This window comes from Tenrec ecaudatus, chromosome 4 (assembly GCF_050624435.1).
Source record: "Tenrec ecaudatus isolate mTenEca1 chromosome 4, mTenEca1.hap1, whole genome shotgun sequence".
Lineage (NCBI taxonomy): Eukaryota > Metazoa > Chordata > Mammalia > Afrosoricida > Tenrecidae > Tenrec > Tenrec ecaudatus.
Genome location: NC_134533.1, coordinates 22,346,692 through 22,418,780, shown reverse-complemented (window position 1 = coordinate 22,418,780; position 72,089 = coordinate 22,346,692). Strand labels below are relative to the sequence as shown.

At 38.6% G+C, this 72,089-nt stretch overlaps 5 protein-coding genes across 6 annotated transcripts in view; all 5 read right to left on the bottom strand.

Annotated features, from left to right (window-relative positions):
• Window positions 1-1,373, bottom strand: part of LOC142446575 (olfactory receptor 4C45-like) — a 5,218-nt gene extending 3,845 nt beyond the window's left edge. Inside the window, exon 1 of the mRNA XM_075548325.1 lies at window positions 1,366-1,373. Within this exon, the coding sequence (XP_075404440.1) occupies window positions 1,366-1,373 (8 nt within the window). The remainder of the gene's footprint in view (window positions 1-1,365) is intronic.
• Window positions 1,374-13,613: 12,240 nt separating this feature from the next.
• Window positions 13,614-14,576, bottom strand: LOC142446574 (olfactory receptor 4C45-like). The gene has a single exon (XM_075548323.1). The coding sequence runs from the start codon at window positions 14,574-14,576 to the stop codon at window positions 13,614-13,616; it is 963 nt and encodes a 320-aa protein (XP_075404438.1).
• A 16,109-nt stretch (window positions 14,577-30,685) lies between these two features.
• Window positions 30,686-31,648, bottom strand: LOC142446573 (olfactory receptor 4C45-like). The gene has a single exon (XM_075548322.1). It carries the CDS (start codon window positions 31,646-31,648, stop codon window positions 30,686-30,688), a length of 963 nt encoding a protein of 320 aa, XP_075404437.1.
• A 16,306-nt stretch (window positions 31,649-47,954) lies between these two features.
• Window positions 47,955-48,917, bottom strand: LOC142446572 (olfactory receptor 4C45-like). Its single transcript, XM_075548321.1, has one exon. It carries the CDS (start codon window positions 48,915-48,917, stop codon window positions 47,955-47,957), a length of 963 nt encoding a protein of 320 aa, XP_075404436.1.
• A 16,117-nt stretch (window positions 48,918-65,034) lies between these two features.
• LOC142446571 (olfactory receptor 4C45-like) lies at window positions 65,035-70,277 on the bottom strand. Of its 2 annotated transcripts, XM_075548320.1 has the most exons (2): window positions 70,270-70,277; window positions 65,035-65,956 (listed from the first exon to the last, which is right to left on the bottom strand). In XM_075548320.1, the coding sequence occupies exons 1-2, from the start codon at window positions 70,275-70,277 to the stop codon at window positions 65,035-65,037; spliced, it is 930 nt and encodes a 309-aa protein (XP_075404435.1). The 2 variants fall into 2 exon arrangements, with proteins under 2 accessions (XP_075404435.1, XP_075404433.1); XM_075548318.1 differs by lacking the exon at window positions 70,270-70,277 and having other exon boundaries at window positions 65,035-65,997.
• Between the last annotated feature and the right edge of the window lie 1,812 nt (window positions 70,278-72,089).

The window sequence follows — 72,089 nt, the reverse complement described above, 5'->3', positions numbered from 1 at the left end:
GATTCTCATGGATGTACAAGTGAATCATATACACATATATTTCATACCTCTTAGAACTGTATTCCACACAAATTAAAAACCTTGAAAAGGAGGCAAAGATTTTCAAATCTGGAAAAGCTATTACGGAGATCTAATCAAGTTGAATTGGTTGGACATTATTTCTCATATCAACTGTGACACGATTTGATCTCCTAAAAGTCCATCAGCAGTTTGGAGAGAATTCCTTTTATTCCTAATTGAAACCTTCCTTCTGATTTGGCTTCCAGAGAAACACACTAAGCTTAGAAGCAGTGTCTCCAAAACAAATCTTGGGCTTGCTCATCTGTGGCTCTGCTGCTGCCCATGCACACAAGCCCTTCTTTACTATCATTGTTCATTAATTTTGGAGAGATGCTTTAATAGATGGTTACGCGGTGTAAGGTTTGGTAAGACAATGACCTCTCAAATCACCTGAGAATTAGTAATTGGCCCTGTTGAAATCTTTGCAACAGTATCAGCCAAAGTCTTTTAGCTACTCCCAGCTGGGAAATCCTTAGAGGTCAGTTTTGAAATATCGTTGAGCTTGGTTTAAAGGTATATTTCTGCCAATATTTGGGATGATCCTTGGTAGAGTAACTTGGAAACATTCTTTATAAGGTTGTGCTGCTCATTGTGGTTTTGGGAAACCCACAGTAGGAAGTGTAGATGAATTTATACATGTCAGTTCAAATGATGGAGGTCTCTCTGAAAGCTTGAGTGATATAAATAAGATGTATTAAGAATGGAATTGTCTGCCTTCAAGTTTTGTGTCTAAATATCCTGAGATTTTGTGGCATTTTTGTTTATGGTGGGCTATGGGGGAATTTATGGCAGGTTTCACACATACCAAAGATTGGTTGATATAAAACTCATAAATGCATCAACTGCCTCCCAGATTGAAAGCAGACCCTCATTTTATGCTTTATGGATATTTATCTTTTCAATCAAGATTTCTAGCAGCACTGTTTTTGCTTGATTGCTAATGCAAAGCTTAGCGGTTCAAAGCCATGCAGAAGTAGTTAGGTGTGTTGATCTGTCCTACAAAGAAAGAATGATGAGGACTTAGATATGGTAAAAAGGAGTCCTAGATGCACCATCAGGTAAGCGTCGTGGGGACTTCTAAACACAAGGACAATGGTCCAAACCCAGTAGGCGCTTCAAGCGGAGAGTTTATCTATTCCAGTGGAACTTTCAGCCTCAAAAACTCTATAAAGACTCATCACGAGTAAGAATCTGTGCCCATTACAAAGAAAGGTGGCCCAACAGAGCTTCTGGAAGTTCAAGTTTCAATAGAGGATGTGGAAGGAGGAATGTCATTACTGACATCAGATGCATCTTGGCTAAAACCACTGCATACTAGAAAAATGTTTATTGTCTTTTAGCAACGTTATGCATAATAGAAGGAAACACTGCCAGTCCTGTTCCAGCCTCACCATTGTTGTTATGTTTGAGGCTGCTGTTGCAGCCAATTGTTCATTGCATCTCTCTGATGGTCCTCCTCCTTCTTTGGCTGATCTACTTTACCAAACATTATGTCTTGAGGCTGGTGTCTCCTGATAAAATGTCTAAAATCTGTGAGGTGAAGTTGCCATATCCTTACTTCTTAAGAGCATTCTGGATATCCTTATTCCAAGCCCTATTTGTTTATTCTCTGACAATCTGTGGCACTTCAATAGTCTTGTAATATTGAATTCAAATGCATTAAATCTTCAGTACCATGCCTTTTTGATAATTATCCTCCCTTTGCAATGGTTGAATGTTGACCACTTCTTGTATATACATTGCTTCAGTGCATTTCTTCTATCCTGTTTAGATTCTTCTTGTGTAATTCAATATCTTGTCCATAGAATATTTTGAAATATTTTCCATATTGAAGTTTTAAATTTGTCTCATTTTTTTCAGAGTGGCATATGCTGAATTTGGTCTTCCCCTTTGCTTTCTAACTCTAAGGTTTTGCACATTTCATTGTAATACTGTGTCTTCTTAAATCACACTTTGAAATTTTCTATTCAGCTTTTTCTTCGTAATTTTTCCCATTTGCTTTAGCTAATCAACATTCAAAAGCAAATTTAAGCCTTTCTAACATTCTCTTGAATATTCTGTTATTTTTAAATGATATTTTGCTTTCTTCATGCATGATGTTCATGTTATCCCTCAGTTCATCAGGTATTCTGCAATTAGCATTCAGCAAGTCAAATATACCTTGGGATGTCCTCAAATTTTAGATGGGATATACTCAAGCCATATTTTGACTTTCATTACCTTGTTTTCAGTTTGTTCAGCTTCAAGCTGAACTGGCATTGCGTAATTGATGATCTATTGCATAATCAACCCTGGACCTTATTTTGGGTGCTGTATTAAGGTTCCTCATTATCTCTTTCCACTGACGTAATCAATTTGATTCTCGTGCATTTTGTCGGGTGAATTCCATGTCAGTAGTTATGTTGTTGAAAAATGTATTTGCCTAAGAGGCATAGGACATTTATAGTGGTCTAAATACAGGTATTCACACACAGGTATTCTGATGTAATGACAGGGAAATAGATATATGTACATATACTTATATGTTAAGTATTAAGGTAGCAGATGGGTATTCGGGCCTCCACTCAAGTACTCCCTTGATTTGAGAGTACTAGTTTGGCATTCTGTGATGCTCACCTTCAAGACATGATCACTGAAGACAAATGTGTACATACGAAAATGTCGGTGAAGAAAGTTGATGTTGCCCATAAACAGGTGGCTGTCTATCTGAAAAGCAACAAATCCCACATGGAATAAGCACACCAGATTGTGTGATCATGAGGTATCAATGGGATCAGTTATCAGGCATCAAAGAGCCAGAACAAAAAATCATATCAACGTGAATGGGGGTGTAGGGGAGGGCAGAGTGGAGACTCAAAGACAATCTGTAGGCAATTGGGCATCCTCTCACTGAAGGTCATGAGGAAGAGATGAGCCAGTCAGGGTGCAGTATAGCATACAACTTTTCCCTAGTTTTTTAATGCTCCCTCTTCCACCACTCTCTTGACCCCAGTTCTTACAAATCCAGCTAGAACAGAGAATTTACAATGATACAGATAAGAGCTCACAACCCAAGGAATCCAGGACAGATACCCTCCCTACCCCCGGACAAATAATAAGGGTAGTAATACCGGCAGGGCAAGGAGAAAGTGGGGGGGGGGGAGAGGGAGAACTGATCACAACGATTTGCACATAATCTCCTCCCAGGGAGGTTGCAACAAAAATATGGGTGATGGGATACAGCAGGCGGTTGAATATAGGGAAAAAAACACAATACTTTATAAATTTTCAGGGGTTCATGCGGAAGGGAGGGTGGGGTAGAGGAGGGAAAAAATAAACTGATACCAAGGGCTCAAGTAGAAAGAGCATGTTTTAAAAATAACGATGGACACATATACAAACGTGCTAGACACAATGGTTGTGTATATGGATTGTGATAAGAGGTGTAAGAGCCCCCACTATAATGATTTTTAAAAAAAAGTATTTACAATGAAGAAATCATTGGGCATGCCAAATTATATCATGGTATCTGCGGTTTAATTTCTATTCCCAAGGCCATATTTTTAAACTACTGTTCTGTCTTTTTGCTTCTAACTTCCCCATTCCAATTACCAATAATTATCATTGCATCTTGTTTACATATATCAATTTTAGATTGAAGACATTGGTAAAATTCTTCAATTTCTTTTTCACTAGCTATATTTTTGTAAATTTGAACAATAACATTATCATCTGGAGTTCCTTATATACATATATATATTATCCTATACAACAACATTGTAATTTAAGATAGAGATTGAAATTTCCTTTTTTACAATGAACACATAGCCAGTCCTCTTGACTTTGTCATTCCTAGAATTGTAAACCATATGGTATGTGCAAAATGGTCAATGTCAATCCATTTTAGCTCACTAATTCCTAGAATATGGATTTTACTTGTTCCATTACATTTTTGATGACTTCCAATTTTCCTAGATTTATATATCTTTACTATTATTGTTCATATTAATATTAATATTGATTGTGTCCAATAAAAGTCATATTATTGCATATTTTCTTCTCATTTTGGGTCTTGCTCCATCAGCAAGTGAAGATACCAAAGGCTCTACTTTATCCATTTCGTTACGGTCTACGCTACTTTGAGAAGGCAGCTCTTCTTCAGTTATATTTTTAGTGTCTTTTGATCTCCGGGGACCATTTTCTGGTACTACCTGTGACAATGCTCCATTGCTATCGTAAAGTTTTCAGTATACTTGACGATGGTTCTCTGCTGTTCCTAAGGTTTTCAGTGGTTAATTCCTCAGAAGAAATCAATTAGTTCTTCAAAGTCTGCTCATACTCTGAAAGCTCTTCTGAAACCAGTTTTACCTCGAGGAACTTGATTGCTATTTGTAGTACTAGTGACACAGCTTCCCCAGACATAGCTTCAATGACCAACATTTCATGTTCTCAGAGTTTAGGAGTATAGAAATCCAAATTGAGGGCATCAGATCTTGGAGAAGGTTCTTTTTGTTGTTGTGGTGAGAAATTCTTGCTTAGTTTCTCTATCTGTACATTCCTTGATGCTACCCATTTTCCGCCTAAAAAACACAATTTTCTTCTTTCCAATTTGTGGACTTGACAGTACTAGTCTCAGTTGCTCAATTTTCAAAGGGGAAAGACAAAAAAACTTTTCATTTCAGAACTTTCTAGCCCCAGGGATATTTCTCTACTATCCATTACTCTAGTTAAAAATTAGATGACTAGTCAGCGAGCTTGTCTGTAAGTTTGTCGTACTGATGTGGCTTGTGTGTTGCTGGAAGCTATGTCATTGGTATTTTACATACTAACAGGGTCATCCAAAGTGAACAAAACTTTCAGAGAAAGAACCGCCAGTGATGAAGAAATAGGCTTTCCTCTTCTGAGGAATTAGCCATTGACAATCTTATGGACAGCATGGAAGTATTGTCAGATCTTGAAGGCCTAATGAATAGAGGCAGGTTATTCTCATATACAGTGACAGAATATGCATGTCATAGGCTGGTAGGCACTGAAAACATGACTGAGGAAGAGATGTCCTTTTAAAATAAAGTCAACCATAATGATCGGCTTGAGTAAAGCTCAAAGGAGTAATTACTTCTGGGTTTCCATTAACTAGCGAGGCATTTCTAAAACCAAACGAAACAGATTAAGCATATATTAATAATAGGAATTATACAAACTGGTGTATAAGCAAATGTGGCGAAGAAAGCTGATGGTGCCCGGCTATCAAGATGTAGTGTCTGTGATCTTAAAGGCTTGAAGGTAAACAAGCTGCCTTCTAGCTCAGAAGCAACAAAGCCCACATGGAAGAAGCACACCAGCCTGTGTGATCACAAGTTGTCGAAGGGATTAGGTATCAGGCATCATTAGTACAACAAATCATATCATTGTGAATGAGGGGGCAGAGTGTTGAGTAGAGACCCAAAGCCTATTTGTAGATCACTGGACATCCCCTTACAGAAGGTTCTCGGAAGGAGATGAGCCATTCAGTGTGTGATGTAGAAACAATAAAACATACAACTTTCCCCTAGTTCCTAAATGCTTCCTACCCCACGCTATCATTATCCCAATCTGCCTTACAAATTTGGGTAGACCAGAGGATGCACACTAGTACATATAGGAACTGGAAACTCAGGGAATCCATGGTGGGTGATCCCTTCAGGACCATTGGTGTGAATGCCGATACTGGGAGGATGGTGGGAAGATGGGGTAGAAAAGGGAAACTGATTTCAAGGATCTTCTTATAACCTCCTCCCTGGGGGATGGGCAACAGAAAAGTGGGTGAAGGGAGATGTCAGGCAGGGCAAGATTATGACATAATAACAATTTAAATATCATCAAGGTTTCATGAGGGAGTGGTGAGTGGGGAGGGAGGGGAAAAATGATCAGTTGATGCCAGGGATTTAGGTGGAGAGCAAATGTTTTGAGAATGATGAGGGCAATGAATGCACAAATGTGCTTTACACAATTGATGTATGTATAGTTTGTGATGAATTGTATGATCCCCTAATAAAATGATAATGAAAAAATAATTGGAATTGGTGGTATGAAGAATGAATTTAGGAAAATTAGAAGTTGTCACAAATGAAGTGGCATGCATAAAGATTGATATCCAATGTATTACTGAGCTGAGATGGACTGGTGATTGCCATTTTGAATCAGAAACTCTTAAGGTTCACTATGCAATCAAGATTCATTGATAATTATGGGTGACTGGTATTTCGAAAGTTGGAAAAGAAGAGGGAGAGACAGTCGTTGGAAAATGTGATCTGGATGATAGAAATGAGGCTGGAGATCACATGATAGAATTTTGTAAGACCAACAACTTCATCACAAATCACTTTTTCAACAACACCTATGGTGACTATGTACTTGGAATTCACCAGATGGAATACACAGAAATTGGATCAACAACATCTGTGTGAAAAGACTAAGTGTTTCATAATGCACATGATTTGCAATGCTTCCTGTAACTTTTTATTACCCACAGAATTGAGTGCCTTTTCATAGTCAATAACAGAGTTAAACATGTTTCTGGGATTCTCCACTTGCAGCTAATACTCATCTTCTGGCAGCAATGATCTGCCTCCTTCTACATTTTCAGAATGTGGCTTGAAGTTCTCTCAGTTCTATTTAAATGTACAGCTATAACCATTTGTGAATTGTTGAATCACATTATTTATATATAAATGTGGAGGATAGTGTTGGTTAGGTGGTAGAATTCTCACCTTCCAAATGCGAAAGCCAGGTTCAATTCCTGACAAATGTATTGGATTTGCAGCCATCATTTTTTGGTCACTGGAGCTTTGCATGTTGCTATGATCTTGCACAATTTTCAGTAGAGCTTCTAGAAGGAGATGAACTAGAAAGAAATGAGAGAAACTAGGGAACTCTTCTGCAAATCATCCCATGAAAACCCTATCAAGCACAATAGATTGATGTTATCGTGTATGAGGCTTTTATGAGTGAAGGGCAGACTCAAATATAGCTAATAATAACTCCTGCTACGATTGAGTCAACGCTGACTCATAGCGACCCCGTGTGGGCTTTTGAGGCTATAACTGTTTACAGGAGTGGAAAGCCCAGTCTCTATCTGTCGGAGCTCTGGTGGTTTCGAATGCCAACCATGTGGTTCAACTCCGTGTAACCACCACACCACCAGGGCTTCTGGGTAGCTAATAATATCAACATATATATTTATATGCATGACACTATAATGAATGTCAATAATCTGTTGGTGATATAACCTTGTTTGCTAAAACTGAAGAGAATCAAGGACTTACTGTTGACTAGCAGTTACTGCCTGCAGATACTGCCTGCAGTTCAGATTATACACCAACACAAAGAAAACAGAAATCTACCCAATGGAACCAATATGGGCATAAAAACTCACTGCCGTTGAATCCATGCCGACTTATAGCTACCTTATAGGACAGAGTCGAACTGCTTCTATGAATTTCTGAGACTACCTCTTTATGGGAGTAGAAAACCCTGTCTTTCTCCTGAATTTTTGGGTGTAAACATTCATTATTTGATTGCATGTATATCATTCAGTATTGATCATATATTCTCTAACGTCTTGTGATCTGGATGAGTATTAATATTAAATTATCATTTATAGTAAACTTATACCCGCATCGATACCTACTACTTCAGCACAAATACATTGAAATTCTTGCTTCTTTAAGCCACAGGAATATTTTGTTGTCCCTGGTGTTGATAATGACCCTCACTCTGACATGACATTTACTGAAAATTAACCACATGCCAGGCTCAGCATACACGCTTCACAATCATAGGTGCATTTACTCTTTTTTGTGACTCAAGCGGGTGGGGATGCGATTGCTACTGAGTAGGTTCCAACTCATGGGAATGTCATGCATATTAGAACTATTCCATTAAGTTCCACAAGAATTTCATTGGCTGATTTTTGCTTTGGTCAATAGATCACTTAGTCTTTCTTCCAAAGCACTTCTGGATTCCTGCGATCTAGCTTTAGTTAGTACCCGAGTGCTTAAGTATTTGTGCCATCCAGAGACTCCTGGGGAGTTAGCACTGCTCTCACCTTTCCTGATAAGGAAGAGAGCCTTTGAAAGGTTGTCATTGCTGACGGTGCCACCAACAATAAATGTCAGAGGAAGGATTGAAATCTAGACGCATATAAGTGAGAGGACAGTGTGGTGTTGAAGCACCCAGACAGTGGAGTGCTTACCTGTGGGGGTGCTACATGCAAGGTCAGAATTCTCAAACCATCAATAAACAAGAAAATGTGTTTGGTCTGTTGACATCCATGACACTTTCAATATTCTTCATCAGTACAACATTTTAAAATTCATGAGTTCTTCTTTGGCTTTCCTTATCCAGTGCTTAACTTTCAAATGCATGCGGCATAATTGAAAATTCCGCAGATGGGGTCAGACACACATTAGTCTTCAAAGCAACATTCCTGGTGTAATAAACGATATGACTCTGATTCAAAATCGGTAAAAACCAGTCCACTTCAGTTACATGATACCTAAAATATCTGTTTTTATGCATTCCCTTTCACATTTGATGATTTCCAGTTTTCCTAGATTCATACTTTGTATGTTTCAAGTTCTGAGTATCAGTAGATGTTTGCAGCTGTTTCTTTCTCATGTGGAGACATGCCCCACTGGCAAATGAAGGTCCTCAAGGTGTTAGTACTCTACCCATTTCGTTATAGGAGATTTGGCTTTGAGAAGGCAGCTCTTCCTCACTCATATTTTGAGTGCCTCCCAACATAAGTGCTTCACCTTCTCCTTTTTATCTGACAATGTCCTGCTGATAATCAGATGCATTTCATTTGTGAACTCCTTAGAAGTGGCCCGACCATCCCTTGTTAATCTAGCAGCGCAGTCTTTTGTTCGTCTGGACACTCTGTTTATGTCGGTTCATTTTGGGTGACTGTGATGGCATTTGAAATACCAGTGACATAGCTTCTAGTATCTCAGCAACACACAAGCGACCGCACTATGACAATGCAACAAACTGAAAGAAAAGCGGTGGTTCACTTATTACTTATCAGAAGTGTAGACACGAGGATCCTTGCGGCTACCATGTCGTTGTCACGTGCTGTTGACTCAGCGCTCATTCATAGCGATGCCACACACAGCAGAATGACACACTGCCTGGTTGGGCCATTTGCACACTCATTGCTACATTGGAGCCCTTTGTGGCAGTCATGGTGTCAGTCCCTCTCCTGGAGGCTCTTGGCTCTTTATTACGGAACTAAAATTTGAGCGAGGAGCAAACAAAGATGGGCATTTTGGCATAATTTAATATCTCATAAATTTCATGGTCCTAAAGAACATAAGGCTTGAGGAAAGGGGGTTGCCACATAAATAGAGTGACCAAATGATCTAAACCAGGTTGTCTGGTCAAACTTTGCAGATTTCCTTTGTCCAATAGACCCACGCTTGGATGTCAGATATCTTTTGTGAAACTTCCTGTCTCAAACAGTGCTACGTATGTCTTAATAATGACCTGTAATGTTTCCATTGTGCAGGAGACTTTCCTAGCCACACAGCACCACAACTTTTGTAGCACATAATCTGGAAATATTATTACCACACGCGGAAACCCAAAAAGCCTTTCTAGTGACAGAAGCACCCCAATCCAGGGACATAATCTTAACGGAAGTATAAGGTATTTACTAGTTTTCCAGATGCACCATTCTCCTATCACCTGCATTATTCTGGGGAGTTCCTATTGCATTTCTTATAACTGTCTGCTGGAAAGTAACAATTATTAGAGTTGCTACTTTATGTTTCATATGAATGACTTTTAATATTACTCTATTGTGACAGTTGGTCCTTATTGGAGGAGTTAAACATTGTATGACAGTTACAGCTAATGCTTTGACCCAGAGAACAGACATGTTATCAATGAAGTGACCTATGTACATATGTAATAACACCTGTTCCATCCATGGGTTTCAGTCTTTATCCTAAAGCTTTCCAAATGACATAATAGCAAAGCAGTTCGTGAATGTGGCCACAACATAATTTATCAAGGGTCTTCAGGGTGAGGGTTGGGGAGGGACGGAAAAGAGGAGTTGATATTAAGGGCTCAAATAGAAAGTAAATGTCTATAATAGAACGATAGCAACATATGAACAAATACGCTCGATACAGTTGATATATGGATTAATATAAGAGTAGTAACAGCTCCCCCTAAAATGATCTTAAAAAATCACTGAAGCTTGAGTGTTAAATCTAGGCACAGTGAAGACAGTGCATTGTTACCTGATCATTGAAAAAATATAGTTTCTGTGGTTTTAAAGATTTGCACCGGGTCTATACAGAGGAAAGCACGCCATCCTATGTTTGATCATCTACTGGGGAGAAGGAGAGACTGAGGAGGATGTCTGCTTTCTTTCAAACCACTGGTGTTCTAATGTGAAGAATGGGAATAATTAAAGTATCAAATTCATAGAACTGTTTTGAGAATTGAATGTGACAGGAATACACAGCACTGTCCACAGAAGCTAAGTCAAAGGGTTTATAATGATTTCTATTTGCTACCAGCACAGGTCTCATTCATGGAGACTGAGAAACAAAGACAGATTGGATGGGAATGAAAAGGGAAAGCTTTCCTTTGGATGATCTAGAAGGAAAAAGCCAGGACCAGAGTCACCAAGGCAAGGTCCAGAAAAAATTAGATGTACAGTTTTATACATGTGTACCATGTGTACATTTAGGGCTTTATGACTTTGTAACAGATTTCATAGATGTGGTCATGAGTATACATTAGGGTGGGTTTATGATTATTGACAGGATATGGCTACCTGAACCCCTCATTTAAAAATATTTTTATTGTTGGCTCTTCCATCTCTTATCACAATCCCAAATTCCATCCATTGTGTCAGCACATTTGTACATATGCTGCCATCGTCATTTTCAAAGCATTTTCTTTCAATTTGAGCAATTGGTATCAGTTCCTCATTTTCCCTGCCCCTTCTCCCTCATGACCTCTTGATAATTATAAATTATTTTTATTTTTTCTTGTCTTGCACTGTCTGGTGTCTCCCTTTTGACTTGATCTGATGGCATCTTTCTAGTGCTTTGGTTCCTGGACCAAAGTATTTTTGTTCCAGGTGACCTGAAGATTTTGACTGTCTTGTCTGTGCATGTTCAGGTGAGCAGGTCTGGTCATAACCAATACGGGCGAACTCAGATGAGTTACTTTCTTTGCAATAAAGAACTCAAAAGAGATAAGGTATCATGAAGGGAAGTACAGGTTAATTATGGCAATATTATTTGGTCCAACATCTTGTGACAACATCTCATATCTGAAATGTAGGCTTCTTGGGCAAATTGTAGATTTACAATCTTATACAGGGCTCGACAGGTTGGGGAGTAGTCTCATAACATTAGTATTTTACTGTGGACACACCCTCCTAATATTAGGGGCACTGTTATCTTCAAATAATGAAATATTTCAAAACAATGAAATATTTGAGACAGATGTTGGTTGCATTTAGAAGACTAAATAAATCAACTAAGGACAAAATGCCAGCATTCCCCATCTCCCATCCAGATAAATACTAAGGTCAGAATTTTAATCAGAAAAAATTCTCAATAAATATTCATTACTGTCGCCACCACCACCATCATTTTTACTGTTTAAAAAACATTTAAGAAATATTGTTTGTTTCTTTAAAATCATTTTATTGGAGAATCATACAACAAATATTGTTTCACATTGATTTCTTCTTAGGAATTACAACTAGAGTTTCAAAAGGTAAATTCAATTTTTTAAAGCTTAAAATTGCTTATACATATGAAGCTAGATGTTTATAGGGAATTATGGCAAAGCGTCTGTTTTGGATATGATTTTATTGTTGCTGAGAATATGCAAAACAAAACAAAACATACACCAATCCAACAGTTTCTACACGTGCTATATAGACATTGATTACATTCTTCAATTGTGAGTGCAACGTTCTCACATTCCTCCTATGAGTGGTTCCCTGCACATCCTCACTAACAAATTCATTGCCCTTCAACTTCCTATCTGATCTTTCAAGTTACTGCTGTCAACTTGGTCCTTTACAGATAGCTCTTAAGAGTAGAATGCTAAAGGCAGACCTTTTTCACGAGTTAAGCTAAAGTTCTGTTTCAAGACGACTCAGGAGGTTTGGTTACGTGTGAAGGATCATCTAGACTTCACAGCTCCACAAGTCTGCTGTTTACAAAGAACCTGTTTGTAAAAGGTATGAGCTCTGAGATCGGACTCAACCCAAAGCCCCAAGACCATGAGACATTCCAGTATCATGTGATTGTTGAATGTCTGGTTATCAATTTCCTTCTGCAAACAACTTTCTGATTTTTGTTTAGCAAACCCAAACTCTGTATAGATAGGTCTCTTGGACCCGGACCCTGGCCATAACCTTCTCATGCTTGCAGAGCACCAGAACAGGACAGGATCCACCATTAGCAAGTGGACTTTTAAAATTAAGTCAGCTTAAAGCATTTTATAGTCCTTCTTTCTATTATGCTCATTTGTGTGTGCAGAAATGTTACAGACCATTTTAATCCCAGAGTTGTCCATTAGTGATGGGCCCTCCCCCCAGTTCCCGGAGGCCAGGCGATGGGTGTTTTCAGAATCCTTGTGAATTGTCCTTGTCATTACTGCGAGGGTGTCTCTGATTGATGGGGATCCCATGGACAACAGAGGCAATCCTTGCCTGGTGCTGTACCATCTTCATGTGTGTTGTTGAGCTCACGTTGATTGTTCTGACCACTTTGCAAAGTTTGGAGAGCTTTCTGTTCAATTGGTGGTGGGGCGGGGGTATATCTTCCAGCATTATATCAACCAATATTCTGTTGTGATACAGCGTTTTCATTGACTGATTTTTGGAATTCGAATAGCAGGCTTTCTGTCATTGTTTGTCTTAACCTAGAAGTTTCTTTGAAACCTCGCCATCACGGTGACCCTGTAGGTGTGTGAAGTACTGGTGGCCCAGATTCCAACATCATAACAACACATAGGCTGAACAAAGCCATAGAGGGTGGTAGCTCATGTAATAGCAAACATTTTGAAAAGTATTTTTGCATACAAATATGTCCTTCTTGGGATTATGCTGTCCAAGACATAATCTTCTTCTGTTGTGGGAAACACATATGTCTCTCAAATTCAGGCAAGGAAATAAAATAAAAACATATATTTTGATGAAAGAGCTTGTTGAAGACTCTCTACAATCTATTTTCAACTCCTTCCATGCAAACTATATTTTCTGTTTAAAAATAAAACACTCTCCTAGTAGTAGGTATAAAATTATTCAAGAATATTTGAATGGATGCATTTTACATATAATCAATGCCACATTATCATGTCTGTAGACCCTACACTACATACTTTTTCTTCCATAGATACCTTTACCATTGAAATATTTGGACCTGGAAAAGTATTGAGCACTCTAGTAGTGTGTCTGGTAGCTATATTAGCCCTGCCCATAATACATGGGCTGCTATAGAACATTGATTCAGATGGTCTAAAAACGATTTGTTTAAATACATCACCCACAAGATTTATTTATCACTGCTTTTCATGATTTGACCCCAGAGTTTCCTCATGGCATTTTTCACTTCTGCATTTCTTAGGGTATAGATTAGCGGGTTTAACATCGGAGTGATTAGGGTAAACAACACAGCCACTCCTTTGTCAGCAGGGAAGGAGGTCATGGGCCTTAGGTACAGGAATGTACAAGGAACGAAGAATAAGATAACAACAGTGACATGAGAGGCACATGTGGAGAGGGCTTTGCGGCGCCCTTCAGAGCTGTAGCTCCGAAGGGAGCACAGGATGACGACATAGGAAGCAACCAGTATGGAAAAAGAGATTAAACACAGCGACCCACTATTCCCAGCAACCAGGGGCCCCAAAATGTGAGTGTCGGTGCAGGCTAGCTCTAGGAGTGGTATTAAATCACACATGAAATGGTTAATGATATTGGGACCACAAAATGGTAACTGGACCACAAACAGAAGCTGGATCCCTCCATGAATAAACCCCAAAACCCCCGCCATTCCCACCAGGAAATTACACAGGGGTCTACTCATGATGGTCGTGTAGTGCAGGGGCTTACAGATGGCCACATAGCGGTCACAGGCCATTGCAATAAACAAGATGATCTCAGCTGCAGCAAAGAAATGCTCCGCAAAGAGCTGAGTCATGCAGCCCTGGAAGGAGATGGTGTTTTTCTCAGCGATTAAGTCAAAGATCATATTTGGGGCTATGGAGGAAGAGTAGAAGCCATCGATAATGGACAAGCAGGACAGAAAAAAGTACATGGGAGAACCTAAGGCTGGGCTGATGAAGATAGTGACTGAGATGAGCAGGTTTCCTGCCAGCGTCACCAAATAGGTGATTAAACACATGGGAAACAAGAGTTTCTGAAGTTCTGGATTCTGAGTCAGACCCAGCAGCACGAATTCCGTAACATTGTTCATTCTGGTAAGGACTTCAGCTTGAGTAGGGAGGATGGGGCCCATCCGAATAGAGCACAGTATTTGTGAATGATCATATTTTATTCAATTGCCACATATGCTATCGTCTCTTTAGTCCTGGTCCCTGTAATTGAGAGTTATAAAGAAGAAGAGAAGAGATTTGTTTTTTGTTCATCACACAGTAGTAATAATTGAAAAACATCTCAATAAGAGTCAGGTGTTATCATAAATTTATGGCTGGCTTCCAAACTCCCCCTCTGTCTCGGAGAGTCCCATTGTAAGCTTGACTTTCTCATTTGGTGGCACATTTCATCAGCGCTTATTATTTTCGAAATTGTGCTTGTCCATTAGCATGAATAGTCATAGGTTTAGGAACACAAAAGTCAGCTGTGAGTGAGATATAAACTTTCAGAAGTGCTGTAACACTATCAGCTGTGGTGGGTAACTCATTCTTCCTGTCCGTCAGATGAATGCACAGGCATGTCTGATAAAGACAGAGGTGCAGAGCGAGATTTCATTTTTCTTTCAAAATGTGTGGCAATTCTTTTGAACACCCACCAAGCTGTCAAAAGCTATAAATATCCATCACTCTATATTCAATAACCTTGCCTGGTAAAAAATGTCTTATTAATTGTGGCCTTGCGTGTGTTACCTGGCTCAACAAAGTCTTTTAATTTACTCTCAGTCTTCTCAGCTGTTCACCTTAAGTGGTAGTCATGTAAATGGTGTGATGTCCTGTGAAATGTTCACAACATTTGCTAGCTCCCTATTTTGCATGCAATGGGTCTTTTACCATGTATGCAGAGTTGTGCTCTGAATTAGATCTCCTTCCACATTTACAATTTAAACATAAAATCGAATGAATCATGAGTTTCTAATTATCAAGACAGAAATTTAGGATAATATACTTTTTACTGTTGGCAGAAATATAATTAATTAAGATAAATGTGAAGTTTTATTGCTACATACAGTAAATATGGAACATATACGAGACTAGATGATGATATTTTTATTTGGGAGAATGATGTATACATGGGATTTTCACAAAGGAGTGCACGTTATTTTTATGAAGTACTGTAAAAAATGTACTCTCCCCTTCCTTCTCAATCCCTGAAAAGCATAAAATATCATAAAGTGCTTTCCCTTAATAATTTGTGGGCACTGTCTATCAGAAATCATAGCATCTGAGGTATTAAAGACTTGTGTTAACACAACCAACCATCTAAATGAGCCACCAGGTAAGTCTACGTGGAAGAAGCACACCAGCCTGTGTGATCCAAGGACTGTAAATAATAAGATCCAAATCTGGAGGATGGAAGAGTATTAGAATTTGAATTCTGATCATCCACTTGTGCAGAATCATATGGATGATAGTGGAAGGTCAAAATCCATTTGCAGGGCCTCCATGAGGATCAAGCTTCTGGTGAGGACTCCCTGACAATGGACTGGGCTTGTGAATCTCCTTGCTATCAGTCAGAGTGCATTGTAGGGTGGATTCCTGTAGATGTCTGGATTGAAATGTGTACCTTGTCATTTGATGTCCCATTTGGCCATTTCAAATTTATTCCAGTTCCTATTGTTTTCGGCTTCCTTTTCTAGTGAGTGTCTTCTCTGTTTTATTGTGCCTTTGTTGCTGTTGTTTTTAGAATGTATTCCTGTGCATGGAATCTTGGGTAGGTAAATCTACAGAGGCAGTAACTGGAAGAACACTTTCCTAGGGGCATGGCAAGAGAGGGTGAGTTCATAATAACGAGTAAAGGAAAGAACAGAATGTCTTAAATGCATTGTGATGATAATTTGGAAATCTCTCTCATACTTGAACTCTTGAATTGTATAACATATATCATGTATGTCAATAAAGTGCTAAACTACATTGGAATGCATCAGCTGAACAGTTATTGTTAAATTGTAAGAATGAGAAAACATTAGCATCAATGACAATCGGTTATAAAGCAGGAAAAGTCCCTAACAAATTTTGATGGTGTGAAAAACAATGTTATGGTCAGAAAATGTAGAATCCTGGACCACTCAGCTCCATAAAGAAGAGGCAAACAGCTTGAGTTTCCAGGACAGCTTAGTTCTTGAGTCATTTTTTTCAGTCTATGGCTTTTGTAATTCGGCAATTAATTATTCCTGACTAATTAGATGAACCAATTTGGGAGTTAGGAAAAGCTCAAAGAAATGTCTAACCATTACTAGCTGAAATTAACGGATGCAGTCTACTGATGAGACATAATATCGACAAAAACTGTTATAAAAATGGCTTCAATGGTTCTTAAGAGGGTCTGGACTTCACATCACAGACTGGGCATCTATTGATACCTGGGCTTCAGCTCTTCTACGGAGGCCAATCATTTTTTCATTTCTCCTTTCTTCAGCAAATCTCTCTCTTTAAATCTTAGTAAGGACCAGGCAGCTGCTACAAGCAGGGCACAGAGTGATGACTGTGAATGCTATCATTACTCATGTAAATCTCTAATCAAATGCAGTGAAATCCTCAGAAAATAATTTCATGCCATTGTGTTCAACTTCATTTTCATAGAAAAATACTAATCTACAAGTCACTGAGTTTTATTACAAAGACTATTTTAGTGGAAATAAATGGACTAAATTAAGTTAGTGTACTTAAAATTTTGAAAGAAAAAGATTTAATGATCACTGACCTTGGTCTAGTTGCTCGTGGATTCCTCATATTTTAGGTGGATCCCATTCATTGATCTCTTCCCCTCCAGGTATTTGAAATATATCTGCAAACAGACTATATGAGCTTGGAATAAAAGCATTTCTAGGAACAAATTTCAAATTAAAATATAAAAAGTGAGAACCATTTTCTCTTATATTTTTAGATAGATGTCTTGGACATTTTAGTGTATTTTTGTTACCAATTTTCATAATATATTCCCATGATCAGAATTTATTTTCTATTCACTTTCTTTGATTCTCATGGATGTACAAATGAATCATATACACATATATTTCATATCTCTTCGAACTGTTTTCCATACAAATTAATAACCTTGAAAGAAGGCAAAGATTTTCAAATCTGGAAAAGCTATTACGGAAATCTAATCAAGTTGAGTTTGTTGGACATTATTCCTCACATCAACTGTGACACGATTTGATCTCCTAAAAGTCCATCAGCAGTTTGGAGAGAATTCCTTTTATTCCCAATTGAAACCTTCCTTCTGATTTGGTTTCCATAGAAACACACTAAGCTTAGAAGCAGTGTCTCCAAAACAAATCTTGGGCTTGCTCATCTGTGGCTCTGCTGCTGCCCACGCTCACAAGCCCTTCTTTACTATCGTTGTTCATTAATTTTGGAGAGATGCTTTAATAGATGGTTACGCGGTGCAAGGTTTGGTAAGGCAATGACCTCTCAAATCACCTGAGAATTAGTAATTGGCCCTGTTGAAATCTTTGCAACAGCATCAGCCAAAGCCTTTTAGGTACTCCCAGCTGGGAAATCCTTAGAGGCCAGTTTTGAAATATAGTTGAACTTGGGTTAAAGGTATATTTCTGCCAATATTTGGGATGATCCTTGGTAGAGTAACTTGGAAACATTCTTTATAAGGTTGTGCTGCTCATTGTGGTTTTGGGAAACCCACAGTAGGAAGTGTAGATGAATTTATACATGTCAGTTCAAATGATGGAGGTCTCTCTGAAAGCTTGAGTGATATAAATAAGATGTATTAAGAATGGAATTGTCTGCCTTCAAGTTTTGTGTCTAAATATCCTGAGATTTTGTGGCATTTTTGTTTATGGTGGGCTATGGGGGAATTTATGGCAGGTTTCACACATACCAAAGATTGGTTGATATAAAACTCATAAATGCATCAACTGCCTCCCAGATTGAAAGCAGACCCTCATTTTATGCTTTATGGATATTTATCTTTTCAATCAAGATTTCTAGCAGCACTGTTTTTGCTTGATTGCTAATGCAAAGCTTAGCGGTTCAAAGCCATGCAGAAGTAGATAGGTGTGTTGATCTGTCCTACAAAGAAGGAATGATGAGGACTTAGATATGGTAAAAAGGAGTCCTAGATGCACCATCAGGTAAGCGTCGTGGGGACTTCTAAACACAAGGACAATGGTCCAAACCCAGTAGGCGCTTCAAGCGGAGAGTTGAGTTTATCTATTCCAGTGGAACTTTCAGCCTCAAAAACTCTATAAAGACTCATCACGAGTAAGAATCTGTGCCCATTACAAAGAAAGGTGGCCCAACAGAGCTTCTGGAAGTTCAAGTTTCAATAGAGGATGTGGAAGGAGGAATGTCATTACTGACATCAGATGCATCTTGGCTAAAACCACTGCATACTAGAAAAATGTTTAGTGTCTTTTAGCATCGTTATGCATAATAGAAGGAAACACTGCCAGTCCTGTTCCAGCCTCACCATTGTTGTTATGTTTGAGGCTGCTGTTGCAGCCAATTGTTCATTGCATCTCTCTGATGGTCCTCCTCCTTCTTTGGCTGATCTACTTTACCAAACATTATGTCTTGAGGCTGGTGTCTCCTGATAAAATGTCTAAAATCTGTGAGGTGAAGTTGCCATATCCTTACTTCTTAAGAGCATTCTGGATATCCTTATTCCAAGCCCTATTTGTTTATTCTCTGACAATCTGTGGCACTTCAATAGTCTTGTAATATTGAATTCAAATGCATTAAATCTTCAGTACCATGCCTTTTTGATAATTATCCTCCCTTTGCAATGGTTGAATGTTGACCACTTCTTGTATATACATTGCTTCAGTGCATTTCTTCTATCCTGTTTAGATTCTTCTTGTGTAATTCAATATCTTGTCCATAGAATATTTTGAAATATTTTCCATATTGAAGTTTTAAATTTGTCTCATTTTTTTCAGAGTGGCATATGCTGAATTTGGTCTTCCCCTTTGCTTTCTAACTCTAAGGTTTTGCACATTTCATTGTAATACTGTGTCTTCTTAAATCACACTTTGAAATTTTCTATTCAGCTTTTTCTTCGTAATTTTTCCCATTTGCTTTAGCTAATCAACATTCAAAAGCAAATTTAAGCCTTTCTAACATTCTCTTGAATATTCTGTTATTTTTAAATGATATTTTGCTTTCTTCATGCATGATGTTCATGTTATCCCTCAGTTCATCAGGTATTCTGCAATTAGCATTCAGCAAGTCAAATATACCTTGGGATGTCCTCAAATTTTAGATGGGATATACTCAAGCCATATTTTGACTTTCATTACCTTGTTTTCAGTTTGTTCAGCTTCAAGCTGAACTGGCATTGCGTAATTGATGATCTATTGCATAATCAACCCTGGACCTTATTTTGGGTGCTGTATTAAGGTTCCTCATTATCTCTTTCCACTGACGTAATCAATTTGATTCTCGTGCATTTTGTCGGGTGAATTCCATGTCAGTAGTTATGTTGTTGAAAAATGTATTTGCCTAAGAGGCATAGGACATTTATAGTGGTCTAAATACAGGTATTCACACACAGGTATTCTGATGTAATGACAGGGAAATAGATATATGTACATATACTTATATGTTAAGTATTAAGGTAGCAGATGGGTATTCGGGCCTCCACTCAAGTACTCCCTTGATTTGAGAGTACTAGTTTGGCATTCTGTGATGCTCACCTTCAAGACATGATCACTGAAGACAAATGTGTACAAACGAAAATGTCGGTGAAGAAAGTTGATGTTGCCCATAAACAGGTGGCTGTCTATCTGAAAAGAAACAAATCCCACATGGAATAAGCACACCAGATTGTGTGATCATGAGGTATCAATGGGATCAGTTATCAGGCATCAAAGAGCCAGAACAAAAAATCATATCAACGTGAATGGGGGTGTAGGGGAGGGCAGAGTGGAGACTCAAAGACAATCTGTAGGCAATTGGGCATCCTCTCACTGAAGGTCATGAGGAAGAGATGTGCCAGTCAGGGTGCAGTATAGCATACAACTTTTCCCTAGATTTTTAATGCTCCCTCTTCCACCACTCTCTTGACCCCAGTTCTTACAAATCCAGCTAGAACAGAGAATTTACAATGATACAGATAAGAGCTCACAACCCAAGGAATCCAGGACAGATACCCTCCCTACCCCCGGACAAATAATAAGGGTAGTAATACCGGCAGGGCAAGGAGAAAGTGGGGGGGGGGGAGAGGGAGAACTGATCACAACGATTTGCACATAATCTCCTCCCAGGGAGGTTGCAACAAAAATATGGGTGATGGGATACAGCAGGCGGTTGAATATAGGGAAAAAAACACAATACTTTATAAATTTTCAGGGGTTCATGCGGAAGGGAGGGTGGGGTAGAGGAGGGAAAAAATAAACTGATACCAAGGGCTCAAGTAGAAAGAGCATGTTTTAAAAATAACGATGGACACATATACAAACGTGCTAGACACAATGGTTGTGTATATGGATTGTGATAAGAGGTGTAAGAGCCCCCACTATAATGATTTTTTAAAAAAAGTATTTACAATGAAGAAATCATTGGGCATGCCAAATTATATCATGGTATCTGCGGTTTAATTTCTATTCCCAAGGCCATATTTTTAAACTACTGTTCTGTCTTTTTGCTTCTAACTTCCTCATTCCAATTACCAATAATTATCATTGCATCTTGTTTACATATATCAATTTTAGATTGAAGACATTGGTAAAATTCTTCAATTTCTTTTTCACTAGCTATATTTTTGTAAATTTGAACAATAACATTATCATCTGGAGTTCCTTATATACATATATATATTATCCTATACAACAACATTGTAATTTAAGATAGAGATTGAAATTTCCTTTTTTACAATGAACACATAGCCAGTCCTCTTGACTTTGTCATTCCTAGAATTGTAAACCATATGGTATGTGCAAAATGGTCAATGTCAATCCATTTTAGCTCACTAATTCCTAGAATATGGATTTTACTTGTTCCATTACATTTTTGATGACTTCCAATTTTCCTAGATTTATATATCTTTACTATTATTGTTCATATTAATATTAATATTGATTGTGTCCAATAAAAGTCATATTATTGCATATTTTCTTCTCATTTTGGGTCTTGCTCCATCAGCAAGTGAAGATACCAAAGGCTCTACTTTATCCATTTCGTTACGGTCTACGCTACTTTGAGAAGGCAGCTCTTCTTCAGTTATATTTTTAGTGTCTTTTGATCTCCGGGGACCATTTTCTGGTACTACCTGTGACAATGCTCCATTGCTATCGTAAAGTTTTCAGTATACTTGACGATGGTTCTCTGCTGTTCCTAAGGTTTTCAGTGGTTAATTCCTCAGAAGAAATCAATTAGTTCTTCAAAGTCTGCTCATACTCTGAAAGCTCTTCTGAAACCAGTTTTACCTCGAGGAACTTGATTGCTATTTGTAGCACTAGTGACACAGCTTCCCCAGACATAGCTTCAATGACCAACATTTCATGTTCTCAGAGTTTAGGAGTATAGAAATCCAAATTGAGGGCATCAGATCTTGGAGAAGGTTCTTTTTGTTGTTGTGGTGAGAAATTCTTGCTTAGTTTCTCTATCTGTACATTCCTTGATGCTACCCATTTTCCGCCTAAAAAACACAATTTTCTTCTTTCCAATTTGTGGACTTGACAGTACTAGTCTCAGTTGCTCAATTTTCAAAGGGGAAAGACAAAAAAACGTTTCATTTCAGAACTTTCTAGCCCCAGGGATATTTCTCTACTATCCATTACTCTAGTTAAAAATTAGATGACTAGTCAGCGAGCTTGTCTGTAAGTTTGTCGTACTGATGTGGCTTGTGTGTTGCTGGAAACTATGTCATTGGTATTTTACGTACTAACAGGGTCATCCAAAGTGAACAAAACTTTCAGAGAAAGAACCGCCAGTGATGAAGAAATAGGCTTTCCTCTTCTGAGGAATTAGCCATTGACAATCTTATGGACAGCATGGAAGTATTGTCAGATCTTGAAGGCCTAATGAATAGAGGCAGGTTATTCTCATATACAGTGACAGAATATGCATGTCATAGGCTGGTAGGCACTGAAAACATGACTGAGGAAGAGATGTCCTTTTAAAATAAAGTCAACCATAATGATCGGCTTGAGTAAAGCTCAAAGGAGTAATTACTTCTGGGTTTCCATTAACTAGCGAGGCATTTCTAAAACCAAACGAAACAGATTAAGCATATATTAATAATAGGAATTATACAAACTGGTGTATAAGCAAATGTGGCGAAGAAAGCTGATGGTGCCCGGCTATCAAGATGTAGTGTCTGTGATCTTAAAGGCTTGAAGGTAAACAAGCTGCCTTCTAGCTCAGAAGCAACAAAGCCCACATGGAAGAAGCACACCAGCCTGTGTGATCACAAGTTGTCGAAGGGATTAGGTATCAGGCATCATTAGTACAACAAATCATATCATTGTGAATGAGGGGGCAGAGTGTTGAGTAGAGACCCAAAGCCTATTTGTAGATCACTGGACATCCCCTTACAGAAGGTTCTCGGAAGGAGATGAGCCATTCAGTGTGTGATGTAGAAACAATAAAACATACAACTTTCCCCTAGTTCCTAAATGCTTCCTACCCCACGCTATCATTATCCCAATCTGCCTTACAAATTTGGGTAGACCAGAGGATGCACACTAGTACATATAGGAACTGGAAACTCAGGGAATCCATGGTGGGTGATCCCTTCAGGACCATTGGTGTGAATGCCGATACTGGGAGGATGGTGGGAAGATGGGGTAGAAAAGGGAAACTGATTTCAAGGATCTTCTTATAACCTCCTCCCTGGGGGATGGGCAACAGAAAAGTGGGTGAAGGGAGATGTCAGGCAGGGCAAGATTATGACATAATAACAATTTAAATATCATCAAGGTTTCATGAGGGAGTGGTGAGTGGGGAGGGAGGGGAAAAATGATCAGTTGATGCCAGGGATTTAGGTGGAGAGCAAATGTTTTGAGAATGATGAGGGCAATGAATGCACAAATGTGCTTTACACAATTGATGTATGTATAGTTTGTGATGAATTGTATGATCCCCTAATAAAATGATAATGAAAAAATAATTGGAATTGGTGGTATGAAGAATGAATTTAGGAAAATTAGAAGTTGTCACAAATGAAGTGGCATGCATAAAGATTGATATCCAATGTATTACTGAGCTGAGATGGACTGGTGATTGCCATTTTGAATCAGAAACTCTTAAGGTTCACTATGCAATCAAGATTCATTGATAATTATGGGTGACTGGTATTTCGAAAGTTGGAAAAGAAGAGGGAGAGACAGTCGTTGGAAAATGTGATCTGGATGATAGAAATGAGGCTGGAGATCACATGATAGAATTTTGTAAGACCAACAACTTCATCACAAATCACTTTTTCAACAACACCTATGGTGACTATGTACTTGGAATTCACCAGATGGAATACACAGAAATTGGATCAACAACATCTGTGTGAAAAGACTAAGTGTTTCATAATGCACATGATTTGCAATGCTTCCTGTAACTTTTTATTACCCACAGAATTGAGTGCCTTTTCATAGTCAATAACAGAGTTAAACATGTTTCTGGGATTCTCCACTTGCAGCTAATACTCATCTTCTGGCAGCAATGATCTGCCTCCTTCTACATTTTCAGAATGTGGCTTGAAGTTCTCTCAGTTCTATTTAAATGTACAGCTATAACCATTTGTGAATTGTTGAATCACATTATTTATATATAAATGTGGAGGATAGTGTTGGTTAGGTGGTAGAATTCTCACCTTCCAAATGCGAAAGCCAGGTTCAATTCCTGACAAATGTATTGGATTTGCAGCCATCATTTTTTGGTCACTGGAGCTTTGCATGTTGCTATGATCTTGCACAATTTTCAGTAGAGCTTCTAGAAGGAGATGAACTAGAAAGAAATGAGAGAAACTAGGGAACTCTTCTGCAAATCATCCCATGAAAACCCTATCAAGCACAATAGATTGATGTTATCGTGTATGAGGCTTTTATGAGTGAAGGGCAGACTCAAATATAGCTAATAATAACTCCTGCTACGATTGAGTCAACGCTGACTCATAGCGACCCCGTGTGGGCTTTTGAGGCTATAACTGTTTACAGGAGTGGAAAGCCCAGTCTCTATCTGTCGGAGCTCTGGTGGTTTCGAATGCCAACCATGTGGTTCAACTCCGTGTAACCACCACACCACCAGGGCTTCTGGGTAGCTAATAATATCAACATATATATTTATATGCATGGCACTATAATGAATGTCAATAATCTGTTGGTGATATAACCTTGTTTGCTAAAACCGAAGAGAATCAAGGACTTACTGTTGACTAGCACAAGATACTGCGTGCAGTGCAGATTATACACCAACACAAAGAAAACAGAAATCCACCCAATGGAACCAATATGGGCATAAAAACTCACTGCCGTTGAATCCATGCCGACTCATAGCTACCTTATAGGACAGAGTCGAACTGCTTCTATGAATTTCTGAGACCAACTCTTTATGGGAGTAGAAAACCCTGTCTTTCTCCTGAATTTTTGGGTGTAAACATTCATTATTTGATTGCATGTATATCATTCAGTATTGATCATATATTCTCCAACGGCTTGTGTTCTGGATGAGCATTAATATTAAAGTATCATTTATAGTAAACTTATACCCCTATCGATACCTACTACTTCAGCACAAATACATTGAAATTCTTGCTTCTTTAAGCCACAGGAATATTTTGTTGTCCCTGGTGTTGATAATGACCATCACTCCGACATGACATTTACTGAAAATTAACCACATGCCAGGCTCAGCATACACGCTTCAAAATCATAGATGCATTTACTCTTTTTTGTGACTCAAGGGGGTGGGGATGCGATTGCTACTGAGTAGGTTCCAACTCATGGGAAAGTCATGCATATTGGAACTGTTCCATTAAGTTCTATAAGAATTTCATTGGCTGATTTTGCTTTGGTCAATAGATCACTTAGTCTTTCTTCCAAAGCACTTCTGGATTCCTGCGATCTAGCTTTAGTTAGTACCCGAGTGCTTAAGTATTTGTGCCATCCAGAGACTCCTGGGGAGTTAGCACTGCTCTCACCTTTCCTGATAAGGAAGAGAGCCTTTGAAAGGTTGTCATTGCTGACAGTGCCACCAACAATAAATGTCAGAGGAAGGATTGAAATCTAGACGCATATAAGTGAGAGGACAGTGTGGTTTTGTAGCACCCAGAGGGTGGAGCTCAGGCTGCCTGGTGTGAAGCCCAGACCTGCCACATCCTTGTTAGATTACTAACCAGAAGACAGGGGTGGTGGGAAGGAAGAGGAAGAATGACAGCACGACACTGGGTGACACCAACCTGGAGACACCGTTGACACAAGAGTTTGGTTTTTGTTAATGGCAGGCGGTTCATTTTTAAAGGATGCCGGGTAATGCAGTGCTTACCTGTGGGGGTGCTAAATGCAAGGTCAGAAGTCTCAAACCACCAATAAACAAGAAAATGTGTTTGGTCTTTTGACAGTCCATGACACTTTCAACATTCTTCATCAGTACAATATTTTAAAATTCACGAGTTCTTCTTTGGCTTTCCTTATCCAGTTAACTTTCAAATGCATGCGGCATAGTTGAAAATTCCGCAGATGGGGTCTGGCACACAATAGTCTTCAAAGCAACATTCCTGGTGTAATAAACGATACGACTCTGATTCAAAATGGGTAAAAACCAGTCCACTTCAGTTACATGATACCTAAAATATCTGTTTTTATGCATTCCATTTCACATTTCATGAATTCCGGTTTTCCTAGATTCGTACTTTGTATGTTTCAAGTTTTGAGTATCAGTAGATGTTTGCAGCTGTTTCTTTCTCATGTGGAGACATGCCCCACTGGCAAATGAAGGTCCTCAAGGTGTTAGTACTCTACCCATTTCGTTATAGGAGATTTGGCTTTGAGAAGGCAGCTCTTCCTCACTCATATTTTGAGTGCCTCCCAACATAAGTGCTTCACCTTCTGCTTCCATTTCTGACAATGTCCTGCTGATAGTCAGATGCATTTCATTTGTGAACTCCTTAGAAATGGCCCGACCACCCCTCGTTAATCTAGCAGCGCAGTCTTTTGTTCGTCTGGACACTCTGTTTATGTCGGTTCATTTTGGGTGACCGTGATGGCATTTGAAATACCAGTGACATAGCTTCTAGTATCTCAGCAACACACAAGCGACCGCACTATGACAATGCAACAAACTGAAAGAAAAGCGGTGGTTCACTTATTACTTATCAGAAGTGTAGACACGAGGATCCTCGTGGTTACCAGGTCGTAGTCACGTGCTGTTGACTCAGTGCTCATCATAGCGATGCCACACACAGCAGAATGACACATGCCTGGTTGGGTCATTTGCACCCTCATTGCTACATTGGAGCCCTTTGTGGCAGTCATGGTGTCAATCCCTCTATTGGAGGCTCTTGGCTCTTTATTATGGAACTAAAATTTGAGTGAGGAGCAAACAAAGATGGGCATTTTGGCATAATTTAATATCTCATAAATTTTATGGCCCTAAAGAACATAAGACTTGAGGAAAGGGGGGTTTTCACATAAATAGAGTGACCAAATGGTCTTAACCAGGTTGTCTGGTCAAACTTTGGAGATTTCCTTTGTCCAATAGACCGACGCTTGAGTGTCAGACATGCTTTGTGCAGCTTCCTGTCTCAAGCAGTGTCTTAGTAATGACCTGTAATATTTCCATTGTGCAGGAGACATTCCTAGCCACACAGCAACACAACTTTTGTAGCACATAATCTGGAAATGTTATTACCACACGCGGAACCTCAAAAAGCCTTTCTGGTGACAGAAGCACCCCAATCCAGGGACATAATCTTAACACAAGTATAAGACATTTACTAGTTTTCCAGATGCACCATTCTCCTATCAGCTGCATTATTCTGGGGCGTTCTTATTACATTTCTTGGAAAGTAACAATTATTAGAGTTGCTACCTTATGTTTCACATGAATGACTTTTAAAATTACTCTATTGTGACAGTTGGTCCTTATTGGAGGAGTTAAACATTGTATGACAGTTACAGCTAATGCTTTGACCCAGAGAACAGACATGTTAACAATGAAGTGACCTATGTACATATGTAATAACACCTGTTCCATCCATGGGTTTCAGTCCTCATCCTAAAGCTTTCCAAATCACATAATAGCAAAGCAGTTCGTGAATGTGGCCACAACATAATATATCAAGGGTCTTCAGGGTGAGGGTTGGGGAGGGACGGAAAAAAGAAAGTAAATGTCTATAATAGAATGATGGCAGCATATGAACAAATATACTCAATACAGTGGATATATGGATTAATATAAGAGTAGTAACAGCTCCCCCTAAAATTATCTTAAAAAAATCACTGAAGCTTGAGTGTTAAATCTAGGCACAGTGAATACAGTGCATTGTTACCTGATTGTTGAAAAAATATAGTTTCTCAGGTTCTACACATTTGCACAGGAGGTATACAGAAGAAAGCACGCCATCCTATGTTGGATCAACTTCTAGGAAGAAGGAGAGACTGAGGAGGATGTCTGCTTTCTTTCAAACCACTGGTGTTCTAATGTGAAGAATGGGAATAATTAAAGTATCAAATTCATAGAACTGTTTTGAGAATTGAATGTGACAGGAATACACAGCACTGTCCACAGAAGCTAAGTCAAAGGGTTTATAATGATTTCTATTTGCTACCAGCACAGGTCTCATTCATGGAGACTGAGAAACAAAGACAGATTGGATGGGAATGAAAAGGGAAAGCTTTCCTTTGGATGATCTAGAAGGAAAAAGCCAGGACCAGAGTCACCAAGGCAAGGTCCAGAAAAAATTAGATGTACAGTTTTATACATGTGTACCATGTGTACATTTAGGGCTTTATGACTTTGTAACAGATTTCATAGATGTGGTCATGAGTATACATTAGGGTGGGTTTATGATTATTGACAGGATATGGCTACTTGAACCCCTCATTTAAAAAATGAGGTTGGGGAGTAGTCTCATAACATTAATATTTTATTGATGCATATACCCTTCTAATATTAGGGGCACTGTTATCTTCAAATAATGAAATATTTCAAACAATGAAATATTTGAGACAGATGTTGGTTGCATTTTGAAGACTAAATAAATCAACTAAGGACAAAATGCCAGCATTCCCCATCTCCCAACCATATAAATACTAAGGTCAGAATTTTAATCAGAAAAAATTCTCAATAAATATTCATTACTGTCACCACCACCACCATCATTTTTACTGTTTAAAAAACATTTAAGAAATATTGTTTGTTTCTTTAAAATCATTTTATTGGAGAATCATACAACAAATATTGTTTCACATTGATTTCTTCTTAGGAATTACAACTAGAGTTTCAAACGGTAAATTCAATTTTTTAAAGCTTAAAATTGCTTACATATATGAAGCTAGATGTTTATAGGGAATTATGGCAAAGCATCTGTTTTGGATATGATTTTATTGTTGCTGAGAATATGCAAAACAAAACAAAACATACACCAATCCAACAGTTTCTACACGTGCTATATAGACATTGATTACATTCTTCAATTGTGAGTGCAACATTCTCACATTCCTCCTATGAGTGGTTCCCTGCACATCCTCACTAACAAATTCATTGCCCTTCAACTTCCTATCTGATCTTTCAAGTTACTGCTGTCAACTTGGTCCTTTACAGACAGCTCTTAAGAGTAGAATGCTAAAGGCAGACCTTTTTCACGAGTTAAGCTAAAGTTCTGTTTCAAGACGACTCAGGAGGTTTGGTTACGTGTGAAGGATCATCTAGACTTCACAGCTCCACAAGTCTGCTGTTTACAAAGAACCTGTTTGTAAAAGGTATGAGCTCTGAGATCGGACTCAACCCAAAGCCCCAAGACCATGAGACATTCCAGTATCATGTGATTATTGAATGTCTGGTTATCAATTTCCTTCTGTAAACAACTTTCTGATTTTTGTTTAGCAAACCCAAACTTTGTATAGATAGGTCTCTTGGACCCGGACCCTGGCCATAACCTTCTCATGCTTGCAGAGCACCAGAACAGGACAGGATCCACCATTAGCAAGTGGACTTTTAAAATTAAGTCAGCTTAAAGCATTTTATAGACCTTCTTTCTATTATGCTCATTTGTGTGTGCAGAAATGTTACAGACCATTTTAATCCCAGAGTTGTCCATTAGTGATGGGCCCTCCCCCCAGTTCCCGGAGGCCAGGCGATGGGTGTTTTCAGAATCCTTGTGAATTGTCCTTGTCATTACTGCGAGGGTGTCTCTGATTGATGGGGATCCCATGGACAACAGAGGCAATCCTTGCCTGGTGCTGTACCATCTTCATGTGTGTTGTCGAGCTCACGTTGATTGTTCTGACCACTTTGCAAAGTTTGGAGAGCTTTCTGTTCAATTGGTGGTGGGGCGGGGGTATATCTTCCAGCATTATATCAACCAATATTCTGTTGTGATACAGCGTTTTCATTGACTGATTTTTGGAAATCGCATAGCAGGCTTTCTGTCATTGTGTGTCTTAACCTAGAAGTTTCTTTGAAACCTCGCCATCACGGTGACCCTGTAGGTGTGTGAAGTACTGGTGGCCCAGATTCAAACATCATAACAACACATAAGCTAAACAAAGCCATAGAGGGTGGTAGCTCATGTAATAGCAAACATTTTGAGAAGTATCTTTGCATACAAATATGTCCTTCTTGGGATTATGCTGTCCAAGACATAATCTTCTTCTGTTGTGGGAAAACACATATGTCTCTCAAATTCAGGCAAGGAAATAAAATAAAAAGATATATTTTGATGAAAGAGCTTGATGAAGACTCTCTACAATCTATTTTCAACTCCTTCCATGCAAACTATATTTTCTGTTTAAAAATAAAACACTCTCCTAGTAATATGTATAAAATTATTCAAGAATATTTCTATGGATGCATTTTACATATAATCAATGCCACATTATCATGTCTGTAGACCCTACACTACATACTTTTTCTTCCATAGATACCTTTACCATTGAAATATTTGGACCTGGAAAAGTATTGAGCACTCTAGTAGTGTGTCTGGTAGCTATATTAGCCCTGCCTATAATACATGGGCTGCTATAGAACATTGATTCAGATGGTATAAAAATGATTTTTTTAAATACATCACTCACAAGATTTATTTATCACTGCTTTTCATGATTTGACCCCAGAGTTTCCTCATGGCATTTTTCACTTCTGCATTTCTTAGGGTATAGATTAGCGGGTTTAACATCGGAGTGATTAGGGTACAAAACACAGTCACTGCTTTGTCAGCAGGGAAGGAGGTCATGGGCCTTAGGTACAGGAATGAACAAGGTACGAAGAATAAGATAACAACAGTGATATGAGAGACACATGTGGAGAGGGCTTTGCGGCGCCCTTCAGAGCTGTAGCTCCGTAGGGAGCGCAGGATGACCACATAGGAAGCAACCAGCATCGAAAAAATGAGTAAACACAGCGACCCACTATTCGCAGCAATCAGGGGCCCCAAAGTGTGAGTGTCGGTGCAGGCCAGCTCTAGGAGTGGTATTAAATCACACATGAAATGGTTAATGATATTGGGACCACAAAATGGTAACTGGACCACGAACAGAAGCTGGATCCCTCCATGAATAAACCCCAAAACCCCCGCCATTCCCACCAGGAAATTACACAGGGGTCTACTCATGATGGTCGTGTAGTGCAGGGGCTTACAGATGGCCACATAGCGGTCACAGGCCATTGCAATTAACAAGATGATCTCAGCTGCAGCAAAGAAATGCTCCGCAAAGAGCTGAGTCATGCAGCCCTGGAAGGAGATGGTGTTTTTCTCAGCGATTAAGTCAAAGATCATCTTTGGGGCTATGGAGGAAGAGTAGAAGCCATCGATAATGGACAAGCAGGACAGAAAAAAGTACATGGGAGAACCTAAGGCTGGGCTGATGAAGATAGTGACTGAGATGAGCAGGTTTCCTGCCAGCGTCACCAAATAGGTGATTAAACACATGGGAAACAAGAGTTTCTGAAGTTCTGGATTCTGAGTCAGACCCAGCAGCACGAATTCCGTAACATTGTTCATCCTGGTAAGGAGTTCAGCTTGAGTAGGGAGGATGGGGCCCATCCGAATAGAGCACAGTATTTCTGAATGATCATATTTTATTCAATTGCCACACATGCCATCGTCTCTTTAGCCCTGGTCCCTGTAATTGAGAGTTATAAAGAAGAAGAGAAGAGATTTGTTTTTTGTTCATCACACAGTAGTAATAATTGAAAAACATCTCAATAAGAGTCAGGTGTTATCATAAATTTATGGCTGGCTTCCAAACTCCCCCTCTGTCTCGGAGAGTCCGATTTTAAGCTTGACTTTCTCATTTTGTGGCACATTTCATCAGCGCTTATTATTTTCGAAATTGTGCTTGTCCATTAGCATGAATAGTCATAGGTTTAGGAACACAAAAGTCAGCTGTGAGTGAGATATAAACTTTCAGAAGTGCTGTAACGCTATCAGCTGTGGTGTGTAACTCATTCTTCCTGTCCGTCAGATGAATGCACAGGCATGTCTGATAAAGACAGAGGTGCAGAGCGAGATTTCATTTTTCTTTCAAAATGTGTGGCAATTCTTTTGAACACCCACCAAGCTGTCAAAAGCTATAAATATCCATCATTCTATATTCAATAACCTTGCCTGGTAAAAAATGTCTTATTAATTGTGTCCTTACATGTTTTAACTGGCTCAGCATAGCCCTTTATTTTGCTCGCAGTCTTCCCAGCTGTTCATCTGTGGCTATAGTTATGTAAATGGTGTGATGTCCTGTGAAATTTCACAACATTTGCTAGCTATATTTTACATGTAATGGGTGTTTTACCATTATGCAGAGTTGTGCTCCCAATTAGATCTATTTCCCCAGTTACAATTTACAGTTTCTAATTAACAAGGCAGAAATTTAAGATAATATACCCTTTTTTCCTTTTGACACAATTATATTTTATTAAGATAAATGTGAAATTTCATTGCTACATAGAGTAAATATGGAACATATACAAGACTAGATGATAATATTGTTATTTGGTGAATGATGTGTACATGGATTTTGAAAAATGAGTGCATGCTATTTTTAGGAAGTACCATAAGATAATTACTCACTCCTCCCCTTCCTTCTCATCACCTGAACAAAATAAAACATCATATAGTGCTTTTCCTTAATAATTTGTGGGTACTGTTTATCAGAAAGCATAGCATCTGAGGTATTAAAGGCTTGTGTTAACACAACCAACCATCTAAATGAGCCACCATGTAAGTCCATGTGGAAGAAGCACACCAGCCTGTGTGATCCAAGGACTGTAAATAATAAGATCCAAATCGGAGGATGGAAGAGTATTAGAATTTGAATTCTGATCATCCACTTGTGCAGAATCATATGGATGATAGTGGAAGGTCAAAATCCATTTGCAGGGCCTCCACGAGGATCAAGCTTCTGGCGAGTACTCCCTGACAATGGACTGGGCTTGTGAATCTCCTTGCTATCAGTCAGAGTGCATTGTAGGGTGGATTCCTGTAGATGTCTGGATTGAAATGTGTACCTTGTCATTTGATGTCCCATTTGGCCATTTTAAATTTATTCCAGTTCCTATTGTTTTCGGCTTCCTTTTCTAGGGAGTGTCTTCTTGGTTTTATTGTGTCCTTGTTGCTGTTGTTTTTAGTATGTATTCCTGTGCATGGAATCTTGGGTAGGTAAATCTACAGAGGCAGTAACTGGAAGAACACTTTCCTAGGGGCATGGCAAGAGAGGGTGAGTTCATAATAACGAGTAAAGGAAAGAACAGAATGTCTTAAATGCATTGGGATCATAATTTGGAAATCTCTCTCATATACTTGAACTCCTGAATTGTATAACATGTATCATATATGTCAATAAAGTGCTAAACTACATTGGAATGCATCAGCTGAACAGTTATTGTTAAATTATAAGAATGAGAAAACATTAGCATCAATGACAATTTGTTATAAAGCAGGAAAAGTCCCTAATAAATTTTGATGGTGTGAAAAACTATGTTATGGTCAGAAAATGTAGAATCCTGGACCACTCAGCTCCATAAAGAAGAGGCAAACAGCTTGAGTTTCCAGGACAGCTTAGTTCTTGAGTCATTTTTTTCCAGTCTATAGCTTTTGTGATTCGGCAATTAATTATTCCCGATTAATTCTATGAACCAATTTGGGAGTTAGGAAAAGGTCAAAGAAATGTCTAACCATTACTAGCTGAAATTAACGGATCCAGTCTACTGATGAGACATAATATCGACAAAAACTGTTATAAAAATGGCTTCAATGGTTCTGAAGAGGGTCTGGACTTGACATCACAGACTGGGCATCCATTGATACCTGGGCTTCAGCTCTTCTACGGAGGCCAATTATTTTTTCATTTTTTCCTTTCTTCAGCAAATCTCTCTCTTTAGATCTTATTAAGGACTAGGCACCTGCTACAGGCAGGGCACAGAGTGATGACTGTGAATGCTATCATTACTCATGTAAATCTCTAATCAAATGCAGTGACATCCTCAGAAAATAATTTCATGACTTTGTGTTCAACTTGATTTTCAGAGAAAAATACTAACCTACAAGTCACAGAGTTTTATTACAAAGACTATTTTAGTGGAAATAAATGGACTAAATTAAGTTAGTGTACTTAAAATTTTGAAAGAAAAAGATTTAATGATCACTGACCTTGGTCTAGTTGCTCGTGGATTCCTCATATTTTAGGTGGATCCCATTCATTGATCTCTTCCCCTCCGGGTATTTGAAATATATCTGCAAACAGACTACATGAGCTTGGAATAAATGCATTTCTAGGAACAAATTTCAAATTGAACTCTAAAAAGTGAGAGCCATTTTCTCTTATATTTTTAGATAGATGTCTTGGACGTTTTAATGTATTTTTGTTACCAATTTTCATAATATATTCCCATGATCAGAATTTATTTTCTATTCACTTTCTTTGATTCTCATGGATGTAAAAGTGAATTGTATAAACATATATTTCATATCTCTTAGAACTGTATTCCACACAAATTAAAAACCTTGAAAAGTAGGCAAAGATTTTCAAATCTGGAAAAGCTATTACGGAGATCTAATCAAGTTGAATTGGTTGGACATTACTCCCTCACATCAACAGTGCCACGATTTGATCTCCTAAAAGTCCATCAGCAGTTTGGAGAGAATTCCTTTTATTCCCAATTGAAACCTTCCTTCTGATTTGGTTTCCATAGAAACACACTAAGCTTACAAGCAGTGTCTCCAAAACAAATCTTGGGCTTGCTCATCTGTGGCTCTGCTGCTGCCCACGCTCACAAGCCCTTCTTTACTATCGTTGTTCATTAATTTTGGAGAGATGCTTTAATAGATGGTTACGCGGTGCAAGGTTTGGTAAGGCAATGACCTCTCAAATCACCTGAGAATTAGTAATTGGCCCTGTTGAAATCTTTGCAACAGTATCAGCCAAAGTCTTTTAGGTACTCCCAGCTGGGAAATCCTTAGAGGCCAGTTTTGAAATATAGTTGAGCTTGGTTTAAAGGTATATTTCTGCCAATATTTGGGATGATCCTTGGTAGAGTAACTTGGAAACATTCTTTATAAGGTTGTGCTGCTCATTGTGGTTTTGGGAAACCCACAGTAGGAAGTGTTGATGAATTTATACATGTCAGTTCAAATGATGGAGGTCTCTCTGAAAGCATGAGTGATATAAATATGATGTATTAAGAATAGAATTGTCTGCCTTCAAGATTTGCGTCTAAATATCCTGAGATTTTGTGGCATTTTTGTTTATGGTGGGCTATGGGGGAATTTATGGCAGGTTTCACACATACCAAAGATTGGTTGATTTAAAACTCATGAATGCATCAACTGCCTCCCACATTGAAAGCAGACCCTCATTTTATGCTTTGTGGCTATGTATCTTTTCAATCAAGATTTCTAGCAGCACTGTTTGTGCTTGATTGCTAATGCAAACTTAGTGGTTCAAAGCCATGCAGAAGTAGTTAGGTCTGTTGATCTGTCCTAGAAAGAAAGAATGATGAGGACTTAGATATGGTAAAAAGGAGTCCTAGATGCACCATCAGGTAAGCATCGTGGGGACTTCTAAACACAAGGACAATGGTCCAAACCCAGTAGGCGCTTCAAGCAGAGAGTTGAGTTTATCTATTCCAGTGGAACTTTCAGCCTCAAAAACTCTGTATAGGCTCATCCCGAGTAAGAATCTGTGCCCATTACAAAGATAGGTGGCTCAACCGAGCTTCCGGAAGTTCAAGTGTCAATAGAGGACATGGAAGGAGGAATGTCATTGCTGACATCAGATGCATCTTGGCTAAAACTACTGCATACTAGAAAAATGTTTATTGTCTTTTAGCAACGTTATGCATAACGGAAGGAAACACTGCCAGTCCTGTTGCAGCTTCACCATTGTTGTTATGTTTGAGCCTGGTGTTGCAGCCAATTGTTCATTGCATCTCTCTGATGGTCCTCCTCCTTCTTTGGCTGCTCTTCTACTTTACCAAACATTATGTCTTGAGGCTGGTGTCTCCTGATAAAATGTCTAAAATATGTGAGGTGAAGTTGCCGTATCCTTACTTCTTAAGAGCATTCTGTATGTCCTTATTCAAAGCCCTATTTGTTTATTCTCTGACAATCTATGGCACTTCAATAGTCTTGATATATTGAATTCAAATGCATTAAATCATCAGTACCATGCGTTATTGATAATGTGCTACCCTTTGCAATGGTTGACTCTTGACCACTTCTTGTATATACATTGCTTCAATGCATTTCTTCTATCCTGTTTTGATTCTTCTTGTGTAATTCAATATCTTGTCCATAGAATATTTTGAAATATTTTCCATATTGAAGTTTTCAATTTTTCTTTTTTTTCCCCACGTGGTATATGCTGAATGTGCTCTTCCCCTTTGCTTTCTAACTCTAAGGTTTTGCACATTTCATTGTAATACTGTGTCTTCCTAAATCACACTTTGAAATTTTCTATTCAGCTTTTCCTTCATAATTTTTCCCATTTGCTTTAGCTAATCAACATTCAAAAGCAAATTTAAGTCTTTCTAACATTCTCTTGAATATTCTCTTATTTTTAAATGACATTTTGTTTTTTTCATACATGATGTTCATGTTATCCCTCAGTTCATCAGGTATTCTGCAATTAGCATTCAGCAAGTCAAATATACCTTGAGATGTCCTCAAATTTTAGATGGGATATACTCAAGCCATATTTTGACTTTCATTAACTTGTTTTCAGTTACATATTCTGATGTAATGACAGGGAAATAGATTTATGTACATATACTTATTTGTTAAGTATTAAGGTAGCAGATGGGGATTCGGGCCTCCAGTCAAGTACTCTCTTGATTCGAGAGTACTAGTTTTAATAACTCGGCATTCTGTGATGCTCACCTTCACGACATGATCACTGAAGACAAATGAGTACATACGAAAATGTTGTTGAAGAAAGCTGATGTTGCCCATAAACAGGTGGCTATCTAGCTGAAAAGCAACAAATCCCACATGGAATAAGCACACCAGATTGTGTGATCATGAGGTATCAATGGGATCAGTTATCAGGCATCAAAGAGCCAGAACAAAAAATCATATCAACGTGATGGGGATGTTGGGGAGAGCAGAGTGGAGACTCAAAGACAATCTGTAGACAATTGGGCATCCTCTCACTGAAGGTCATGAGGAAGAGATGAGCCAGTCAGGGTGCAGTATAGCATACAACTTTTCTCTAGTTTTTTAATGCTCCCCCTTCCACCACTCTCTTGACCCCAGTTCTTACAAATCCAGCTAGAACAGAGAATTTACAATGATACAGATAAGAGCTCACAACCCAAGGAATCCAGGACAGATACCTTCCCTACCCCCGGACAAATAATAAGGGTAGTAATACCGGCAGGGCAAGGAGAAAGTGGGGGGAGAGAGGGAGAACTGATCACAACAATTTGCACATAATCTCCTCCCAGGGAGGTTGCAACAAAAATATGGGTGCTGGGATACAGCAGGCGGTTGAATATAGGGAAAAAAACACAATACTTTATAAATTTTCAGGGGTTCATGCGGAAGGGAGGGTGGGGTATAGGAGGGAAAAATAAACTGATACCAAGGGCTCAAGTAGAAAGAGCATGTTTTAAAAATTACGATGGACACATATACAAACGTGCTAGACACAATGGTTGTGTATATGGATTGTGATAAGAGGTGTAAGAGCCCCCACTATAATGATTAAAAAAAAAAAGGATTTACAATGAAGAAATTATTGGGCATGCCAAATTATATCATGGTATCTGCGGTTTAATTTCTATTCCCAAGGCCATATTTTTAAACTACTGTTCTGTCTTTTTGCTTCTAACTTCCTCATTCCAATTACCAATAATTATCATTGCATCATGTTTACATATATCAATTTTAGATAGAAGACATTGGTAAAATTCTTCAATTTCTTTTTCACTAGCTATATTTTTGTAAATTTGAACAATAACATTATCATCTGGAGTTCCTTATATACATATATATATTATCCTATACAAACAACATTGTAATTTAAGATAGAGATTGAAATATCCTTTTTTACAATGAACACATAGCCAGTTCTGTTGACTTTGTCATTCCTAGAATTGTAAACCATATGGTATGTGCAAAATGGTCAATGTCAATTCATTTTAGCTCACTAATTCCTAGAATATGGACTTTATTCGTTCCATTACATTTTTGATGACTTCCAATTTTCCTAGATTTATATATCTTTACTATTATTGTTCATATTAATATTATTATTGATTGTGCCCAATAAAAATCATATTATTGCATATTTTCTTCTCATTTTGAGTCTTGCTCCATCAGCAAATGAAGATACCAAAGGCTCTACTTTATCCATTTCTTTACGGTCTACGCTACTTTGAGAAGGCAGCTCTTCTTCAGTTATATTTTTAGTCCCTTTTGATCTCCTGTGATCATTTTCTGGTACTACCTGTGACAATGCTCCATTGCTATCGTAAAGTTTTCAGTATACTTGACCATGGTTCTCTGCTGTTCCTCAGGTTTTCAGTGGTTAAATCCTCAGAAGAAATCAATTAGTTCTTCAAAGTCTGCTCATACTCTGAAAGCTCTTCTGAAACCAGTTTTACCTCGAGGAACTTGATTGCTATTTGTAGTACTAGTGACACAGCTTCCCCAGACATAGCTTCAATGACCAACATTTCATGTTCTCAGAGTTTAGGAGTATAGAAATCCAAATTGAGGGCATCAGATCTTGGAGAAGGTTCTTTTTGTTGTTGTGGTGAGAAATTCTTGTCTTAGTTTCTCCATCTGTACATTCTTGATGCTACCCATTTTCCGCCTAAAAAACACAGTTTTCTTCTTTCCAATTTGTGGACTTGACAGTACTAGTCTCAGTTGCTCAATTTTCAAAGGGGAAAGACAAAAAACTTTTCATTTCAGAACTTTCTAGCCCCAGGGATATTTCTCTACTATCCATTACTCTAGTTAAAAATGAGCTGACTAGGCAGCGAGCTTGTTTGTAAGTTTGTCATACTGAGGTGCCTTGTGTGTTGCTGGAAGCTATGTCACTGGTATTTTAAATACTAACAGGGTCATCCAAAGTGAACAAAATTTTCAGAGAAAGAACCGCCAGTGATGAAGGAATAGGCTTTCCTCTTCTGAGGAATTAGCCATTGACAATCTTATGGACAGCATGGAAGTATTGTCAGATCTTGAAGGCCTAATGAATAGAGGCAGGTTATTCTCATATACAGTGACAGAATATGCATGTCATAGGCTGGTAGGCACTGAAAACATGACTGAGGAAGAGATGTCCTTTTAAAATAAAGTCAACCATAATGATCGGCTTGAGTAAAGCTCAAAGTAGTAATTACTTCTGGGTTTTCATTAACTAGCGAGGCATTTCTAAAACCAAACGAAACAGATTAAGCATATATTAATAATAGGAATTATACAAACTGGTGTATAAGCAAATGTGGCGAAGAAAGCTGATGGTGCCCGGCTATCAAGATGTAGTGTCTGTAATCTTAAAGGCTTGAAGGTAAACAAGCTGCCTTCTAGCTCAGAAGCAACAAAGCCCACATGGAAGAAGCACACCAGCCTGTGTGATCACAAGTTGTCGAAGGGATTAGGTATCAGGCATCATTAGTACAACAAATCATATCATTGTGAATGAGGGGGCAGAGTGTTGAGTAGAGACCCAAAGCCTATTTGTAGATCACTGGACATCCCCTTACAGAAGGTTCTCGGAAGGAGATGAGCCATTCAGTGTGTGATGTAGAAACAATAAAACATACAACTTTCCCCTAGTTCCTAAATGCTTCCTACCCCACGCTATCATTATCCCAATCTGCCTTACAAATTTGGGTAGACCAGAGGATGCACACTAGTACATATAGGAACTGGAAACTCAGGGAATCCATGGTGGGTGATCCCTTCAGGACCATTGGTGTGAATGCCGATACTGGGAGGATGGTGGGAAGATGGGGTAGAAAAGGGAAACTGATTTCAAGGATCTTCTTATAACCTCCTCCCTGGGGGATGGGCAACAGAAAAGTGGGTGAAGGGAGATGTCAGGCAGGGCAAGATTATGACATAATAACAATTTAAATATCATCAAGGTTTCATGAGGGAGTGGTGAGTGGGGAGGGAGGGGAAAAATGATCAGTTGATGCCAGGGATTTAGGTGGAGAGCAAATGTTTTGAGAATGATGAGGGCAATGAATGCACAAATGTGCTTTACACAATTGATGTATGTATAGTTTGTGATGAATTGTATGATCCCCTAATAAAATGATAATGAAAAAATAATTGGAATTGGTGGTATGAAGAATGAATTTAGGAAAATTAGAAGTTGTCACAAATGAAGTGGCATGCATAAAGATTGATATCCAATGTATTACTGAGCTGAGATGGACTGGTGATTGCCATTTTGAATCAGAAACTCTTAAGGTTCACTATGCAATCAAGATTCATTGATAATTATGGGTGACTGAAATTCAAAAGTTGGAAAAGAAGAGGGAGAAACAGTCGTTGGAAATGTGATCTGGATGATAGAAATGAGGCTGGAGATCACATGATAGAATTTTGTAAGACCAACAACTTCATCACAAATCACTTTTTCAACAACACCTATGGTGACTATGTACTTGGAATTCACCAAATGGAATACACAGAAATTAGATCAACAACATCTGTGTGAAAAGACTGTTTCATAATGCACTTGATTTGCAATGCTACCTGTAACTTTTTATTACCCACAGAACTGAGTGCTTTTTCATAGTCAATAACAGAGTTAAACATGTTTCTGGGATTCTCCACTTCTTCCAATACTCATCTTCTGGCAGCAATGATCTGCCTCCTTCTACATTTTCAGAATCTGGCTTGAAGTTCTCTCAGTTTTATATAAATGTACAGCTATAATCATTTGTGAATTGTTGAATCATATTATATAGAATTTAATACATATTATGCATGATCATATGCTATATAATATGTTCATATTATATATAATTATGGAGGATAGTGTTGGTTAGGTGGTAGAATTCTCACCTTCCAAATGCGAAAGCCAGGTTCAATTCCTGACAAATGTATTGGATTTGCAGCCATCATTTTTTGGTCACTGGAGCTTTGCATGTTGCTATGATCCTTGCACAATTTTCAGTAGAGCTTCTAGAAGGAGATGAACTAGAAAGAAATGAGAGAAACTAGGGAACTCTTCTGCAAATCATCCCATGAAAACCCTATCAAGCACAATAGATTGATGTTATCGTGTATGAGGCTTTTATGAGTGAAGGGCAGACTCAAATATAGCTAATAATAACTCCTGCTACGATTGAGTCAACGCTGACTCATAGCGACCCCGTGTGGGCTTTTGAGGCTATAACTGTTTACAGGAGTGGAAAGCCCAGTCTCTATCTGTCGGAGCTCTGGTGGTTTCGAATGCCAACCATGTGGTTCAACTCCGTGTAACCACCACACCACCAGGGCTTCTGGTTAGCTAATAATATCAACATATATATTTATATGCATGACACTATAATGAATGTCAATAATCTGTTGGTGATATAACCTTGTTTGCTAAAACTGAAGAGAATCAAGGACTTACTGTTGACTAGCAGTTACTGCCTGCAGATACTGCCTGCAGTTCAGATTATACACCAACACAAAGAAAACAGAAATCTACCCAATGGAACCAATATGGGCATAAAAACTCACTGCCGTTGAATCCATGCCGACTTATAGCTACCTTATAGGACAGAGTCGAACTGCTTCTATGAATTTCTGAGACTACCTCTTTATGGGAGTAGAAAACCCTGTCTTTCTCCTGAATTTTTGGGTGTAAACATTCATTATTTGATTGCATGTATATCATTCAGTATTGATCATATATTCTCTAACGTCTTGTGATCTGGATGAGTATTAATATTAAATTATCATTTATAGTAAACTTATACCCGCATCGATACCTACTACTTCAGCACAAATACATTGAAATTCTTGCTTCTTTAAGCCACAGGAATATTTTGTTGTCCCTGGTGTTGATAATGACCCTCACTCTGACATGACATTTACTGAAAATTAACCACATGCCAGGCTCAGCATACACGCTTCACAATCATAGGTGCATTTACTCTTTTTTGTGACTCAAGCGGGTGGGGATGCGATTGCTACTGAGTAGGTTCCAACTCATGGGAATGTCATGCATATTAGAACTATTCCATTAAGTTCCACAAGAATTTCATTGGCTGATTTTTGCTTTGGTCAATAGATCACTTAGTCTTTCTTCCAAAGCACTTCTGGATTCCTGCGATCTAGCTTTAGTTAGTACCCGAGTGCTTAAGTATTTGTGCCATCCAGAGACTCCTGGGTAGTTAGCACTGCTCTCACCTTTCCTGATAAGGAAGAGAGCCTTTGAAAGGTTGTCATTGCTGACGGTGCCACCAACAATAAATGTCAGAGGAAGGATTGAAATCTAGACGCATATAAGTGAGAGGACAGTGTGGTGTTGAAGCACCCAGACAGTGGAGTGCTTACCTGTGGGGTGCTAAATGCAAGGTCAGAATTCTCAAACCATCAATAAACAAGAAAATGTGTTTGGTCTGTTGACATCCATGACACTTTCAATATTCTTCATCAGTACAACATTTTAAAATTCATGAGTTCTTCTTTGGCTTTCCTTAGCCAATGCTTAACTTTCAAATGCATGCGGCATAATTGAAAATTCCGCAGATGGGGTCAGACACACATTAGTCTTCAAAGCAACATTCCTGGTTTAATAAACGATACGACTCTGATTCAAAATCGGTAAAAACCAGTCCACTTCAGTTACATGATACCTAAAATATCTGTTTTTATGCATTCCATTTCACATTTGATGATTTCCAGTTTTCCTAGATTCATACTTTGTATGTTTCAAGTTCTGAGTATCAGTAGATGTTTGCAGCTGTTTCTTTCTCATGTGGAGACATGCCCCACTGGCAAATGAAGGTCCTCAAGGTGTTAGTACTCTACCCATTTCGTTATAGGAGATTTGGCTTTGAGAAGGCAGCTCTTCCTCACTCATATTTTGAGTGCCTCCCAACATAAGTGCTTCACCTTCTCCTTTTTATCTGACAATGTCCTGCTGATAATCAGATGCATTTCATTTGTGAACTCCTTAGAAGTGGCCCGACCATCCCTTGTTAATCTAGCAGCGCAGTCTTTTGTTCGTCTGGACACTCTGTTTATGTCGGTTCATTTTGGGTGACTGTGATGGCATTTGAAATACCAGTGACATAGCTTCTAGTATCTCAGCAACACACAAGCGACCGCACTATGACAATGCAACAAACTGAAAGAAAAGCGGTGGTTCACTTATTACTTATCAGAAGTGTAGACACGAGGATCCTCGCGGCTACCATGTCGTTGTCACGTGCTGTTGACTCAGCGCTCATTCATAGCGATGCCACACACAGCAGAATGACACACTGCCTGGTTGGGCCATTTGCACACTCATTGCTACATTGGAGCCCTTTGTGGCAGTCATGGTGTCAGTCCCTCTCCTGGAGGCTCTTGGCTCTTTATTACGGAACTAAAATTTGAGCGAGGAGCAAACAAAGATGGGCATTTTGGCATAATTTAATATCTCATAAATTTCATGGTCCTAAAGAACATAAGGCTTGAGGAAAGGGGGTTGCCACATAAATAGAGTGACCAAATGATCTAAACCAGGTTGTCTGGTCAAACTTTGCAGATTTCCTTTGTCCAATAGACCCACGCTTGGATGTCAGACATCTTTTGTGAAACTCCCTGTCTCAAGCAGTGCTACGTATGTCTTAATAATGACCTGTAATGTTTCCATTGTGCAGGAGACTTTCCTAGCCACACAGCACCACAACTTTTGTAGCACATAATCTGGAAATATTATTACCACACGCGGAAACCCAAAAAGCCTTTCTAGTGACAGAAGCACCCCAATCCAGGGACATAATCTTAACGGAAGTATAAGGTATTTACTAGTTTTCCAGATGCGCCATTCTCCTATCACCTGCATTATTCTGGGGAGTTCCTATTGCATTTCTTATAACTGTCTGCTGGAAAGTAACAATTATTAGAGTTGCTACTTTATGTTTCATATGAATGACTTTTAATATTACTCTATTGTGACAGTTGGTCCTTATTGGAGGAGTTAAACATTGTATGACAGTTACAGCTAATGCTTTGACCCAGAGAACAGACATGTTATCAATGAAGTGACATATGTACATATGTAATAACACCTGTTCCATCCATGGGTTTCAGTCTTCATCCTAAAGCTTTCCAAATGACATAATAGCAAAGCAGTTCGTGAATGTGGCCACAACATAATTTATCAAGGGTCTTCAGGGTGAGGGTTGGGGAGGGACGGAAAAGAGGAGTTGATATTAAGGGCTCAAATAGAAAGTAAATGTCTATAATAGAACGATAGCAACATATGAACAAATACGCTCGATACAGTTGATATATGGATTAATATAAGAGTAGTAACAGCTCCCCCTAAAATGATCTTAAAAAATCACTGAAGCTTGAGTGTTAAATCTAGGCACAGTGAAGACAGTGCATTGTTACCTGATTGTTGAAAAAATATAGTTTCTCAGGTTCTACACATTTGCACAGGAGGTATACAGAAGAAAGCACGCCATCCTATGTTTGATCATCTACTGGGGAGAAGGAGAGACTGAGGAGGATGTCTGCTTTCTTTCAAACCACTGGTGTTCTAATGTGAAGAATGGGAATAATTAAAGTATCAAATTCATAGAACTGTTTTGAGAATTGAATGTGACAGGAATACACAGCACTGTCCACAGAAGCTAAGTCAAAGGGTTTATAATGATTTCTATTTGCTACCAGCACAGGTCTCATTCATGGAGACTGAGAAACAAAGACAGATTGGATGGGAATGAAAAGGGAAAGCTTTCCTTTGGATGATCTAGAAGGAAAAAGCCAGGACCAGAGTCACCAAGGCAAGGTCCAGAAAAAATTAGATGTACAGTTTTATACATGTGTACCATGTGTACATTTAGGGCTTTATGACTTTGTAACAGATTTCATAGATGTGGTCATGAGTATACATTAGGGTGGGTTTATGATTCTTGACAGGATATGGCTACCTGAACCCCTCATTTAAAAATATTTTTATTGTTGGCTCTTCCATCTCTTATCACAATCCCAAATTCCATCCATTGTGTCAGCACATTTGTACATATGCTGCCATCGTCATTTTCAAAGCATTTTCTTTCAATTTGAGCAATTGGTATCAGTTCCTCATTTTCCCTGCCCCTTCTCCCTCATGACCTCTTGATAATTATAAATTATTTTTATTTTTTCTTGTCTTGCACTGTCTGGTGTCTCCCTTTTGACTTGATCTGATGGCATCTTTCTAGTGCTTTGGTTCCTGGACCAAAGTATTTTTGTTCCAGGGTGACCTGAAGATTTTGACTGTCTTTTCTGTGCATGTTCAGGTGAGCAGGTCTGGTCATAACCAATACGGGCGAACTCAGATGAGTTACTTTCCTTGCAATAAAGAACTCAAAAGAGATAAGGTATCATGAAGGGAAGTACAGGTTAATTATGGCAATATTATTTGGTCCAACATCTTGTGACAGCATCTCATATCTGAAATGTAGGCTTCTTGGGCAAATTGTAGATTTACAATCTTATACAGGGCTCGACAGGTTGGGGAGTAGTCTCATAACATTAGTATTTTACTGTGGACACACCCTCCTAATATTAGGGGCACTGTTATCTTCAAATAATGAAATATTTCAAAACAATGAAATATTTGAGACAGATGTTGGTTGCATTTAGAAGACTAAATAAATCAACTAAGGACAAAATGCCAGCATTCCCCATCTCCCATCCAGATAAATACTAAGGTCAGAATTTTAATCAGAAAAAATTCTCAATAAATATTCATTACTGTCACCACCACCACCATCATTTTTACTGTTTAAAAAACATTTAAGAAATATTGTTTGTTTCTTTAAAATCATTTTATTGGAGAATCATACAACAAATATTGTTTCACATTGATTTCTTCTTAGGAATTACAACTAGAGTTTCAAAAGGTAAATTCAATTTTTTAAAGCTTAAAATTGCTTATACATATGAAGCTAGATGTTTATAGGGAATTATGGCAAAGCGTCTGTTTTGGATATGATTTTATTGTTGCTGAGAATATGCAAAACAAAACAAAACATACACCAATCCAACAGTTTCTACACGTGCTATATAGACATTGATTACATTCTTCAATTGTGAGTGCAACGTTCTCACATTCCTCCTATGAGTGGTTCCCTGCACATCCTCACTAACAAATTCATTGCCCTTCAACTTCCTATCTGATCTTTCAAGTTACTGCTGTCAACTTGGTCCTTTACAGATAGCTCTTAAGAGTAGAATGCTAAAGGCAGACCTTTTTCACGAGTTAAGCTAAAGTTCTGTTTCAAGACGACTCAGGAGGTTTGGTTACGTGTGAAGGATCATCTAGACTTCACAGCTCCACAAGTCTGCTGTTTACAAAGAACCTGTTTGTAAAAGGTATGAGCTCTGAGATCGGACTCAACCCAAAGCCCCAAGACCATGAGACATTCCAGTATCATGTGATTGTTGAATGTCTGGTTATCAATTTCCTTCTGCAAACAACTTTCTGATTTTTGTTTAGCAAACCCAAACTCTGTATAGATAGGTCTCTTGGACCCGGACCCTGGCCATAACCTTCTCATGCTTGCAGAGCACCAGAACAGGACAGGATCCACCATTAGCAAGTGGACTTTTAAAATTAAGTCAGCTTAAAGCATTTTATAGTCCTTCTTTCTATTATGCTCATTTGTGTGTGCAGAAATGTTACAGACCATTTTAATCCCAGAGTTGTCCATTAGTGATGGGCCCTCCCCCCAGTTCCCGGAGGCCAGGCGATGGGTGTTTTCAGAATCCTTGTGAATTGTCCTTGTCATTACTGCGAGGGTGTCTCTGATTGATGGGGATCCCATGGACAACAGAGGCAATCCTTGCCTGGTGCTGTACCATCTTCATGTGTGTTGTTGAGCTCACGTTGATTGTTCTGACCACTTTGCAAAGTTTGGAGAGCTTTCTGTTCAATTGGTGGTGGGGCGGGGGTATATCTTCCAGCATTATATCAACCAATATTCTGTTGTGATACAGCGTTTTCATTGACTGATTTTTGGAATTCGAATAGCAGGCTTTCTGTCATTGTTTGTCTTAACCTAGAAGTTTCTTTGAAACCTCGCCATCACGGTGACCCTGTAGGTGTGTGAAGTACTGGTGGCCCAGATTCCAACATCATAACAACACATAGGCTGAACAAAGCCATAGAGGGTGGTAGCTCATGTAATAGCAAACATTTTGAAAAGTATTTTTGCATACAAATATGTCCTTCTTGGGATTATGCTGTCCAAGACATAATCTTCTTCTGTTGTGGGAAACACATATGTCTCTCAAATTCAGGCAAGGAAATAAAATAAAAACATATATTTTGATGAAAGAGCTTGTTGAAGACTCTCTACAATCTATTTTCAACTCCTTCCATGCAAACTATATTTTCTGTTTAAAAATAAAACACTCTCCTAGTAGTAGGTATAAAATTATTCAAGAATATTTGAATGGATGCATTTTACATATAATCAATGCCACATTATCATGTCTGTAGACCCTACACTACATACTTTTTCTTCCATAGATACCTTTACCATTGAAATATTTGGACCTGGAAAAGTATTGAGCACTCTAGTAGTGTGTCTGGTAGCTATATTAGCCCTGCCCATAATACATGGGCTGCTATAGAACATTGATTCAGATGGTCTAAAAACGATTTGTTTAAATACATCACCCACAAGATTTATTTATCACTGCTTTTCATGATTTGACCCCAGAGTTTCCTCATGGCATTTTTCACTTCTGCATTTCTTAGGGTATAGATTAGCGGGTTTAACATCGGAGTGATTAGGGTAAACAACACAGCCACTCCTTTGTCAGCAGGGAAGGAGGTCATGGGCCTTAGGTACAGGAATGTACAAGGAACGAAGAATAAGATAACAACAGTGACATGAGAGGCACATGTGGAGAGGGCTTTGCGGCGCCCTTCAGAGCTGTAGCTCCGAAGGGAGCACAGGATGACGACATAGGAAGCAACCAGTATGGAAAAAGAGATTAAACACAGCGACCCACTATTCCCAGCAACCAGGGGCCCCAAAATGTGAGTGTCGGTGCAGGCTAGCTCTAGGAGTGGTATTAAATCACACATGAAATGGTTAATGATATTGGGACCACAAAATGGTAACTGGACCACAAACAGAAGCTGGATCCCTCCATGAATAAACCCCAAAACCCCCGCCATTCCCACCAGGAAATTACACAGGGGTCTACTCATGATGGTCGTGTAGTGCAGGGGCTTACAGATGGCCACATAGCGGTCACAGGCCATTGCAATTAACAAGATGATCTCAGCTGCAGCAAAGAAATGCTCCGCAAAGAGCTGAGTCATGCAGCCCTGGAAGGAGATGGTGTTTTTCTCAGCGATTAAGTCAAAGATCATCTTTGGGGCTATGGAGGAAGAGTAGAAGCCATCGATAATGGACAAGCAGGACAGAAAAAAGTACATGGGAGAACCTAAGGCTGGGCTGATGAAGATAGTGACTGAGATGAGCAGGTTTCCTGCCAGCGTCACCAAATAGGTGATTAAACACATGGGAAACAAGAGTTTCTGAAGTTCTGGATTCTGAGTCAGACCCAGCAGCACGAATTCCGTAACATTGTTCATTCTGGTAAGGACTTCAGCTTGAGTAGGGAGGATGGGGCCCATCCGAATAGAGCACAGTATTTGTGAATGATCATATTTTATTCAATTGCCACATATGCTATCGTCTCTTTAGTCCTGGTCCCTGTAATTGAGAGTTATAAAGAAGAAGAGAAGAGATTTGTTTTTTGTTCATCACACAGTAGTAATAATTGAAAAACATCTCAATAAGAGTCAGGTGTTATCATAAATTTATGGCTGGCTTCCAAACTCCCCCTCTGTCTCGGAGAGTCCCATTGTAAGCTTGACTTTCTCATTTGGTGGCACATTTCATCAGCGCTTATTATTTTGGAAATTGTGCTTGTCCATTAGCATGAATAGTCATAGGTTTAGGAACACAAAAGTCAGCTGTGAGTGAGATATAAACTTTCAGAAGTGCTGTAACACTATCAGCTGTGGTGTGTAACTCATTCTTCCTGTCCGTCAGATGAATGCACAGGCATGTCTGATAAAGACAGAGGTGCAGAGCGAGATTTCATTTTTCTTTCAAAATGTGTGGCAATTCTTTTGAACACCCACCAAGCTGTCAAAAGCTATAAATATCCATCACTCTATATTCAATAACCTTGCCTGGTAAAAAATGTCTTATTAATTGTGGCCTTGCGTGTGTTACCTGGCTCAACAAAGTCTTTTAATTTACTCTCAGTCTTCTCAGCTGTTCACCTTAAGTGGTAGTCATGTAAATGGTGTGATGTCCTGTGAAATGTTCACAACATTTGCTAGCTCCCTATTTTGCATGCAGTGGGTCTTTTACCATGTATGCAGAGTTGTGCTCTGAATTAGATCTCCTTCCACATTTACAATTTAAACATAAAATCGAATGAATCATGAGTTTCTAATTATCAAGACAGAAATTTAGGATAATATACTTTTTACTGTTGGCAGAAATATAATTAATTAAGATAAACGTGAAGTTTTATTGCTACATACAGTAAATATGGAACATATACGAGACTAGATGATGATATTTTTATTTGGGAGAATGATGTATACATGGGATTTTCAAAAAGGAGTGCACGTTATTTTTATGAAGTACTGCAAAAAATGTACTCTCCCCTCCCCTTCCTTCTCAATCCCTGAAAAGCATAAAATATAATAAAGTGCTTTCCCTTAATAATTTGTGGGCACTGTCTATCAGAAATCATAGCATCTGAGGTATTAAAGACTTGTGTTAACACAACCAACCATCTAAATGAGCCACCAGGTAAGTCTACGTGGAAGAAGCACACCAGCCTGTGTGATCCAAGGACTGTAAATAATAAGATCCAAATCTGGAGGATGGAAGAGTATTAGAATTTGAATTCTGATCATCCACTTGTGCAGAATCATATGGATGATAGTGGAAGGTCAAAATCCATTTGCAGGGCCTCCATGAGGATCAAGCTTCTGGCGAGGACTCCCTGACAATGGACTGGGCTTGTGAATCTCCTTGCTATCAGTCAGAGTGCATTGTAGGGTGGATTCCTGTAGATGTCTGGATTGAAATGTGTACCTTGTCATTTGATGTCCCATTTGGCCATTTCAAATTTATTCCAGTTCCTATTGTTTTCGGCTTCCTTTTCTAGTGAGTGTCTTCTCTGTTTTATTGTGCCTTTGTTGCTGTTGTTTTTAGAATGTATTCCTGTGCATGGAATCTTGGGTAGGTAAATCTACAGAGGCAGTAACTGGAAGAACACTTTCCTAGGGGCATGGCAAGAGAGGGTGAGTTCATAATAACGAGTAAAGGAAAGAACAGAATGTCTTAAATGCATTGTGATGATAATTTGGAAATCTCTCTCATACTTGAACTCTTGAATTGTATAACATATATCATGTATGTCAATAAAGTGCTAAACTACATTGGAATGCATCAGCTGAACAGTTATTGTTAAATTGTAAGAATGAGAAAACATTAGCATCAATGACAATCGGTTATAAAGCAGGAAAAGTCCCTAACAAATTTTGATGGTGTGAAAAACAATGTTATGGTCAGAAAATGTAGAATCCTGGACCACTCAGCTCCATAAAGAAGAGGCAAACAGCTTGAGTTTCCAGGACAGCTTAGTTCTTGAGTCATTTTTTTCAGTCTATGGCTTTTGTAATTCGGCAATTAATTATTCCTGACTAATTAGATGAACCAATTTGGGAGTTAGGAAAAGCTCAAAGAAATGTCTAACCATTACTAGCTGAAATTAACGGATGCAGTCTACTGATGAGACATAATATCGACAAAAACTGTTATAAAAATGGCTTCAATGGTTCTTAAGAGGGTCTGGACTTCACATCACAGACTGGGCATCTATTGATACCTGGGCTTCAGCTCTTCTACGGAGGCCAATCATTTTTTCATTTCTCCTTTGTTCAGCAAATCTCTCTCTTTAAATCTTAGTAAGGACCAGGCAGCTGCTACAAGCAGGGCACAGAGTGATGACTGTGAATGCTATCATTACTCATGTAAATCTCTAATCAAATGCAGTGAAATCCTCAGAAAATAATTTCATGCCATTGTGTTCAACTTCATTTTCATAGAAAAATACTAATCTACAAGTCACTGAGTTTTATTACAAAGACTATTTTAGTGGAAATAAATGGACTAAATTAAGTTAGTGTACTTAAAATTTTGAAAGAAAAAGATTTAATGATCACTGACCTTGGTCTAGTTGCTCGTGGATTCCTCATATTTTAGGTGGATCCCATTCATTGATCTCTTCCCCTCCAGGTATTTGAAATATATCTGCAAACAGACTATATGAGCTTGGAATAAAAGCATTTCTAGGAACAAATTTCAAATTAAAATATAAAAAGTGAGAGCCATTTTCTCTTATATTTTTAGATAGATGTCTTGGACATTTTAGTGTATTTTTGTTACCAATTTTCATAATATATTCCCATGATCAGAATTTATTTTCTATTCACTTTCTTTGATTCTCATGGATGTACAAATGAATCATATACACATATATTTCATATCTCTTCGAACTGTTTTCCATACAAATTAATAACCTTGAAAGGAGGCAAAGATTTTCAAATCTGGAAAAGCTATTACGGAAATCTAATCAAGTTGAGTTTGTTGGACATTATTCCTCACATCAACTGTGACACGATTTGATCTCCTAAAAGTCCATCAGCAGTTTGGAGAGAATTCCTTTTATTCCCAATTGAAACCTTCCTTCTGATTTGGTTTCCATAGAAACACACTAAGCTTAGAAGCAGTGTCTCCAAAACAAATCTTGGGCTTGCTCATCTGTGGCTCTGCTGCTGCCCACGCTCACAAGCCCTTCTTTACTATCGTTGTTCATTAATTTTGGAGAGATGCTTTAATAGATGGTTACGCGGTGCAAGGTTTGGTAAGGCAATGACCTCTCAAATCACCTGAGAATTAGTAATTGGCCCTGTTGAAATCTTTGCAACAGTATCAGCCAAAGCCTTTTAGGTACTCCCAGCTGGGAAATCCTTAGAGGCCAGTTTTGAAATATAGTTGAACTTGGGTTAAAGGTATATTTCTGCCAATATTTGGGATGATCCTTGGTAGAGTAACTTGGAAACATTCTTTATAAGGTTGTGCTGCTCATTGTGGTTTTGGGAAACCCACAGTAGGAAGTGTAGATGAATTTATACATGTCAGTTCAAATGATGGAGGTCTCTCTGAAAGCTTGAGTGATATAAATAAGATGTATTAAGAATGGAATTGTCTGCCTTCAAGTTTTGTGTCTAAATATCCTAAGATTTTGTGGCATTTTTGTTTATGGTGGGCTATGGGGGAATTTATGGCAGGTTTCACACATACCAAAGATTGGTTGATATAAAACTCATAAATGCATCAACTGCCTCCCAGATTGAAAGCAGACCCTCATTTTATGCTTTATGGATATTTATCTTTTCAATCAAGATTTCTAGCAGCACTGTTTTTGCTTGATTGCTAATGCAAAGCTTAGCGGTTCAAAGCCATGCAGAAGTAGATAGGTGGGTTGATCTGTCCTACAAAGAAGGAATGATGAGGACTTAGATATGGTAAAAAGGAGTCCTAGATGCACCATCAGGTAAGCGTCGTGGGGACTTCTAAACACAAGGACAATGGTCCAAACCCAGTAGGCGCTTCAAGCGGAGAGTTGAGTTTATCTATTCCAGTGGAACTTTCAGCCTCAAAAACTCTATAAAGACTCATCACGAGTAAGAATCTGTGCCCATTACAAAGAAAGGTGGCCCAACAGAGCTTCTGGAAGTTCAAGTTTCAATAGAGGATGTGGAAGGAGGAATGTCATTACTGACATCAGATGCATCTTGGCTAAAACCACTGCATACTAGAAAAATGTTTATTGTCTTTTAGCAACGTTATGCATAATAGAAGGAAACACTGCCAGTCCTGTTCCAGCCTCACCATTGTTGTTATGTTTGAGGCTGCTGTTGCAGCCAATTGTTCATTGCATCTCTCTGATGGTCCTCCTCCTTCTTTGGCTGATCTACTTTACCAAACATTATGTCTTGAGGCTGGTGTCTCCTGATAAAATGTCTAAAATCTGTGAGGTGAAGTTGCCATATCCTTACTTCTTAAGAGCATTCTGGATATCCTTATTCCAAGCCCTATTTGTTTATTCTCTGACAATCTGTGGCACTTCAATAGTCTTGTAATATTGAATTCAAATGCATTAAATCTTCAGTACCATGCCTTTTTGATAATTATCCTCCCTTTGCAATGGTTGAATGTTGACCACTTCTTATATATACATTGCTTCAGTGCATTTCTTCTATCCTGTTTAGATTCTTCTTGTGTAATTCAATATCTTGTCCATAGAATATTTTGAAATATTTTCCATATTGAAGTTTTAAATTTGTCTCATTTTTTTCAGAGTGGCATATGCTGAATTTGGTCTTCCCCTTTGCTTTCTAACTCTAAGGTTTTGCACATTTCATTGTAATACTGTGTCTTCTTAAATCACACTTTGAAATTTTCTATTCAGCTTTTTCTTCGTAATTTTTCCCATTTGCTTTAGCTAATCAACATTCAAAAGCAAATTTAAGCCTTTCTAACATTCTCTTGAATATTCTGTTATTTTTAAATGATATTTTGCTCTCTTCATGCATGATGTTCATGTTATCCCTCAGTTCATCAGGTATTCTGCAATTAGCATTCAGCAAGTCAAATATACCTTGGGATGTCCTCAAATTTTAGATGGGATATACTCAAGCCATATTTTGACTTTCATTACCTTGTTTTCAGTTTGTTCAGCTTCAAGCTGAACTGGCATTGCGTAATTGATGATCTATTGCATAATCAACCCTGGACCTTATTTTGGGTGCTGTATTAAGGTTCCTCATTATCTCTTTCCACTGACGTAATCAATTTGATTCTCGTGCATTTTGTCGGGTGAATTCCATGTCAGTAGTTATGTTGTTGAAAAATGTATTTGCCTAAGAGGCATAGGACATTTATAGTGGTCTAAATACAGGTATTCACACACAGGTATTCTGATGTAATGACAGGGAAATAGATATATGTACATATACTTATATGTTAAGTATTAAGGTAGCAGATGGGTATTCGGGCCTCCACTCAAGTACTCCCTTGATTTGAGAGTACTAGTTTGGCATTCTGTGATACTCACCTTCAAGACATGATCACTGAAGACAAATGTGTACATACGAAAATGTCGGTGAAGAAAGTTGATGTTGCCCATAAACAGGTGGCTGTCTATCTGAAAAGCAACAAATCCCACATGGAATAAGCACACCAGATTGTGTGATCATGAGGTATCAATGGGATCAGTTATCAGGCATCAAAGAGCCAGAACAAAAAATCATATCAACGTGAATGGGGGTGTAGGGGAGGGCAGAGTGGAGACTCAAAGACAATCTGTAGGCAATTGGGCATCCTCTCACTGAAGGTCATGAGGAAGAGATGAGCCAGTCAGGGTGCAGTATAGCATACAACTTTTCCCTAGTTTTTTAATGCTCCCTCTTCCACCACTCTCTTGACCCCAGTTCTTACAAATCCAGCTAGAACAGAGAATTTACAATGATACAGATAAGAGCTCACAACCCAAGGAATCCAGGACAGATACCCTCCCTACCCCCGGACAAATAATAAGGGTAGTAATACCGGCAGGGCAAGGAGAAAGTGGGGGGGGGGGGAGAGGGAGAACTGATCACAACGATTTGCACATAATCTCCTCCCAGGGAGGTTGCAACAAAAATATGGGTGATGGGATACAGCAGGCGGTTGAATATAGGGAAAAAAACACAATACTTTATAAATTTTCAGGGGTTCATGCGGAAGGGAGGGTGGGGTAGAGGAGGGAAAAAATAAACTGATACCAAGGGCTCAAGTAGAAAGAGCATGTTTTAAAAATAACGATGGACACATATACAAACGTGCTAGACACAATGGTTGTGTATATGGATTGTGATAAGAGGTGTAAGAGCCCCCACTATAATGATTTTTTAAAAAAAGTATTTACAATGAAGAAATCATTGGGCATGCCAAATTATATCATGGTATCTGCGGTTTAATTTCTATTCCCAAGGCCATATTTTTAAACTACTGTTCTGTCTTTTTGCTTCTAACTTCCTCATTCCAATTACCAATAATTATCATTGCATCTTGTTTACATATATCAATTTTAGATTGAAGACATTGGTAAAATTCTTCAATTTCTTTTTCACTAGCTATATTTTTGTAAATTTGAACAATAACATTATCATCTGGAGTTCCTTATATACATATATATATTATCCTATACAACAACATTGTAATTTAAGATAGAGATTGAAATTTCCTTTTTTACAATGAACACATAGCCAGTCCTCTTGACTTTGTCATTCCTAGAATTGTAAACCATATGGTATGTGCAAAATGGTCAATGTCAATCCATTTTAGCTCACTAATTCCTAGAATATGGATTTTACTTGTTCCATTACATTTTTGATGACTTCCAATTTTCCTAGATTTATATATCTTTACTATTATTGTTCATATTAATATTAATATTGATTGTGTCCAATAAAAGTCATATTATTGCATATTTTCTTCTCATTTTGGGTCTTGCTCCATCAGCAAGTGAAGATACCAAAGGCTCTACTTTATCCATTTCGTTACGGTCTACGCTACTTTGAGAAGGCAGCTCTTCTTCAGTTATATTTTTAGTGTCTTTTGATCTCCGGGGACCATTTTCTGGTACTACCTGTGACAATGCTCCATTGCTATCGTAAAGTTTTCAGTATACTTGACGATGGTTCTCTGCTGTTCCTAAGGTTTTCAGTGGTTAATTCCTCAGAAGAAATCAATTAGTTCTTCAAAGTCTGCTCATACTCTGAAAGCTCTTCTGAAACCAGTTTTACCTCGAGGAACTTGATTGCTATTTGTAGCACTAGTGACACAGCTTCCCCAGACATAGCTTCAATGACCAACATTTCATGTTCTCAGAGTTTAGGAGTATAGAAATCCAAATTGAGGGCATCAGATCTTGGAGAAGGTTCTTTTTGTTGTTGTGGTGAGAAATTCTTGCTTAGTTTCTCTATCTGTACATTCCTTGATGCTACCCATTTTCCGCCTAAAAAACACAATTTTCTTCTTTCCAATTTGTGGACTTGACAGTACTAGTCTCAGTTGCTCAATTTTCAAAGGGGAAAGACAAAAAACTTTTCATTTCAGAACTTTCTAGCCCCAGGGATATTTCTCTACTATCCATTACTCTAGTTAAAAATTAGATGACTAGTCAGCGAGCTTGTCTGTAAGTTTGTCGTACTGATGTGGCTTGTGTGTTGCTGGAAGCTATGTCATTGGTATTTTACATACTAACAGGGTCATCCAAAGTGAACAAAACTTTCAGAGAAAGAACCGCCAGTGATGAAGAAATAGGCTTTCCTCTTCTTAGGAATTAGCCATTGACAATCTTATGGACAGCATGGAAGTATTGTCAGATCTTGAAGGCCTAATGAATAGAGGCAGGTTATTCTCATATACAGTGACAGAATATGCATGTCATAGGCTGGTAGGCACTGAAAACATGACTGAGGAAGAGATGTCCTTTTAAAATAAAGTCAACCATAATGATCGGCTTGAGTAAAGCTCAAAGGAGTAATTACTTCTGGGTTTCCATTAACTAGCGAGGCATTTCTAAAACCAAACGAAACAGATTAAGCATATATTAATAATAGGAATTATACAAACTGGTGTATAAGCAAATGTGGCGAAGAAAGCTGATGGTGCCCGGCTATCAAGATGTAGTGTCTGTGATCTTAAAGGCTTGAAGGTAAACAAGCTGCCTTCTAGCTCAGAAGCTACAAAGCCCACATGGAAGAAGCACACCAGCCTGTGTGATCACAAGTTGTCGAAGGGATTAGGTATCAGGCATCATTAGTACAACAAATCATATCATTGTGAATGAGGGGGCAGAGTGTTGAGTAGAGACCCAAAGCCTATTTGTAGATCACTGGACATCCCCTTACAGAAGGTTCTCGGAAGGAGATGAGCCATTCAGTGTGTGATGTAGAAACAATAAAACATACAACTTTCCCCTAGTTCCTAAATGCTTCCTACCCCACGCTATCATTATCCCAATCTGCCTTACAAATTTGGGTAGACCAGAGGATGCACACTAGTACATATAGGAACTGGAAACTCAGGGAATCCATGGTGGGTGATCCCTTCAGGACCATTGGTGTGAATGCCAATACTGGGAGGATGGTGGGAAGATGGGGTAGAAAAGGGAAACTGATTTCAAGGATCTTCTTATAACCTCCTCCCTGGGGGATGGGCAACAGAAAAGTGGGTGAAGGGAGATGTCAGGCAGGGCAAGATTATGACATAATAACAATTTAAATATCATCAAGGTTTCATGAGGGAGTGGTGAGTGGGGAGGGAGGGGAAAAATGATCAGTTGATGCCAGGGATTTAGGTGGAGAGCAAATGTTTTGAGAATGATGAGGGCAATGAATGCACAAATGTGCTTTACACAATTGATGTATGTATAGTTTGTGATGAATTGTATGATCCCCTAATAAAATGATAATGAAAAAATAATTGGAATTGGTGGTATGAAGAATGAATTTAGGAAAATTAGAAGTTGTCACAAATGAAGTGGCATGCATAAAGATTGATATCCAATGTATTACTGAGCTGAGATGGACTGGTGATTGCCATTTTGAATCAGAAACTCTTAAGGTTCACTATGCAATCAAGATTCATTGATAATTATGGGTGACTGGTATTTCGAAAGTTGGAAAAGAAGAGGGAGAGACAGTCGTTGGAAAATGTGATCTGGATGATAGAAATGAGGCTGGAGATCACATGATAGAATTTTGTAAGACCAACAACTTCATCACAAATCACTTTTTCAACAACACCTATGGTGACTATGTACTTGGAATTCACCAGATGGAATATACAGAAATTGGATCAACAACATCTGTGTGAAAAGACTAAGTGTTTCATAATGCACATGATTTGCAATGCTTCCTGTAACTTTTTATTACCCACAGAATTGAGTGCCTTTTCATAGTCAATAACAGAGTTAAACATGTTTCTGGGATTCTCCACTTGCAGCTAATACTCATCTTCTGGCAGCAATGATCTGCCTCCTTCTACATTTTCAGAATGTGGCTTGAAGTTCTCTCAGTTCTATTTAAATGTACAGCTATAACCATTTGTGAATTGTTGAATCATATTATTTATATATAAATGTGGAGGATAGTGTTGGTTAGGTGGTAGAATTCTCACCTTCCAAATGCGAAAGTCAGGTTCAATTCCTGACAAATGTATTGGATTTGCAGCCATCATTTTTTGGTCACTGGAGCTTTGCATGTTGCTATGATCTTGCACAATTTTCAGTAGAGCTTCTAGAAGGAGATGAACTAGAAAGAAATGAGAGAAACTAGGGAACTCTTCTGCAAATCATCCCATGAAAACCCTATCAAGCACAATAGATTGATGTTATCGTGTATGAGGCTTTTATGAGTGAAGGGCAGACTCAAATATAGCTAATAATAACTCCTGCTACGATTGAGTCAACGCTGACTCATAGCGACCCCGTGTGGGCTTTTGAGGCTATAACTGTTTACAGGAGTGGAAAGCCCAGTCTCTATCTGTCGGAGCTCTGGTGGTTTTGAATGCCAACCATGTGGTTCAACTCCGTGTAACCACCACACCACCAGGGCTTCTGGGTAGCTAATAATATCAACATATATATTTATATGCATGACACTATAATGAATGTCAATAATCTGTTGGTGATATAACCTTGTTTGCTAAAACTGAAGAGAATCAAGGACTTACTGTTGACTAGCACAAGATACTGCCTGCAGTTCAGATTATACACCAACACAAAGAAAACAGAAATCCACCCAATGGAACCAATATGGGCATAAAAACTCACTGCCGTTGAATCCATGCCGACTCATAGCTACCTTATAGGACAGAGTCGAACTGCTTCTATAAATTTCTGAGACCAACTCTTTATGGGAGTAGAAAACCCTGTCTTTCTCCTGAATTTTTGGGTGTAAACATTCATTATTTGATTGCATGTATATCATTCAGTATTGATCATATATTCTCCAACGGCTTGTGTTGTGGATGAGCATTAATATTAAAGTATCATTTATAGTAAACTTATACCCCTATCGATACCTACTACTTCAGCACAAATACATTGAAATTCTTGCTTCTTTAAGCCACAGGAATATTTTGTTGTCCCTGGTGTTGATAATGACCATCACTCTGACATGACATTTACTGAAAATTAACCACATGCCAGGCTCAGCATACACGCTTCAAAATCATAGATGCATTTACTCTTTTTTGTGTCTCAAGGGGGTGGGGATGCGATTGCTACTGAGTAGGTTCCAACTCATGGGAAAGTCATGCATATTGGAACTGTTCCATTAAGTTCTATAAGAATTTCATTGGCTGATTTTGCTTTGGTCAATAGATCACTTAGTCTTTCTTCCAAAGCACTTCTGGATTCCTGCGATCTAGCTTTAGTTAGTACCCGAGTGCTTAAGTATTTGTGCCATCCAGAGACTCCTGGGGAGTTAGCACTGCTCTCACCTTTCCTGATAAGGAAGAGAGCCTTTGAAAGGTTGTCATTGCTGACGGTGCCACCAACAATAAATGTCAGAGGAAGGATTGAAATCTAGACGCATATAAGTGAGAGGACAGTGTGGTGTTGTAGCACCCAGAGGGTGGAGCTCAGGCTGCCTGGTGTGAAGCCCAGACCTGCCACTTCCTTGTTAGATTACTAACCAGAAGACAGGGGTGGTGGGAAGGAAGAGGAAGAATGACAGCACGACACTGGGTGACACCAACCTGGAGACACCGTTGACACAAGAGTTTGGTTTTTGTTAATGGCAGGCGGTTCATTTTTAAAGGATGCCGGGTAATGCAGTGCTTACCTGTGGGGCTGCTAAATGCAAGGTCAGAAGTCTCAAACCACCAATAAACAAGAAAATGTGTTTGGTCTTTTGACAGTCCATGACACTTTCAACATTCTTCATCAGTACAATATTTTAAAATTCACGAGTTCTTCTTTGGCTTTCCTTATCCAGTGCTTAACTTTCAAATGCATGCGGCATAATTGAAAATTCCGCAGATGGGGTCAGGCACACAGTAGTCTTCAAAGCAACATTCCTGGTGTAATAAACGATACGACTCTGATTCAAAATGGGTAAAAACCAGTCCACTTCAGTTACATGATACCTAAAATATCTGTTTTTATGCATTCCATTTCACATTTCATGAATTCCGGTTTTCCTAGATTCGTACTTTGTATGTTTCAAGTTTTGAGTATCAGTAGATGTTTGCAGCTGTTTCTTTCTCATGTGGAGACATGCCCCACTGGCAAATGAAGGTCCTCAAGGTGTTAGTACTCTACCCATTTCGTTATAGGAGATTTGGCTTTGAGAAGGCAGCTCTTCCTCACTCATATTTTGAGTGCCTCCCAACATAAGTGCTTCACCTTCTCCTTTTTATCTGACAATGTCCTGCTGATAATCAGATGCATTTCATTTGTGAACTCCTTAGAAGTGGCCCGACCATCCCTTGTTAATCTAGCAGCGCAGTCTTTTGTTCGTCTGGACACTCTGTTTATGTCGGTTCATTTTGGGTGACTGTGATGGCATTTGAAATACCAGTGACATAGCTTCTAGTATCTCAGCAACACACAAGTGACCGCACTATGACAATGCAACAAACTGAAAGAAAAGCGGTGGTTCACTTATTACTTATCAGAAGTGTAGACACGAGGATCCTCGTGGTTACCAGGTCGTAGTCACGTGCTGTTGACTCAGTGCTCATCATAGCGATGCCACACACAGCAGAATGACACATGCCTGGTTGGGTCATTTGCACCCTCATTGCTACATTGGAGCCCTTTGTGGCAGTCATGGTGTCAATCCCTCTATTGGAGGCTCTTGGCTCTTTATTATGGAACTAAAATTTGAGTGAGGAGCAAACAAAGATGGGCATTTTGGCATAATTTAATATCTCATAAATTTTATGGCCCTAAAGAACATAAGACTTGAGGAAAGGGGGGTTGTCACATAAATAGAGTGACCAAATGGTCTTAACCAGGTTGTCTGGTCAAACTTTGGAGATTTCCTTTGTCCAATAGACCGACGCTTGAGTGTCAGACATGCTTTGTGCAGCTTCCTGTCTCAAGCAGTGTCTTAGTAATGACCTGTAATATTTCCATTGTGCAGGAGACATTCCTAGCCACACAGCAACACAACTTTTGTAGCACATAATCTGGAAATGTTATTACCACACGCGGAACCTCAAAAAGCCTTTCTGGTGACAGAAGCACCCCAATCCAGGGACATAATCTTAACACAAGTATAAGACATTTACTAGTTTTCCAGATGCACCATTCTCCTATCAGCTGCATTATTCTGGGGCGTTCTTATTACATTTCTTGGAAAGTAACAATTATTAGAGTTGCTACCTTATGTTTCACATGAATGACTTTTAAAATTACTCTATTGTGACAGTTGGTCCTTATTGGAGGAGTTAAACATTGTATGACAGTTACAGCTAATGCTTTGACCCAGAGAACAGACATGTTAACAATGAAGTGACCTATATACATATGTAATAACACCTGTTCCATCCATGGGTTTCAGTCCTCATCCTAAAGCTTTCCAAATCACATAATAGCAAAGCAGTTCGTGAATGTGACCACAACATAATATATCAAGGGTCTTCAGGGTGAGGGTTGGGGAGGGACGGAAAAAAGAAAGTAAATGTCTATAATAGAATGATGGCAGCATATGAACAAATATACTCAATACAGTGGATATATGGATTAATATAAGAGTAGTAACAGCTCCCCCTAAAATTATCTTAAAAAATCACTGAAGCTTGAGTGTTAAATCTAGGCACAGTGAAGACAGTGCATTGTTACCTGATTGTTGAAAAAATATAGTTTCTCAGGTTCTACACATTTGCACAGGAGGTATACAGAAGAAAGCACGCCATCCTATGTTGGATCAACTTCTAGGAAGAAGGAGAGACTGAGGAGGATATCTGCTTTCTTTCAAACCACTGGTGTTCTAATGTGAAGAATGGGAATAATTAAAGTATCAAATTCATAGAACTGTTTTGAGAATTGAATGTGACAGGAATACACAGCACTGTCCACAGAAGCTAAGTCAAAGGGTTTATAATGATTTCTATTTGCTACCAGCACAGGTCTCATTCATGGAGACTGAGAAACAAAGACAGATTGGATGGGAATGAAAAGGGAAAGCTTTCCTTTGGATGATCTAGAAGGAAAAAGCCAGGACCAGAGTCACCAAGGCAAGGTCCAGAAAAAATTAGATGTACAGTTTTATACATGTGTACCATGTGTACATTTAGGGCTTTATGACTTTGTAACAGATTTCATAGATGTGGTCATGAGTATACATTAGGGTGGGTTTATGATTATTGACAGGATATGGCTACTTGAACCCCTCATTTAAAAAATGAGGTTGGGGAGTAGTCTCATAACATTAATATTTTATTGATGCATATACCCTTCTAATATTAGGGGCACTGTTATCTTCAAATAATGAAATATTTCAAACAATGAAATATTTGAGACAGATGTTGGTTGCATTTTGAAGACTAAATAAATCAACTAAGGACAAAATGCCAGCATTCCCCATCTCCCAACCATATAAATACTAAGGTCAGAATTTTAATCAGAAAAAATTCTCAATAAATATTCATTACTGTCACCACCACCACCATCATTTTTTACTTTTAAAAAAAACATTTAAGAAATATTGTTTGCTTTTTAAAATCATTTTATTGGAGAATCATACAACAAATATTGTTTCACATTGATTTCTTCTTAGGAATTACAACTAGAGTTTCAAACGGTAAATTCAATTTTTTAAAGCTTAAAATTGCTTACATATATGAAGCTAGATGTTTATAGGGAATTATGGCAAAGCGTCTGTTTTGGATATGATTTTATTGTTGCTGAGAATATGCAAAACAAAACAAAACATACACCAATCCAACAGTTTCTACACGTGCTAAATAGACATTGATTACATTCTTCAATTGTGAGTGCAACATTCTCACATTCCTCCTATGAGTGGTTCCCTGCATATCCTCACTAACAAATTCATTGCCCTTCAACTTCCTATCTGATCTTTCAAGTTACTGCTGTCAACTTGGTCCTTTACAGATAGCTCTTAAGAGTAGAATGCTAAAGGCAGACCTTTTTCACGAGTTAAGCTAAAGTTCTGTTTCAAGACGACTCAGGAGGTTTGGTTAAGTTTGAAGGATCATCTAGACTTCACAGCTCCACAAAGTCTGCTGTTTACAAAGAACCTGTTTGTAAAAGGTATGAGCTCTGAGATCGGACTCAACCCAAAGCCCCAAGACCATGAGACATTCCAGTATCATGTGATTGTTGAATGTCTGGTTATCAATTTCCTAGTGCAAACAACTTTCTGATTTTTGTTTAGCAAACCCAAACTTTGTATAGATAGGTCTCTTGGACCCGCACCCTGGCCATAACCTTCTCATGCTTGCAGAGCACCAGAACAGGACAGGATCCACCATTAGCAAGTGGACTTTTAAAATTAAGTCAGCTTAAAGCATTTTATAGTCCTTCTTTCTATTATGCTCATTTGTGTGTGCAGAAATGTTACAGACCATTTTAATCCCAGAGTTGTCCATTAGTGATGGGCCCTCCCCCCAGTTCCCGGAGGCCAGGCGATGGGTGTTTTCAGAATCCTTGTGAATTGTCCTTGTCATTACTGCGAGGGTGTCTCTGATTGATGGAGATCCCATGGACAACAGAGGCAATCCTTGCCTGGTGCTGTACCATCTTCATGTGTGTTGTTGAGCTCACGTTGATTTTTCTGACCACTTTGCAAAGTTTGGAGAGCTTTCTGTTCAATTGGTGGTGGGGCGGGGGTATATCTTCCAGCATTATATCAACCAATATTCTGTTGTGATACAGCGTTTTCATTGACTGATTTTTGGAATTTGAATAGCAGGCTTTCTGTCATTCTTTGTCTTAACCTAGAAGTTTTTTTGAATCCTGGCTATCACGGTGACCCTGTAGGTGTGTGAAGTACTGGTGGCCCAGATTCCAACATCATAACAACACATAAGCTAAACAAAGCCATAGAGGGTGGTAGCTCATGTAATAGCAAACATTTTGAAAAGTATCTTTGCATACAAATATGTCCTTCTTGGGATTATGCTGTCCAAGACATAATCTTCTTCTGTTGTGGGAAAACACATATGTCTCTCAAATTCAGGCAAGGAAATAAAATAAAAACATATATTTTGATGAAAGAGCTTGTTGAAGACTCTCTACAATCTATTTTCAACTCCTTCCATGCAAACTATATTTTCTGTTTAAAAATAAAACACTCTCCTAGTAGTAGGTATAAAATTATTCAAGAATATTTGTATGGATGCATTTTACATATAATCAATGCCACATTATCATGTCTGTAGACCCTACACTACATACTTTTTCTTCCATAGATACCTTTACCATTGAAATATTGGGATCTGGAAAAGTATTGAGCACTCTAGTAGTGTGTCTGGTAGCTATATTAGCCCTGCCTATAATACATGGGCTGCTATAGAACATTGATTGAGATGGTCTAAAAACGATTTGTTTAAATAAATCACTCACATGATTTATTTATCACTGCTTTTCATGATTTTACCCCAGAGATTCCTCATGGCATTTTTCACTTCTGCATTTCTTAGGGTATAGATTAGCGGGTTTAACATCGGAGTGATTAGGGTACAAAATACATTCACTGCTTTGTCAGCAGGGAAGGAGGTCATGGGTCTTAAGTACAGGAATGAACAAGGAACGAAGAATAAGATAACAACAGTGACATGAGAGGCACATGTTGAGAGGGCTTTGCGGCGCCCTTCAGAGCTGTAGCTCCGTAGGGAGCGCAGGATGACCACATAGGAAGCAACCAGCATCGAAAAAATGAGTAAACACAGCGACCCACTATTCGCAGCAATCAGGGGCCCCAAAGTGTGCGTGTCGGTGCAGGCCAGCTCTAGGAGTGGTATTAAATCACACATGAAATGGTTAATGATATTGGGACCACAAAATGGTAACTGGACCACGAACAGAAGCTGGATCCCTCCATGAATAAACCCCAAAACCCCCGCCATTCCCACCAGGAAATTACACAGGGGTCTACTCATGATGGTCGTGTAGTGCAGGGGCTTACAGATGGCCACATAGCGGTCACAGGCCATTGCAATTAACAAGATGATCTCAGCTGCAGCAAAGAAATGCTCCGCAAAGAGCTGAGTCATGCAGCCCTGGAAGGAGATGGCGTTTTTCTCAGAGATTAAGTCAAAGATCATCTTTGGGGCTATGGAGGAAGAGTAGAAGCCATCGATAATGGACAAGCAGGACAGAAAAAAGTACATGGGAGAACCTAAGGCTGGGGTGATGAAGATAGTGACCGAGATGAGCAGGTTTCCTGCCAGCGTCACCAAATAGGTGATTAAACACATGGGAAACAAGAGTTTCTGAAGTTCTGGATTCTGAGTCAGACCCAGCAGCACGAATTCCGTAACATTGTTCATCCTGGTAAGGAGTTCAGCTTGAGTAGGGAGAATGGGGCCCATCCGAATAGAGCACAGTATTTGTGAATGATCATATTTTATTCAATTGCCACACATGCCATCGTCTCTTCAGCCCTGGTCCCTGTAATTGAGAGTTATAAAGAAGAAGAGAAGAGATTTGTTTTTTGTTCATCACACAGTAGTAATAATTGAAAAAACATCTCAATAAGAGTCAGGTGTTATCATAAATTTATGGCTGGCTTCCAAACTCCCCCTCTGTCTCGGAGAGTCCGATTTTAAGCTTGACTTTCTCATTTTGTGGCACATTTCATCAGCGCTTATTATTTTCGAAATTGTGCTTGTCCTTTAGCATGAATAGTCATAGGTTTAGGAACACAAAAGTCAGCTGTGAGTGAGATATAAACTTTCAGAAGTGCTGTAACACTATCAGCTGTGGTGTGTAACTCATTCTTCCTGTCCGTCAGATGAATGCACAGGCATGTCTGATAAAGACAGAGGTGCAGAGCGAGATTTCATTTTTCTTTCAAAATGTGTGGCAATTCTTTTGAACACCCATCAAGCTGTCAAAAGCTATAAATATCCATCCCTCTATATTCAAAAACCTTGCCTGGTAAGAAATGTCTTATTAATTGTGTCCTTGCATGTGTTACCTGGCTCAACATAGTCTTTTAATTTACTCTCAGTCTTCTCAGCTGTTCACCTTAAGAGGTAGTCATGTAAATGGTGTGATGTCCTGTGAAATGTTCACAACATTTGCTAGCTCCCTATTTTGCATGCAATGGGTCTTTTACCATGTATGCAGAGTCATGCTCTGTATTAGATCTCCTTCCACATTTACAATTTAAACATAAAATCGAATGAATCATGAGTTTCTAATTATCAAGACAGAAATTTAGGATAATATACTTTTTTACTTTTGGGAGAAATATAATTAATTAAGATAAACGTGAAGTTTCATTGCTACATAGAGTAAATATGGAACATATACAAGACTAGATGATGATATTTTTATTTGGGGGAATGATGTATACATGGGATTTTCAAAAAGGAGTACATGTTATTTTTATGAAGTACTGTAAAAAAATGTACTCTCCCCTCCCCTTCCTTCTCAATCCCTGAAAAGCATAAAATATAATAAAGTGCTTTCCCTTAATAATTTGTGGGCACTGTCTATCAGAAAGCATAGCATCTGAGGTATTAAAGGCTTGTGTTAACACAACCAACCATCTAAATGAGCCACCAGGTAGGTCTACGTGGAAGAAGCACACCAGTCTGTGTGATCCAAGGACTGTAAATAATAAGATCCAAATCTGGAGGATGGAAGAGTATTAGAATTTGAATTCTGATCATCCACTTGTGCAGAATCATATGGATGATAGTGGAAGGTCAAAATCCATTTGCAGGGCCTCCATGAGGATCAAGCTTCTGGCGAGGACTCCCTGACAATGGACTGGGCTTGTGAATCTCCTTGCTATCAGTCAGAGTGCATTGTAGGGTGGATTCCTGTAGATGTCTGGATTGAAATGTGTACCTTGTCATTTGATGTCCCATTTGGCCATTTCAAATTTATTCCAGTTCCTATTGTTTTCGGCTTCCTTTTCTAGTGAGTGTCTTCTTGGTTTTATTGTGTCCTTGTTGCTGTTCTTTTTAGTATGTATTCCTGTGCATGTAATCTTGGGCAGGTAAATCTACAGAGGCAGTAACTGGAAGAACACTTTCCTAGGGGCATGGCAAGAGAGGGTGAGTTCATAATAATGAGTAAAAGAAAGATCAAATGTCCTAAAATGGATTGTGATGTTAATTTGGAAATTTCTCTCATATACTTGAACTCCTGAATTGTATAACATATATCATATATGTCAATAAAATGCTAAACTACATTGGAATGCATCAGCTGAACAGTTATTGTTAAATTATAAGAATGAGAAAACAGTAGCATCAATGATAATCGGTTATAAAGCAGGAAAAGTCCCTAACAAATTTTGATGGTGTGAAAAACAATGTTATGGTCAGAAAATGTAGAATCCATGACCACTCAGCTCCATAAAGAAGAGGGAAACAGCTTGAGTTTCCAGGACAGCTTAGTTCTTGAGTCATTTTTTTCAGTCTATGGCTTTTGTGATTCGGCAATTAATTATTCCCGATTAATTCGATGAACCAATTTGGGAGTTAGGAAAAGGTCAAAGAAATGTCTAACCATTACTAGCTGAAATTAACGGATGCAGTCTACTGATGAGACATAATATTGACAAAAACTGTTATAAAAATGGCTTCAATGGTTCTGAAGAGGGTCTGGACTTGACATCACAGACTGGGCATCCATTGATACCTGGGCTTCAGCTCTTCTACGGAGGCCAATCATTTTTTCATTTTTTCCTTTCTTCAGCAAATCTCTCTCTTTAGATCTTAGTAAGGACCAGGCAGCTGCTACAGGCAGGGCACAGAGTGATGACTGTGAATGCTATCATTACTCATGTAAATCTCTAATCAAATGCAGTGAAATCCTCAGAAAATAATTTCATGCCTTTGTGTTCAACTTGATTTTCAGAGAAAAATACTAACCTACAAGTCACAGAGTTTTATTACAAAGACTATTTTAGTGGAAATAAATGGACTAAATTAAGTTAGTGTACTTAAAATTTTGAAAGAAAAAGATTTAATGATCACTGACCTTGGTCTAGTTGCTCGTGGATTCCTCATATTTTAGGTGGATCCCATTCATTGATCTCTTCCCCTCCGGGTATTTGAAATATATCTGCAAACAGACTACATGAGCTTGGAATAAATGCATTTCTAGGAACAAATTTCAAATTGAACTCTAAAAAGTGAGAGCCATTTTCTCTTATATTTTTAGATAGATGTCTTGGACGTTTTAATGTATTTTTGTTACCAATTTTCATAATATATTCCCATGATCAGAATTTATTTTCTATTCACTTTCTTTGATTCTCATGGATGTACAAGTGAATTGTATAAACATATATTTCATATCTCTTAGAACTGTATTCCACACAAATTAAAAACCTTGAAAAGTAGGCAAAGATTTTCAAATCTGGAAAAGCTATTACGGAGATCTAATCAAGTTGAATTGGTTGGACATTACTCCCTCACATCAACAGTGCCACGCTTTGATCTCCTAAAAGTCCATCAGCAGTTTGGAGAGAATTCCTTTTATTCCCAATTGAAACCTTCCTTCTGATTTGGTTTCCAGAGAAACACACTAAGCTTAGAAGCAGTGTCTCCAAAACAAATCTTGGGCTTGCTCATCTGTGGCTCTGCTGCTGCCCACGCTCACAAGCCCTTCTTTACTATCGTTGTTCATTAATTTTGGAGAGATGCTTTAATAGATGGTTACGCGGTGCAAGGTTTGGTAAGGCAATGACCTCTCAAATCACCTGAGAATTAGTAATTGGCCCTGTTGAAATCTTTGCAACAGTATCAGCCAAAGTCTTTTAGGTACTCCCAGCTGGGAAATCCTTAGAGGTCAGTTTTGAAATATAGTTGAGCTTGGTTTAAAGGTATATTTCTGCCAATATTTGGGATGATCCTTGGTAGAGTAACTTGGAAACATTCTTTATAAGGTTGTGCTGCTCATTGTGGTTTTGGGAAACCCACAGTAGGAAGTGTTGATGAATTGATACATGTCAGTTCAAATGATGGAGGTTTCTCTGAAAGCATGAGTGATATAAATATTATGTATTAAGAATAGAATTGTCTGCCTTCAAGTTTTGCGTCTAAATATCCTGAGATTTTGTGGCATTTTTGTTTATGGTGGGCTATGGGGGAATTTATGGCAGGTTTCACACATACCAAAGATTGGTTGATATAAAACTCATGAATGCATCAACTGCCTCCCACATTGAAAGCAGACCCTCATTTTATGCTTTGTGGCTATGTATCTTTTCAATCAAGATTTCTAGCAGCACTGTTTGTGCTTGATTGCTAATGCAAACTTAGTGGTTCAAAGCCATGCAGAAGTAGTTAGGTGTGTTGATCTGTCCTACAAAGAAAGAATGATGAGGACTTAGATATGGTAAAAAGGAGTCCTAGATGCACCATCAGGTAAGCGTCGTGGGGACTTCTAAACACAAGGACAATGGTCCAAACCCAGTAGGCGCTTCAAGCGGAGAGTTGAGTTTATCTATTCCAGTGGAACTTTCAGCCTCAAAAACTCTATATAGGCTCATCACGAGTAAGAATCTGTGCCCATTATAAAGATAGGTGTCTCAACAGAGCTTCTGGAATTTCAAGTTTCAATAGAGGATGTGGAAGGAGGAATGTCATTGCTGACATCAGATGCATCTTGGCTAAAACCACTGCATACTAGAAAAATGTTTATTGTCTTTTAGCAACGTTATGCATAACGGAAGGAAACACTGCCAGTCCTGTTGCAGCTTCACCATTGTTGTTATGTTTGAGCCTGGTGTTGCAGCCAATTGTTCATTGCATCTCTCTGATGGTCCTCCTCCTTCTTTGGCTGATCTTCTACTTTACCAAACATTATGTCTTGAGGCTGGTGTCTCCTGATAAAATGTCTAAAATATGTGAGGTGAAGTTGCCATATCCTTACTTCTTAAGAGCATTCTGTATGTCCTTATTCAAAGCCCTATTTGTTTATTCTCTGACAATCTATGGCACTTCAATAGTCTTGATATATTGAATTCAAATTCATTAAATCTTCAGTACCATGGGTTTTTGATAATATGCTACCCTTTGCAATGTTTGACTCTTGACCACTTCTTCTATATACATTGCTTCAATGCATTTCTTCTATCCTGTTTTGATTCTTTTTGTGTAATTCAATATCTTGTCCATAGAATATTTTGAAATATTTTCCATATTGAAGTTTTCAATTTTTCTTTTTTTTCCCCACGTGGTATATGCTGAATGTGCTCTTCCCCTTTGCTTTCTAACTCTAAGGTTTTGCACATTTCATTGTAATACTGTGTCTTCCTAAATCACACTTTGAAATTTTCTATTCAGCTTTTCCTTCATAATTTTTCCCATTTGCTTTAGCTAATCAACATTCAAAAGCAAATTTAAGTCTTTCTAACATTCTCTTGAATATTCTCTTATTTTTAAATGACATTTTGTTTTTTTCATACATGATGTTCATGTTATCCCTCAGTTCATCAGGTATTCTGCAATTAGCATTCAGCAAGTCAAATATACCTTGAGATGTCCTCAAATTTTAGATGGGATATACTCAAGCCATATTTTGACTTTCATTAACTTGTTTTCAGTTACATATTCTGATGTAATGACAGGGAAATAGATTTATGTACATATACTTATTTGTTAAGTATTAAGGTAGCAGATGGGGATTCGGGCCTCCAGTCAAGTACTCTCTTGATTCGAGAGTACTAGTTTTAATAACTCGGCATTCTGTGATGCTCACCTTCACGACATGATCACTGAAGACAAATGAGTACATACGAAAATGTCGTTGAAGAAAGCTGATGTTGCCCATAAACAGGTGGCTATCTAGCTGAAAAGCAACAAATCCCACATGGAATAAGCACACCAGATTGTGTGATCATGAGGTATCAATGGGATCAGTTATCAGGCATCAAAGAGCCAGAACAAAAAATCATATCAACGTGATGGGGATGTTGGGGAGAACAGAGTGGAGACTCAAATACAATCTGTAGACAATTGGGCATCCTCTCACTGAAGGTCATGAGGAAGAGATGAGCCAGTCAGGGTACAGTATAGCATACAACTTTTCTCTAGTTTTTTAATGCTCCCCCTTCCACCACTCTCTTGACCCCAGTTCTTACAAATCCAGCTAGAACAGAGAATTTACAATGATACAGATAAGAGCTCACAACCCAAGGAATCCAGGACAGATACCTTCCCTACCCCCGGACAAATAATAAGGGTAGTAATACCGGCAGGGCAAGGAGAAAGTGGGGGGAGAGAGGGAGAACTGATCACAACAATTTGCACATAATCTCCTCCCAGGGAGGTTGCAACAAAAATATGGGTGCTGGGATACAGCAGGCGGTTGAATATAGGGAAAAAAACACAATACTTTATAAATTTTCAGGGGTTCATGCGGAAGGGAGGGTGGGGTATAGGAGGGAAAAATAAACTGATACCAAGGGCTCAAGTAGAAAGAGCATGTTTGAAAA

Bases quoted from the DNA above. Each gene is read 5' to 3' on its own strand.
- LOC142446571 (XM_075548318.1), bottom strand. From the start codon at position 65,997: ATGGGCCCCATTCTCCCTACTCAAGCTGAACTCCTTACCAGGATGAAC.
- LOC142446574 (XM_075548323.1), bottom strand. From the start codon at position 14,576: ATGGGCCCCATCCTCCCTACTCAAGCTGAAGTCCTTACCAGAATGAAC.
- LOC142446572 (XM_075548321.1), bottom strand. From the start codon at position 48,917: ATGGGCCCCATCCTCCCTACTCAAGCTGAAGTCCTTACCAGAATGAAC.
- LOC142446573 (XM_075548322.1), bottom strand. From the start codon at position 31,648: ATGGGCCCCATCCTCCCTACTCAAGCTGAACTCCTTACCAGGATGAAC.